At 34.5% G+C, this 72,089-nt stretch overlaps 6 protein-coding genes, 1 long non-coding RNA gene and 1 pseudogene across 8 annotated transcripts; 1 reads left to right on the top strand and 7 right to left on the bottom strand.

Annotated features, from left to right (window-relative positions):
* The first annotated feature begins 11,260 nt into the window (after nt 1–11,260).
* On the top strand, nt 11,261–17,256 carry LOC111992720 (uncharacterized). Its single transcript, XM_065761010.1, has 6 exons — nt 11,261–11,544; nt 13,161–13,701; nt 13,798–14,180; nt 14,490–14,617; nt 14,974–15,438; nt 16,784–17,256. Exons 1-6 carry the CDS (start codon nt 11,261–11,263, stop codon nt 17,254–17,256), a joined length of 2,274 nt encoding a protein of 757 aa, XP_065617082.1.
* Nucleotides 17,257–19,721: 2,465 nt separating this feature from the next.
* On the bottom strand, nt 19,722–22,077 carry LOC111992711 (probable carotenoid cleavage dioxygenase 4, chloroplastic; annotated as a pseudogene).
* A 10,811-nt stretch (nt 22,078–32,888) lies between these two features.
* Nucleotides 32,889–36,633, bottom strand: LOC111992501 (probable carotenoid cleavage dioxygenase 4, chloroplastic). The gene is made up of 2 exons (XM_024024368.2): nt 35,150–36,633; nt 32,889–33,853 (listed from the first exon to the last, which is right to left on the bottom strand). Exons 1-2 carry the CDS (start codon nt 36,535–36,537, stop codon nt 33,424–33,426), a joined length of 1,818 nt encoding a protein of 605 aa, XP_023880136.2. The 5' UTR covers nt 36,538–36,633; the 3' UTR covers nt 32,889–33,423.
* A 293-nt stretch (nt 36,634–36,926) lies between these two features.
* Nucleotides 36,927–37,760, bottom strand: LOC136062205 (probable carotenoid cleavage dioxygenase 4, chloroplastic). The gene has a single exon (XM_065761009.1). It carries the CDS (start codon nt 37,758–37,760, stop codon nt 36,927–36,929), a length of 834 nt encoding a protein of 277 aa, XP_065617081.1.
* A 3,346-nt stretch (nt 37,761–41,106) lies between these two features.
* LOC111993162 (uncharacterized) lies at nt 41,107–43,676 on the bottom strand. 2 transcript variants are annotated; one of them, XR_010624016.1, is made up of 4 exons: nt 42,674–43,676; nt 42,281–42,551; nt 41,400–41,577; nt 41,107–41,303 (listed from the first exon to the last, which is right to left on the bottom strand). It is a non-coding gene; the product is annotated as an uncharacterized LOC111993162 (long non-coding RNA). The 2 variants fall into 2 exon arrangements; XR_010624017.1 differs by having other exon boundaries at nt 41,108–41,303; nt 42,354–42,551.
* A 5-nt stretch (nt 43,677–43,681) lies between these two features.
* Nucleotides 43,682–45,714, bottom strand: LOC111992739 (pentatricopeptide repeat-containing protein At1g31790). Its single transcript, XM_065761014.1, has one exon. It carries the CDS (start codon nt 45,187–45,189, stop codon nt 43,879–43,881), a length of 1,311 nt encoding a protein of 436 aa, XP_065617086.1. The 5' UTR covers nt 45,190–45,714; the 3' UTR covers nt 43,682–43,878.
* A 5,026-nt stretch (nt 45,715–50,740) lies between these two features.
* On the bottom strand, nt 50,741–53,692 carry LOC111993206 (pentatricopeptide repeat-containing protein At4g19220, mitochondrial). Its single transcript, XM_024025067.2, has one exon. The coding sequence runs from the start codon at nt 53,629–53,631 to the stop codon at nt 50,809–50,811; it is 2,823 nt and encodes a 940-aa protein (XP_023880835.2). The 5' UTR covers nt 53,632–53,692; the 3' UTR covers nt 50,741–50,808.
* Nucleotides 53,693–55,633: 1,941 nt separating this feature from the next.
* Nucleotides 55,634–71,662, bottom strand: LOC111992930 (arabinosyltransferase XEG113; the record flags this gene model as incomplete). The annotated part of the gene is given in 12 exon segments (XM_065761003.1): nt 55,634–56,123; nt 56,242–56,328; nt 58,970–59,089; nt 59,181–59,279; nt 61,773–61,886; nt 64,013–64,066; nt 64,229–64,323; nt 68,385–68,520; nt 69,158–69,414; nt 70,261–70,366; nt 71,027–71,232; nt 71,384–71,662. Coding segments are annotated over 12 exon segments (1,721 nt in total), but the record flags the coding sequence as incomplete, so codon positions are not given.
* Between the last annotated feature and the right edge of the window lie 427 nt (nt 71,663–72,089).

Raw genomic sequence — 72,089 nt, 5'->3', positions numbered from 1 at the left:
TGACTCAGTTATTTTTGAGAGCGTGCATAAAATAGTTTGTGTGAATAATAACACTACTCTTATTATATATATATATATATATTAATTACATGCAACCGAGACACTTGATAAAAATCATACATCAATGTACTTCACATGATACAAGACACTGATTACATATAACCATTACACAAGATAGTATCTTTACCTTTGAGTATGATAGGTCCTTTAGGAAACCTTCATCCAATCAGTTATAAAATCTACTTTGTATTTATATTTTCTTAGAATAATACTTACTCTCCTAAATTTTTACTTTGGCACAAAAGAAGCATGTATAATTTTTTGGACGAAGAAGAAAAACTCCTAACATGTTTTTAAAAGTGGCAAAAAATCTCATTCCACTCAACCCATTGTAATTTGCGAGAGTTTCTCTTTTTTATGTATAATTTAATCTTTATATATATATATATATTCTATTATTATTTCCAAAAACACTGGCTTGACCTATCCACTTTAGTCTAGCATGGGTTTTTCTTGCCTTTAAAAAAAGTGAACTAGACAGCCATAATCAGACCCATCATGCCCTGTTATCATCCCTAGCTAATTGATGGCTTGGCTTTAACTGTCGGCGCTTAACAGGTAGGGCTCCTTGCCGCTACGTGTTGTTGCTGCAGTTTCCTTCCAATTTCCAAACTGTTCGCAAAATCCATGCCACTATTGCGTCCTGAATGGGCATCTAAATGGTGGGATAATGGGCTTCAGGAGTGAATAGTTAGTGAATTATTTTTCCACTAGATAGTGACAGAGCTTCGGAAAGCGTACATTGCAGGATAATCAAACTTAAGCATCCAATGAACTATGAATGGATCAACGCCTAAGTAAACATAAATCTTGACTATATTTTTTCATCATTTGGATTAGTAAACTTGTACTGAATCTCATTTTTAGGCGTTTTTCAACCAAAAAAAAAAAAAGGAATCTCATTTTTAGGCCCACTTCTGACTTTATTTATTTATTTTTATTATTAATAATTTGTCACATTAATGAGAGTCAAATTTTTGTGCTTATAAACTTTCTCATAAAGATGCCATTTTGTAATGCAAGTTTATAACACCTTCAACATTCTTTGGGCAATACTGCATCAGAAAATACTGTGGCATTATCATGTTTCTTTCAATCATAGTTTGGGGCAGTGATTTAGGNTTTTATTTATTATTACTTATTATTAAAATTTGTCACATTAATGAGAGTCAAATTTTTGTGCTTATAAACTTTCTCATAAAGATGCCATTTTGTAATGCAAGTTTATAACACCTTCAACATTCTTTGGGCAATACTGCATCAGAAAATACTGTGGCATTATCATGTTTCTTTCAATCATAGTTTGGGGCAGTGATTTAGGAAATTTTAGTAACCAGTAGATTTTATTTACAAGAGTAAAGTAGAGGTGCAAAATATTAATAAAAAAAAAATTCAGCAAAATTTTCATTCAAAGCAGCTTTAAGCCCGACTTTTCTATATATATATATATATATATTTGCAAATATATAGTATATATATTTGAGTAATACTACATACACAAACCATTTTACAACATTTTTATAAATTACTGATGTGACTTTAGCATTATCCAAATAGTTATTGTTAGTCAAAATGTGATATTAAAATAAGTAAAAATTTGTCATATTAATAGTTTGTAAAAATGTTGTAAAATAGTTTGTGGCTGTAGTATTACTCTATATATTTTGATTATAAAAACTAATGATATTTATTGCCATATCAGTTTGCAAACAAATTTTTTTAAAAGTAAAATTTATAGTAATTTTAATGTTTTCCTTAGTAAAAAAAGAAAAGAAAAAATGAAAGCAGAAATTCCATAAAACTATCCTATTCCTATCCTCTATAATAGAGTAAAAATTAAGAAATGCAAGATGAAGAGTGAGGCAGGAGCAAATATTTTGGACCACAATTTTGAAAACACACAATTTCCATGGTAAGACAAACTATCCTATCCATATATGAAATACAACCATACAAGATAAAGCGGGCCCCTGATCTATTACTCTACACGAATATAAAATGAGCCATGGCAATGGGAAAACCCATACATGCCTCTAATTTTAGTAAGTAATATCCATTTTCAACAGGGTTGTTATAGGGATTTTCTTAAAAAATAACTATAAAACTCATACTATATTATTAGTTAGATAACGTTTCAAATTAATTTGGTTTCTAGACAAATCGAGTCCAGAGGACTCGATTTTGCTCACTGGAAATCGAGTCCAGAGGACTCAAGTTCCAAACTCGAGTGTGAGGCACTCGACTTTCAGTGCAATTTTGCACAGCAAAATCGAGTCCAAAAGACTCAATTTGTTAGAAACCAAATTAGTTTGAAACGTTGCCTAACTAATAATATAGTCTGAGTTTTATAGTTATTTTCTTAAAAAATCCTTGTTATAGTCACAATTTCAAATTTTAAAACTTGACTTAGGAGTTATGATTTTGGTGCATTTATTATGATGTGGATGCATACATGTGTAATAGACATTGTCCTTACATATTTTGCCACAATTATTTTATGTGACAGACTGTGATTAGTTGTCTGTTACTATTTTATAGACCTATTATTTTTAATTTATAAGATTGAGATTTGTGTTTATAGGTGAGTTTCAGTTAGTTCATTAGTAAGCCATTTTGGTAAATTATGGGGGGGAAAAAAAAACTTTTTTGCCAGTTTTTTTCGATTTTTCATAAAACATTTCCTAAAATAAGGCATACATCAACCAGACGAATATAATTCTACAATTACAAACTATTTTACAACTTAATGTGTTCAGCTTTTTATTGGTTTTTATTTAGGTCCACTATAAACTTCACCTTTTTTTATTTTTTATTTTTTATGGGTATAAACATCACTTTTTTATTTACCAATAACCACTTACTATATCAATGGTCTATAAAAAATTTTATAAAAAAAATTTGTATTTTTAGTATTACTCAGAAATAAAGCTGATTGGTACGTTGATATTATAATAAAGAGAGCACGTTTATCAGAAACTTTGCCAAAAAAATATTTGTGTTCATAAATCATATCAGGGAACATCAAATATTGCTTTGTGTGGTGCAAGGAATTGGCAGCGGCGGCAAGTAATCATCGGCAGCAACGTGGGTCTCACAAGATCAAGCAACGAAGCTAGGTTTGGGTATGCGACAGCTGATGGCGGCATGGGTCTCTCTCACGTGGGTGTGAGAGACCACACCCCTAGCCCGTTTTTAGGATTGTTGGGCCAAACCCACGTGAATGAGTGGAGTCATGTTATTGCCTCTCAAAATGGAGGTTCGACTAGTTATATTTTCCCCCTTAGATTAAGGGTTTTATAATGGAGTCGCCACTTATTTAATTATTGGAAAAATAAGAAAACCATAATTGGAAAATATCTCATTTTATTAATCTGAAATTTACATTGATCATAGGAAAACTATATGGCTTTGGTCCTAGATACAATCTAAGATAAAGTGCATGGCTTTATTTTCTAGTTACAATCTAAAAATCAAAAATTACATGGACAAACATTTCACCTACTAACCCTTGATCTAAGTTCAGAGGCTATGTTACAAGGTGGGAAGGTGTTAGGCACCCACCTTGCCCGGTGAAACCGGTCTTCTAGACTACAGTAGCCAATATTCATATCACATCATCTAATATGTTATCCATCAATTTGCATGTTGAATTCATTGTGTGTGCATGTGATAAACCCTAATTCAATTTATTAAACATTGCATTTGGATTGAAAAATAAATTCTAGTAAATATGTATGGATAGTGATATCCTAGATTCAAGAATTTGAAAGAATTATTAAATAAACATCTTTTTCATATTTTTGATATGGATTTAATATCAAAGTTAGTAATATGCATGAACATGTGATGATCAATCAAGAACATGTGAAGAACACATAAGAACATATAAGAACATTCAAACATATTCAAGGGAATTTAAATAATTATTATCATGCTTTAATCTTAAATTCTTATCATGGTAACATAAAAAACCGGTTAGAGAAAGGGATTATACCTTCATGCAAGATCCATACGGTGGAGGAGGAGACTCTTAATGAAGGTCTTAAGAGTAGAGAAAAAGAAGAGTTAGGAGAGCAAGAGTGAGTTTCACTCAATACCTTGAGTCTCAGGAAGACCAAAATATGATAAGACTACTCTACTTCACTAGAACTCAAGAGAGGAGAAGAGATAGGGGGTTTTGTGTGTCCTGAAATGAAGGAGATAGAGGGTTTATATAGTAGTGGTGGAGGGAATATGAATAGAATGCCATTTAATGAGGGTTGACAAAGAATCATGAACCTAGACCTCATTTTAGCTTTGGGAAAAATCTGGTGCATTAAATGGAAAGATTGGTGGGAGTGAGGAGCAAGCCAAAATTCGGTTTTCCCGTAGCTGCTGTAACAACATGTAGAGTCAACTTCGAAAAATCATATCTGACTCAATTCTAATCGAAATTGTCTCATTCTTGTGCTCAAATTGAAGCCCCAGATGTCTAGTTTCTGGAAAAATTAACCTCATTCACATATTCAAAATATTTTAAGAGATACAGATGAAATGGTGAGCAGAGGTCATTTGTTAGAAAATAGTTTTAGCATAATTAAAATTAATATGTCCCAAATTAGCTCACAATTAATATTAAATGACTCCAATCACTCCCATTTCAGACTTAATTGGTTCCAAATTTACTCTAATTAAAAGATAATTGCACAAATTACTCATTAAATAATTAATGTTTAATTATCTAATTAATTATGTGTATGCAACCTCATCATAAAATGTAGTTCTAACCAATAAAATTATGACATATCATTGATCTCAAATTGATTACATTTATAACCAATTGAAATCAATTGTTCATAATCACATATAGTCGGACTCAATTTGTGATAGTGCATCTCAGTTATTAAAACTTGATTTGATGATAACTTTCAATCGGGTGGTCCAATTATAGCTTATGACTAGTCGATTTGATCGTTACAATATCAAAATCATTTTGGTGAAATGAGATTAAGGATCTAATGTTCAGAATCAAGATGCATATTTCCAATACTCTCCAAGTGAGGTTAAATACAGGTTGCAAAATGGGGTGTCAACAGTAGGTGTGGGCAGCAGCGTCACAGAGTAGGTGGTGGCGTCACAGTCTCGCCTCTCACTTTCTCTGTCTATCCTCTCCCTTTCTTTTCTTTTCTTTTTTCTTTTTTCCTTCATTTTAGGTTTTTCTGTTTGGTTTTGGTTTGGAGTCTTCGACTCTTGCTTTTATTTTTTCTTTATTTTTTCTGTTTTACATTTTTTTAAAGGTTTCATGGACTCTTGGCTCTTGGGCTGGCCGGCTAGATCATAAGGATGGTTGAGCCATTGAGGTGAGGGGGACCCAAGCTAAAAACTAAGGGGGGACCTGAGCTAAAAACCAAGGGGAGCTAAGCCTTTTTTTTTTTTTTTTTTTTGAAAATTTTACATGCTAATTTTTTTTTTTTTTTGGGCCTAGAGGGGGCTCGGGCCCCCTTAGGCCCCACCTGGTCCGTCCCTGCCGGTTTGGCCAGTGGTACGATATATTTTGGATACTGATTAGTACCGGTGTACCATTTCGAGATTACCGCTAATATATATATATATATAATTTTAAAATGATAAATTTATGTCACTCATCTAATCAATAACAAAACTAATAATATATACTTTAGAGAAACCAACAAGTTCATCAAAAAAGAAAAAGAGAAAAAGAGAAACCAACAACGTAAATATATTTTAGTGTGTACCATTGCAGTTATATGATAATTTATATATATATATATATATATTCCCTCTACGTGACTGTGGGTGGGTGAGTATTGGAGTGGCAAGTTAAAAAAAAAAAAAATCTCATCAATTTACTTAACATTAATAATAATAATATAATAATAATAATAATTTCAGAGACAATGTCCCATCACATTTCAAATTAGTGTCAAATTTTCACATGGGCTTAAGGTCTCGAGCAGGATTATTTTTTTTCAAAATAACCAAATCTTTCAAACAATTTCATTAGTTAGCAAGGTTTTGAAACTATTTAGCAATTTAACAAATCGAGTCTGTTAGAGTCGATTTTGCTCTTTGAAATCAAGCAAGTTGTGGTCGAGTTTCATACTCAAGAGTGAAACACTCGAGTTCCATAGCAGCAGCAAGGGGAAACAAACTTCCTAAATCTCTATGCAAGGCTACGAAATCCAAAACCCAGACAACACAAGAAAAACAATGAAGATCAAACATAGAGATGGAGGGGGTGGGTTTGTTGTTTTTGTTGAAGATCAAAAGAATTAGAGGAAAAACATAGAGATGGAGGGCGTGGGTTTGTTCTTCGTCATTGAAACCTCAACCCACCCAAACCCACACTGGAGCTCTAGGAAGAGGACAAGGAAGCACCACGCCACCGTAGATGAACCACCCCGCCGAGTCCAACTCTGAGTTCCAAGTCAACATCCGAGCCGCAATCATGACATTGATCAGGTGGGTTTGTTGATTTCCTTATGGGTCTCTCTAGGTTTGCTTGGATTTGTTGGAGAAGAAGAGTTTTGATTGTTGGAGAAGAAGAGTTGTAAGGCTTGATTTCAGTTTAAAGGAAATCAATTTCTACGGACTTGATTTCAATGACAGAAAACAAGTCTAACAGACTCGATTTCAAAGAAAAAAATCGAGTCTAACAACTTGATTTGTTAAATTCCTAAATAGTTTCAAAATCTTGTCAACTAATGAAATTGTTTGAGGGATTTGATTATTTTGAAAAAAAAAAATCCTCTTGAGCAGATAAAAAGAGGGAAAACTGGAGAGCGAAGGATAAAAGAAAAAAGTAAGATTAATAAAGGAGAGGAGACGTCCACAGGTGAATTGATTTTTGAGGAGAAGAAGCTTAAGAAGCTTGGGTGATCAACAACGGCAACAAATGGCGTTCCGGTGCTGCTTCTTGCTTTAATTGCTTCTTCTTCCTCTTTTTCTTCTTCTTGTCAGCCTTCCCCTCTCTTAAAATTTACAAAGCAACTCTCTCTTTTCTTAAAAGTTTACAAATAAATCAAAGATTTTTGCTTTGGTCTGAAATGCACTTACTAGCCAAAATCCGGTATTTATCTCGGTACGGCCGAAATAGCTCTGGTATGCCGATGTTAAATCTGCGTTTTAAACGTGGTATAGACTTACATTAAAAAAAAAAAAAACACACACACACACACACACACACCCACCCAAATGGGTTCGACACTTGTAAACACAAATTTTTTTTTTTTTTTTAAAGGAGGACCTATAGCCACGTTTAAAACGCGGCTATAGGTTAAGTCTATAGCCGGTTTTAAAATGTGGCTATAGACTTACATAAAATAAATTAAAAAAAAAAAAAAAAAACACCCACCGAATGGGTTCAGTCACTTGTAAATTACAATTTTTTTTTTTAAAGGAGGACCTATAGCCACGTTTAAAATGCGGCTCTAGGTTAACTAGAGCCACGTTTTAAACGTGGCTATAGACTTACATTAAAAAAAAAAAAACACCCACCTAATGGGTTTAGCACTTGTAAACACTTTTAAAAAAAAATAAATAAAAAGGACGACTATAGCCATGTTTAAAACGCGGCTATAGGTTAAGTCTATAGCCATGTTTAAAACGCAGCTATAGACTTAACCTATAGTTGCGTTTACCTATAGCCGTGTTTTAAACGTGGCTATAGACTTACATAAAAAATTAAAAAAAAAAAAAAAAAAAAAAAAAACACCGATCAAATGGGTTTAGCACTTGTAAACACAATTTTTTTTCTTTTTTTTTTTTTAAAAAAAAGGAGGACCTATAACCACGTTTAAAACGTGGCTATCGGTTAAGTCTATAGCCGCGTTTTAAACGTGGCTATAGACTTACATTAAAATAAAATAAAATAAAACCCCACCGAATGGGTTCAGCACTTCAACATAAAGGAGAAGGTAGAATATTCTACAATATTCCAATTAAAAAAAAAAAAACACGAATGGTTTCCTCCGTAAACAAAAATATGGAATATGCCATAGAATATTCTATGGCACATTCCAAAATATTGCATTAAAAAAAAAAATTTCTGAGATTTCAAAATATGAAATCTCAAACTTTACCACTCGTATGGTCCTAGCAAAAGAAATAAAAAAAAAGCTCTCTCATAGTCTCTTTCTTTAACTCTCTCACAAACTTAACCACTCGTATTAATCTCAGAACTCTCTCAATCTCTCTCTTTCTTGCTGATGCTGTATGAATGGGTTTGTGAAAATATGGAGTTTTGTTCATTGTTGTTTGAGTTTTGTTTAATTTTTTTCCCTTTAACTTTCTATCTCTCTTTGCAGTAGATCTGAAGATTGAGTCTATCTTTGCTTTAGATCTGAAGATTTTGAATCAATGAAGCTAAAGTGCCTCAAAAAATTATCTCTCTTTGCTTTATTTTTCTCTGACCCATGGCCGAAAATTATTATCTTTTGTTTGATTGTGTTTTGATTAATTTTTGGTTTGAGCATATGGACTCTTTTTGGTTGTGTTTTTGTTATGGGGATTTTTGTATTTTTGAGCTTGTGCTTTTGTTTTCCTTGAATAGTTTGTGTGTTCAGTTTGGGTTGATTTCGTTGAAGGAGATGTTTTGTTTGTGTTCTTGTATTGTTTTCTTGTATTTTAGAGCATGTTGTGTTTGTATTGTGAGCATGTCGTGTTTGATTAATTTAGAAATTTTCTGGGTTTTTGTTTGAATTTGAATTTGCTGGGTCTGTATTTTTGTTTTGAATTTCTTAATTTAATTAAAATTGAAATTTTAAAGTTTGAAAGTATTAATTTAAAAAAAAAAACTTTTGATTACCGAAAATTAGTTTTTGGTAATCAAATTTTTTTTTTTTAAAAAATTTAAGGGTATATAGCCACGTTTTTTAAATGCGGCTGTAGATTGAGGACCTATAGCCACGTTTTAAATGTGGCTATAGCTTTCACCTATAGCCACGTTTTAAACGCTGCTATAGGTCCTGGTCTTAGGCCACGTTTTAAACGCGGCCATAGGTCCTGGTTTTAGGCCGCGTTTGAAAAGAGTGGCTATAGACCCCCTCAGGCCTATAGTCACGGGGTTTAGGCCACATTTGAAAACGTGGCCTAAAAAACCACGGCTATAGGCCAAATCGTCCTATAGCCACGTTTTTTTGACCTATAGCCGCGTTTTAAAAACGTGGCTATGGGACCTTTTTTTGTAGTGCAACACCAACCCAATGCAATAGTGAAGAAGAAGATGAACTACATTGCAATGTAAAGAAATTTAAAGAAAGTAATGGAGCTAGAGGCTTCTCGCAGCCAAGGAAACTTGTTAGCTATAAGGATAGCCTTGTGGGAGACATTCTTGGAGCTTATGAACAAGCCTTAAGATTTGACAAGGATTGGGAGGAGAAGTATGAATCAGATACTGAACTTGAACCTTTGCTAGAGGGTATGGCTGAGGTGAAATTATCTAAGGAAACTAAGGCTTGCATTAGGGTGTTGTGGTCCAAGGCATTGATTGTGAAAGTGTACGATAGATCAGTCGGTTTCAACTATCTCACTTTCAAAATCAACACGTTATGGAAACCGAAGGCGAAGATGGACTGTGTGAATTTGGGTTGTGATTTTTTCCTAATCAGATTTAGTAGTAGTAAAGATTATGATCACATGCTCCTTGGGGGTCCGTGGTTCATTGGGGAGCACTCCCTAGCTATCATGTTGGAATCGTACTTCAAAACCTCTAAAGCAAAGTTTTCTTTAGTTGCAGTTTGGATAAGGCTTCCTGAGTACCAATAGAATTTTACGATGCCTCAGTATTAAAAGAGATAGGAAGTGTGATCGGACCTATACTCTACACAGACTCCTATACAGCTTCAGAAACTAGAGGTGGCTATGCGAGGTTATGTGTTCAGATAAATTTGGAGAAACCTATTATCACTTCTATTTGAGTGGGTAGGTTGGTGCAACGTGTAACGTATGAAGGTGTTTCTTCACTCTGTTTCAACTGTGGTCGTCTCGCCATAAGAAGGAAAATTGTTGTTTCCAGCTGAAACAAACAGTCGAGGAGAATGATGGACAAGAAGTGCACAGGATCAATGAAGGGCTAGTTGCGTCAAGGTTCAACGATCCCAATGAAGGGGCTTAATCCGAATCAAACTATGGTCCCTAGATGGTTGTCATGAGGAAAAGAAGCGTGAGATAGGGTCATTCAAATGGGTAACCTAAACCAAATCAGATGAGTCAGATTAGAACCAAGGGTAATTCCGACTTTTTCCAAGAGTATTATTATGAGCGACTTGGAGCAGATAAAGATCTTGGGATATCACATCATAGTGATTTGGCGGACTCTTTAGCTAAGACCACACGTATTGTTGCAGCCCAAATTCCACAAAAAAACCTTGAGATGGGAACTGAGTGTATGGTGGAAGGTGGCAAAGAGCTTGGGTAGTGATATGCTACAGGAGACATGACAGAGTGATGGGAATAAAAATAAAAATTTGCCCAAAATCAAAACCAAAGGCAGCTACGGGTTGGGGGTCAAAAATTCAAAATTTTTGAAGGGGCCTAGGTTTTAAAAATGCCCTTTATTCAGCTTTGAGAGCAAGAGTGACCTCCCACAAATTTCAAAAATTCAGGGAGGTGAGGATTAAGCCGAGAATGGAGGGGTTTTTGAGCAGGCTGACCCCATGGCCACGAACAGGTTGGGCCATATGGTACAGGGGCAGAGCAGTGGTGATTCTAGACGAGGTAATAGCCCAAATCCGAGCGGCACCACAGAAACTCTAGGATGGTTTGAGGAAGAGTTGGGGCTAGAGTGGAAGCATCTCTTCCTTATAACTACAGCAAGCATTAGAACCAGAGATCTTCCTTTGGATCACAATGCGTGGAATCTCAGCCAAACCCATGGTGGAAATTCCTCACGTNTCTGAAGATTTCCTTGGAGGCGATAGAGGAGCTGAACAGGCAACGACGGCCATCAGTCGTGCCCCATTGGGATGAATCTGAAAGGAAACTGGTGGACTTCTGGGGGAAGGCTATGGCGCACATGGGGAACTACCCAACATTGAAACTAGTCCAACTCATGGCTCCAGTGTAGAGGTGTGACGTACTACTATGCTGCAAGGAGGAGATTGTGGGTATTCTGAAGTACATGATAATATGGAAGCCAGAGTGGACAGCTTTCAAAAGCCTTTTAAGGAGGATGTGATGGAGTATGGTGGAGTCAGCGACAATGAGTGCTAATCCACCTGAAATTGAGGTACCTCTAAGCCATTTTGTCAAAATGAATATCTTATTATGGAATTGTAAAGGAGCTTTGAATGTTGATTTCAAAAGAAGAATTTTTGAAATGACTATTAATCATCGCCCTTCTATTTTGGTTGTGATGGAGACAAGGGTAGGTGGAGGCAAAGTCGAAAAAATTATAGAAGGCTTGCCTTTTGACGGAAACATTACCACAGATACAATCGGCTACGCCGGGGACTGTGGATACTCTGGAAAACGGAGGATGCTGATGTTTCTCCCCTTTCAACCACTGAACAGGAGATTCATGCTTCTATTAAGATGCGTTCTTCTAATCTAACTTGGCTTATGTCTGCAATTTATGCTAGTCCTAGGTTAGCTAAAAGAAGAATTTTATGGGATAATTTAAAAATTATGGCCCGTCTCCATAATTTACCTTGGCTTATGTTGGGGGATTTTAATGAAGTTCTGTGTGGAGAAGATAAGTTTGGGAGAAATCAAGTGAACCTAAATAGAGCTCTTGAGTTCAAGGGGTGCTTAGATGAATGTAATATGATAGACTTGGGTTTTGTGAGGCCTAAATACACGTGGACAAACCGTAGGCCCATCTCAAGCCTCATTTTGGAAAAAATAGACAGATGTTTTGCCAACTCAATGTAGAGAATCCTTTATCCAGAAGCTGTAGTAACCCATTTACTTAGAACTTTCTCAGATCATTGCTTGGTGCTTATTGAATTATGTAAGTCTAGTGCCAATCATCTAAATAAACCTTTCTGATTCCAAACGATGTAGTTGCTTCATCCGAATTTTCCAAGAGTTGTGCAGCAAGCCTGGTCCGAGGATAGAGCATTACAAATAGCGACATCAAATTTTATAGATAAAGCAAAAAAAGGGAATGTGGAAGTTTTTCGGAACCTCTTTGCTAAAAAAAAGGAGAGTGTTGGCAAGATTGAATGGTGCTCAAAAAGCCCCTGCGGATAACCCTTGTGATTTTCTGTTGGACCTAGAAAATCAGCTTGTGTCAAAGTATTCCCTTATTCTCATGCAAGAAGAGGAATTTTGGGCCCTTAAGTCCAGACTAAATACAGCCACATTTGGGGACTGCAACACGTCCTTTTCATGTCTCCACAGTTGTGAGACGTCATAGAAACAAAATAAGATGTATCAAGGATACTGTAGGGAATTGGCTTACGGAGGAAATGAGATAAAGGAGTATATCAAGAATGGGTTCAAAAGCTTGTATACCACGGAGTTGAAGCTAGGACCTCAGATATCTCTAATTTCTCCTGTTGTTTTCTAACCGTGGAGGATAGAGTGAAGATTGATTGTGATGTCACTATTGAGGAAATCAGTTCAGGCCTTTGGGCTCTTAAGCCTTTTAAGGCCCCAGGACCAGATGGCCTTCATGCGAGATTCTACCAACATTTTTGGTTAGAGGTTAGAAGCTCTGTTTGTGAGGAGATTAAGGAAATATTTACACATGGAGTGGTGCCAATTTATCTAAATGAGACATTGATATCATTGATCCCTAAATGTCAAAATCCAGAATCTTTGAGTAATTACAGGCCCATCAACTTATGTAACTAAATTTACAAAGTGGTTTTGAAGATCATTGTGGCTCGTATTAGACCTTATCTTAGCAACTTAATCTCGCCTTTGCAGACTACCTTTGTGCTGGGCCGAAGAGGCACTAACAATGTTCTTATTGCTCAAGAACTCTTCCATGCTTTGGATAATAAAAAGGGAAAAGCAGACTTCATGGCTATAAAACTAGATTTATAAAAAGCCAATGATAGATTGGAATGGAGCTTCATCCATAGAGTTTTGCAAGCTTTTCAGTTCCCCCCAAAAATTCTTAAGATCATAATGAGCTGCATTATTTCTCCTAGTACAGCCATATTGGCCAATGGGGGTGCTTTAGAGCCTTTTGAGCCGAGGAGCATTAGACAGGGAGACCCCTTATCCCTGTACATTTTTATCTTATGTATGGAGTATTTAGGCCACCTTATTAAGCAAAAATGTGTGGATGGAACTTGGATCCCTTTGAAGGCCTCTAAGGAAAATTTGGGTTTCTCACACCTTCTTTTCGCGGATGATATCATATTATTTTGCAAGGTTGACTTCGCTGCCTGTGAAGCAATATTGGAAGTGCATGAGAAATTTTATGCAGAATTCGGTCAAAAAATTAGCTTGGAAAAGTCCCGTATATACTTTTCTCCAAATGTTAATGAAAGTTTGAAGGAGGAAGTTTGTGATAAATTGGGCATTTGGGAGAATCATGACATTGGGAAGTACCTTGGTTTCCCACTAAGACATAGAGGGGCTATGAGGAATCCATACAAATTAATAGTGAAGAAGGTCATGAGCAAATTAGCAGGGTGGAAGGATAAATACCTCTCCTTTGCTGGATGGACAGTGTTAATCAAGTCCGTGATGTTAGCCATCCTAAATTATGTGATGCAAGGGGTGGCTTTACCAGTCCATATATGTGAAAAATTAGATAAAGTTAATTGGGATTTTCTGTAGGGCTCCACGAGTGAAAAAAAGAGGATGCACATGGTGGGTTGGAGTAAAATTGTGAGGTCCAAAGAAGAAGGGGGTTTAGGGATACAAGTGGCTAGGGCGAAAAACATAGCGTTGCTCTCAAAATTGAATTGGAGGATGTACCATGAACAAAATGCTCCATGGGCCAAGGTGTTACTTAAAAAATATTGCTCCTCTTTGAGAATGAGGTCGAGGAATCCGGAAAAACTTCCTTCATCACCTAATTGGAAAGCTATCAGCTTGGGGTTTCCCATATTCATGAAAGGGATTTGTTGGGAAATTGGTAATGGCCACGGGGTCAGTGCTTGGTTGGACAATTGGATTAATGGCGATTCCCTTCGAGGCATGATAGAACGACCCTTAAGGTAAGGAGATCAAGGGTTGACAATGGATGACTTGTGCCATGATCATGAATGGAGATGGGAACTCCTTCCCTTTCAGTTACCAAATTTAATCAAAAATAAGGTTAAAGCTATTCCAATTCAGTTTTTTGAAAATAGGAAAGATTCTATCATGTGGAAGTACTCCAAAGATGGAGATTTCTCCACTAATTCGGCCTACCAGCTGGCTAATGAGGATGACATAATTGGAAATTAGTTTCAAGGGCAGTGGCTTTGGAAACTTGATGTTCTGCCAAAGATTATAAGCTTCCTTTGGCTATGTGTTCATGGTAGTATTCCTGTTAAAAATGTGTTAGCAGCTAGGGGCATTAATTGTGGTAAGACTTGTTCATTGTGTAATCGGCATGAGGAAACCATTGTTCATCTCCTTCGAGATTGTGAAGTTGCTCGTGACCTGTGGTGTAGGTTGGGGGTACTTGCCTCACACATAAACTCCTTCAATGAAAATTTTGAGATTTGACTTAAAATAAATTGTCTAAGCACAGTTAGGCATAACACATCTATCCCTTGGAGCACCTTGTTTTTATTTGCGGTTTGGTGCTTGTGGAAGAATAAAAATAAGGTGGTGTTTGAAAACACCATTCCGAATCCCAGGTTGGACAAAGACTGCATTGGCCAAGCAAGGGAATTTTTTTTTTTTTTTGTGTGAGCAAAAGCCACCAAGTCTCTTCCAAAATTGCTATCCCATTAAGACGGACTAAACCGTTAAATGGTTGGCATAAACTTAACACGAATGGAGCTTCATGTGGAAATCCAGGTAAGGTCGGTGGTGGAGGGGTTATCAGGGACTGCCATGGAGGTTGGGTTAAGGGATTCTTGAGATCAATTGGACACACTACTAGTGTCATGGCTGAGTGGTGGGGTTTGCAAGATGGTTTGATTTTGGCCATTCAATCGGGAATAAATCAATTAGAGGTAGAGCTTGATGCCAAGGTGATTGTGGAGATGCTTAATAGTGCTAACTGTCCTAACAAAAGTTATGCTCCTTTGCTGTGTGATTGCAGGTCTCTCATGGTTAGGTTCATGCAAGTCCAGGTGGGGCATGTGTTTAGAGAGGCGAATAAATGGGCTGATTTTTTGGATAAGAGGGGTTGTTCCATGATGGAAATTTTTGTTGTTTTTGATACCTCTCCCTCTGATGATTTAAATGTTTTGCTTAATGCTGATATGAATGGGCTGTATTATTATAGGCATTTTGCCAATACTTTGGCCTCTATGGCTAGTTTGTAATTGTTGGTTGTTGTTTTTATATATGCACCTAATTAACCCAAAAAAATAAAATAAAATAAAAGGGTTTTTTTTCTTCTTCAAAATAACACTAAATCTTAAACAATTTCGTTAGTTAGCATGTTTTCGAAACAATTTAGCAAACTAACATCTTGAGCGCAAGGAACTCGATTTTGTTTTGCTAAATCGAGTGTGATGAACTCGAGTTCCATGGAACTCAAGTCTTCAAGACTCAATTTTCTTGAGGTACCCACCGGAACATCATCAAACCCAAAAACCCAGAGAAGAAAACTTTCGCCTAGAGCTTCGTCGCCACCGCCGCCTCCTCCTAGAGCTTCGTGGTTTGTTGTTTCTTCGTGTTTCTTCTGGTTTGTTTTTCTTCTTCATTTGGTCTGGGTTTCTGGGTTTCTTCCTTCTGGGCTTGGGTTTCTTCTTCGTTTGATCTCTTTGTGGAAATCAAGTCTATAATGTTCGATTTCCACGCATAGAACTTGAGAAATCGAGTTCCTTGCACTCGAGATGTTAGTTTGCTAAATAGTTTTGAAAATGTGCTAACTAACGAAATTATTTGAGTTTTAGTGTTATTTTGAAAAAAAATCCAAATAAAAGTGATATTAATGTTGATTTATTTGAAAATAGTTATTTATTGCACACAAATACAATAAAGCTATATAATTACATCCAAGTTGTTAAAGTTAAAGGCCGTTCAGTAATATTGTTTTAGTAACATTGTTTAACTTTTTTGGAAATACGTGTGGGTGAAAAAATATTGTGAAAATACGTATTGTATTGTTTAAATAACAGAAACTTTGTTTAAATATCCCTACCAATTAAACACCCCCTAAATTTTTTAACAAGTTGCTACGATATCAATAAGTTGACTTGCTACTTATTTTTATTCCATCTCTCTCTCTCTCTCATAGTTTTTTTTTTTTTTTGGGAGAATCCTCTCTCTCATAGTTAAATGAATTTTTTATTGTATTGTTTATACTATTTTATTGAGTTGTTTTAATTATTTTATTGGGTTTGCATGTTAAAATAGAACATGAAATTTATGGTGTATTGTTAAGTGAGATGTTAAAGTAAATAAAGTTTTTTTTTTTTTTTTTTTTTTTTGCTTGTGGAAGAATAAAAATAAGGTGGTGTTTGAAAACACCATTCCGAATCCCAGGTTGGACAAAGACTGCATTGGCCAAGCAAGGGATTTTTTTTTTTTTTTTTTTTTTGTGTGAGCAAAAGCCACCAAGTCTCTTCCAAAATTGCTATCCCATTAAGACGGACTAAACCGTTAAATGGTTGGCATAAACTTAACACGAATGGAGCTTCATGTGGAAATCCAGGTAAGGCCGGTGGTGGAGGGGTTATCAGGGACTGCCATGGAGGTTGGGTTAAGGGATTCTTAAGATCAATTGGACACACTACTAGTGTCATGGCTGAGTGGTGGGGTTTGCAAGATGGTTTGATTTTGGCCATTCAATCGGGAATAAATCAATTAGAGGTAGAGCTTGATGCCAAGGTGATTGTGGAGATGCTTAATAGTGCTAACTGTCCTAACAGAAGTTATGCTCCTTTGCTGTGTGATTGCAGGTCTCTCATGGTTAGGTTCATGCAAGTCCAGGTGGTTCATGTGTTTAGAGAGGCGAATAAATGGGCTTATTTTTTGGATAAGAGGGGTTGTTCCATGATGGAAATTTTTGTTGTTTTTGATACCTCTCCCTCTGATGATTTAAATGTTTTGCTTAATGCTGATATGAATGGGCTGTATTATTATAGGCATTTTGCCAATACTTTGGCCTCTATGGCTAGTTTGTAATTGTTGATTGTTGTTTTTATATATGCACCTAATTAACCCAAAAAAATAAAATAAAATAAAAGGGTTTTTTTTCTTCTTCAAAATAACACTAAATCTTAAACAATTTCGTTAGTTAGCATATTTTCGAAACAATTTAGCAAACTAACATCTTGAGCGCAAGGAACTCGATTTTGTTTTGCTAAATCGAGTGTGATGAACTCGAGTTCCATGGAACTCGAGTCTTCAAGACTCGATTTTCTTGAGGTACCCATCGGAACATCATCAAACCCAAAAACCCAGAGAAGAAAACTTTCGCCTAGAGCTTCGTCGCCACCGCCGCCTCCTCCTAGAGCTTTGTGGTTTGTTGTTTCTTCGTGTTTCTTCTGGTTTGTTTTTCTTCTTCATTTGGTTTGGGTTTCTGGGTTTCTTCCTTCTGGGCTTGGGTTTCTTCTTCGTTTGATCTCTTTGTGGAAATCAAGTCTATAATGTTCGATTTCCACGCATAGAACTTGAGAAATCGAGTTCCTTGCACTTGAGATGTTAGTTTGCTAAATAGTTTTGAAAATGTGCTAACTAACGAAATTATTTGAGTTTTAGTGTTATTTTGAAAAAAAATCCAAATAAAAGTGATATTAATGTTGATTTATTTGAAAATAGTTATTTATTGCACACAAATACAATAAAGCTATTTAATTACATCCAAGTTGTTAAAGTTAAAGGCCGTTCAGTAATATTGTTTTAGTAACATTGTTTAACTTTTTTGGAAATACGTGTGGGTGAAAAAATATTGTGAAAATACGTGTTGTATTGTTTAAATAACAGAAACTTTGTTTAAATACCCCTACCAATTAAACACCCCCTAAATTTTTTAACAAGTTGCTACGATATCAATAAGTTGACTTGCTACTTATTTTTATTCCATCTCTCTCTCTCTCTCATAGTTTTTTTTTTTTTTGGGGAGAATCCTCTCTCTCATAGTTAAATGAATTTTTTATTGTATTGTTTATACTATTTTATTGAGTTGTTTTAATTATTTTATTGGGTTTGCATGTTAAAATAGAACATGAAATTTATGGTGTATTGTTAAGTGAGATGTTATAGTAAATAAAGTTTTTTTTTTTTTTTGGGTGCCAAAAGCTAAAATTTTTATCACCTCAAATGTGAATACTCTAATGAATTAAGCATAAGCATAAAGCCATAACATTTTTCACAAATACTCAAGAACTATGAAGGTGATATTTTTCTTGATGACCGAGTTGACAGATTTTATGAGTTTTTATCATAGTTTTAAAAAACAAACCAAATAGATTGGTTCAACTAAGAATTGGGTGCCGGTCCAGTTTGATAAAACCCCCTAAAATTAGGACCTCTAACATCACATTATTATCTACTATTAATAAAATCACAACTTTATAGTTATGAAATATTTTGTAAAAATTATTGTGATAATGATAGATAATAAAGTGATGTTATTTGTAAATCATTGAAAATCAATAAATATTTGATAATTTTGTTGTATGAAAAAACAACAAGGATTTTGTTAACTGATCATAGTTAAGGAGGCTTATAAAGGGTTCCACTTATATTGAAAAATAGCAAAAGTTAATAAAAATGACTTTAGGTTGAAAGTTGTTAAATTAAGTATCCATTAACAGAACCTAAAAAACAATAATAAAAACAAAATAAATTTCACCATTTTTTTGCCAACTGGTTGATGTGACAGTTTATTGCAACATCACTTTCATTGTAGGAAAATTATTAGATACTTCCGAAGTATAGTAAAATGGTGATCTGACTTCTCATATTTATGGTGGACTCTACCATAAATTTAATGAGTGAACTCCACTATGAATATGAGAGGAGAGAACACTATTTTACATGCTCAAGGAGCAACTAAGAATTATGAAGTTATTAGTTTCTACTCGCTACTTACAACTTACCAGGCTTTTTTATTGCCAAATAACATAATTTTATGAAAGATTTATGAGAAACACATTCGGCCAAACTTATTTAGTAATGTAGCCCTCAAGTGCTAAATTACTAAAAGTACTTTTTCGGAACATGAGTTTGACAAACTTGATTTTAACAAACTTGAGTTCCAAGCATTATGGGCTAGCATGACAATTTGATTAAACATAATACTTAGAAATCTAGTTTGGCAAACTTGAGTTTCAAAAAAGTGCTACATAACTAAATAAATTTATCCAGATACATTTCTCCTAATTTTTTCTTAAAATTATGCTTTTTCGCAAAATTACACCAACTTACTAGAGCTTGTTGAGGTCATTTTCATTTCCAGGACAAACCATCCATGTTACCCATAAGAAACCTTGCATGGGAGTTTCATAGTGGCCATGCAAGGTTTCTTCAAGATTGGGAGATTAAAGCATCCATCTCACAAAAAACCTTGAATCTTCTGCCTTCACATCATGCATAAACAATCCCAATTGTTAGACTCTTATTGAAACAATAAATCTCATAATCATTTATGGTTGTAACTGGTATATTACAAAAATGATATAAGTAATTAATATAATTTGTTGTGAAAGAACCTTGAGGTTGCTTTCCGCGACAAATAATCCATGGAACCCATAGGGAACACTGCGTGGGAGCTTCATGGTGGCAACAAGATCAAGATTGGGAGACTTGGCATCCATCACCAAGAACCTTGACTCTCCTATATTCTCCTCATGCACATAAGACACAACATACCCATCATCCTCTTCTGCATCCAAATTCTCTGTAGCCTCTCTTGCCACAAAGAAAGGCTCTCCCCCATAACACCCTTCCTCATACATTCTACTTGCCACGGTGCAATCCTCACGTTGATCTCCTTTAGACAAGTCCAACTTCACCACCCCAGATATCTTTGGCATTGGATCACCCACTGCAGCGTACACATACTTGTTCTTCTTCCCGACGTATGCCTGATTTATCACCGCAAAATCTAGATTCCTCGTTGATATGGGATACCTTTAGTAACAGAATCAGGATTTTAGTTCGAGGGATAATATTGAGAGCAAAATTAATTGACAATAATAAAAATTAGCCTCTAAGTATGTGCGTATTTAGAAACTCTTCTATTTTTTTCAAAGATGAATCTTTTTCATTCATCATAATTCGGGGTTGTTGATTTTTGTTTGTGGGTCAAATAAATATTTTGTATATTTTATTAGCAAAAAAAAAATGATTTGAAGAAATAAATATATTATAATGTAAACATCATACAAAATGTAATATATTATAATATAATTTATTTTTCACATCTTACCTTTAAAAGTTTTTTTTTTTTAATAATTTGATAATTGCACCTAGGATGAGAGATTTGAATTTTACACGTCATAGATATAGCAAGAAATACCAGCCCGTTGAGTTATAGAGCTTTTAGTAAGAAAAAAATATATTAATAGAGGAATTGAGATGTTAAGTATTTGACGTGGTAGAAAAATAGGACATAAATAATTTTTTTATTGTTATTATTTTATGTTTAACCGATTACTTTGAGTTTAATAGACATGAAAAAAATTGTCCAAAAAAAAAAAATTTGTCATGACAAAGATTAATTTTATTTTTATCTTAGTTTAAAGGTGACGAGAAAAATCCATTAAAAAAAAGAAAAGGTAATGTGTAAAGGGTCGTGATATGAGAAAGTTGAATTTTCCTTTAATTATTACGAAAACTCTATGAATAATACTAATGTGAGTTAAGTTTGATGAAAGAAAATGTCTAGAGCCACTAGATCTAATCTCGAAGAAAATATTATGTTAGTTTTGACTTACCCTTTTACAATCCCTGTGTAGAGGTCGATCCACACTTTCTCCACCAACGCATGAACAAGTTCCATTCTCTCCATGGTGTGTTCCACAGACAATATGTTGGGTGCAACCATCTCTATTGCATTGCCATCTTCTTCATCCCATGCATTTATAGCATGTATAATATTGAACCCAAGCACATCAAACCATTTCATCTAAGACTCGTCCTTTGCATATCGAGGTATCACTCCAATTCTCGACACTTTCAACAGGTCTGATCCCACAAGAGACCCTCCTTCTATCATTTCCAATGGGTTCATCCCAATTTGTATGTCAGCAAATATTGCGTACTTCTTTGTTATAGCAAAGTCATGCAAAAAAGAAGGACGGGTCATGGAGAATATGGGCACATCTAGTTGTTTCACTCCATTTTTATCGAACCTGAAGTATGTCAAAAATGGAGGAACTAGGCCGTATCGAAATGCAAAGGCTTCATCGGTGTCGGAGTCGATTTTAGGATGAGTAGTCATGCTCATAAAAAGTTTCCCATCAAAACCGTAGCGTCCCAAAGTTTCTATATCTCCATTTGAGCTCAGTTTCACCGAGTAAGGAAAATCCGACTCGCCTAGTGCAAGCAAACGATTCGCAAACAAAACCAACTCGTATTCGCCAGGCCAAAGCCATTGGAAAGATCAACTTGACCTGTGAGGATTCGAGTAGCAGATAAAGCACCACGTGCTGCTGAGGCAGTTAGGCCATTGAAACCAGAGAAAACACTGGGAAATAATGGAAACCCTACCGCGCATTCCAACGTGTACTTGTTTGTCTTCACGTATCGGCTGCAAAGCGAGGCTTTGCCTTGTGAGATGCGTAAAGAGTGAAGCATACCGTCACCATCGAAGAGGTGATAAGGGCCCTGATGGAGGAACTGAGGGTTCGGGCCATTGCGAATGTTTGCACTGTTCAAAGATGGTGGGAGATAGCCTTGTATTGCTTAACATTCTGTTGGGGGAAGCTCGTTGAGTACAAGAGAAAAGTTTTGGGAGAGAACGTGTTTGAGAAGAACATGACTGTTCATATTCTTCATGTTCTTCCCTAAACATGTTTGATTGCCCAGAAATTTAAAATATCGAAAATTTAAAATAACGCATTGATGCCCTTGAGTCCTCTCTCCAATCATCAACATTTTCTATAGAAAATCAAGACTTTCTTTCAAACTAAACACTAAAATTCGTCACATTTAACAAACAAAACCCTTTTCTCTCTCTATTCTCAAACTCTCTCTCTCCTCACCCTCGATGGATGGAAAGTCTCTCTAATCTCAAAGTCTCTCTCTCTGTTCACCATAGCTCCATGGTTGAAGCTCACAAGCTTGGCTTTCTTCTCCAACACATGCCATCGCTATCCTGGTAGTGTGGGACCTAGTAGTCGGCCTCTCCGCCGTCGATGTGCAAGCGGCAGAGATATGAAGTGATGAACGGTTCTTGATGGGCTTTGAGGAGCCGATGGAGAGAACCTTTAGGGAAGCCAAATGCGCTGAGGAGAAAGAAGTTGACATTTCTAGACATTTGGGGTTTGGGGTTTGCTGGAGATTTGTGTTTGGCATTTGTTGGAAATTTTGCATTTTGAAAATGTTTCTGTTTTTTAAGTTGTTAACTTGTTGTGGTATTGGAAGTTTCTTTGATTATGGTTTGGTTTGGGAGTGGATGAGTAGGGTGCTCTACTAGGTTTCTATTCTTTGGATGGTTTGGTTTGGGAGTGGTTTTGTTGATGTGGTAGTGGATGATTTGATTCGGTGGTGGTGCTTTGCTGGTTGCTGGGTTTCTATTCTTTTGCTTGGGTTTGATCTTTATGTTCTTTGATTCAGTGGGGGTGATCTGGGGTTTTTTTTTTTTTTTTTTTTTTTTTTTTTTTTTTTTTTTGGTGGGTTGTTTGCCAGGAAAATTTATGGGTTTGAAGGCTAAGGTTTGCTTTACTGGGGATATGGGTTTGGGTTTTGGTTAGGATTTGGGTTTAGGGTTTGTTTTTTGCTAGAGATTGATTATAGGGAAGAACACAAAGAACATGAACATGTTCTTTGGAAAAAAATAATGGAAAGAAAAAATAAAAATAAAAAGACAAGAAAGACATTTAATTAATTTATTTTGTTTTGATGCGTTTGGTTATAAAGAAAGTACAAGAAAGGAAAAGAAAATGATAAGAAAATAAGGATTAATTTAGTAAGAATATGAATCATATACGGGGAAGAACATGAAGAACATGAATATGTTCTTCTGAAAAAAAAAAAATTTTGTTTGAAAGAAAATAATTTTTTTTGTTTGTTTTTTTTTAATTAAAATTGAGTAATTAATTTTTTTTTTTAATTTTGGCATTTAAAAAATGCCAAATAATTTCTTTAATAATATTTTAATGCTTACATCAGCAAGGTCAGTTTTTGTCGTTAGTTGGATGACGGAAAGGACCTAAATATCATGCGGTAATTGGTTTATGGACTAAAAGTAGTAAAAACAAAATGTATGGACCAAAATGGAAAAAAGTGCAAAATGTAGGGACTAAAAGTGCTTTTACGCCTATTTTTTATTTAATTTATTACTAATAATTTGTCACATTAACGAGTGTCAAATTTTTGTGCCTATAAACTTTATCATAGAGATGCCATTTTGTAATGCTAGTTTGTACTTTGTAACACCTTCAACATACTTTGGGCAATACTGCATCAGAAATTACCATAACATTATCATGTTTCTTTCCATTATAGTTTGGGGCAGTGATTTAGGAAATTTTAGTAATCGGTAGATTTTATTTACAAGAGTAAAGTAGAGGTGCAAAATATTAAATTTTTTTTTTTTTTTTCAGCAAAATTTTCATTTAAAGCAATTTTAAGCCCGACTTTGCTTATATAGTATATATTTGAGTAATGTTATATACACAAATTATTTTACAATATTTTACAAACAGCTGATGTGACTTTAGCATTTTGAATAGTTGTTGTAAGTAAAAATGTGATGTTAGAACAAGTAAAAATTTGTCACATCAATAATTTGCAAAAATATTGTAAAATAGTTTGTAACTATAGCATTACTCTACATATTTTATTAATATTTATAATATTTATTATCATATCAGTTTGCAAACAAATTTTTTTAAAAGTAAAATTTATAGTAATTTTACTATTTTCCTTAGTAAAAAAAGAAAAGAAAAATTAAAGCAGAAATTCCATAAAACTATCCTATTCCTATCCTATATAATATTTGGACCACAATTTTGAAAATACACAATGTCCATGGTAAGACAAACTATCCTATCCGTATATGAAATACAACCATACAAGATAAAGCGGGCCCTGAGTCTATTACTCTACAATGGGCCACGGCAATGGGAAAAGTGAAAACCCATACATGCCTCTAATTTTATAAATCCGTATAAGAATTAGTAAGTAATACCCATCAGTTCTGGTAAGCTCCTCTACAAGATTTTTGATCTGTGCATAGTTCTGTAATGTTTTAAAATTAATACTGTTTCATATATCCTGCACATTTTGAAGTATGTCTTATTCTTTATGACTATTGATTGCAATTGTTGTGTTTTGCTTTGGATGAGAAAAGTTACGTTCTACTCTCCAGCTTTTGGTAATCTTTCCTTTGGAATAATCTCTTTGTACTTGACCCTATGGACAATGTCATGGCACAATCAATTTGACGTAAGATGACAAATACATGAAAGGATTTAGAGGTTGCTCAAATTATTTTAAAACTTGTGCATGTCTCAAGATTCATTATGAAAGAAATCTTTTAGGCATGGATAATTATAAGAGTATAACTTGTTCGTTACATCATTTTGTTCTAACTTTCGAGTGTAACTAATATGACAACCATTTTGATCTGATAGTATCTCTTGGATACAAAGATCATCCCAACTCCTTAGAGAAAATTTTTACTTATTAACAAAAAAAGAACTGCTTAGAGAAATTTAAACAAGAATATGGTTAAGATATTAATTGTATGCTAAATAATTCTGCATCAAACAGGACACTTTAAGCTTTTGCATGAAATAGGATTTTTCTTTCTCTATTTTTTATTGGGTGGCCTACTATCCCTCAAATTTCTTTGCACTCTGCCGGTCATGGATGAAAATTTATATTTGATTGTTCACATTTGAGGGAAAATCAGGGAAAAGCCAGCTTTGTAATATTTAGTTTTAATTGATTTAAAGTTTCTGTTAGATTGCGATGCAATTCTATGATCAACTATCTATGTGTGCTGTTACCTTAAGGGGAGAGGCTATACTGCAACTTGATACATTAATTTTACGCTAAAATTGGCACCAAGTATTTGACAAACGTGAATATTATATATTGTAATGGACGAACTGTACTTGCCATTTTTACATGACTTTTTAAGAATTTATTTGGAAACATGAGAACTGATTAAACACATTACATATGTTTACTTGCAAGGGAGGATAAACGAAATTTGAAAGCAAGGCTCAGTATAGTTTCCTGGTTTTGAAGTCTTTGCTATCTTTTTCCATTTTCCATTTAGTTTTTCACTTTCTTAACTCTTCCGACTGGCCTAACCTTGTTATACATTTCTGCAAAGCATTGTCAAGCATACTTAATTATGGTCTTACTCTATATTTTTTTATACATGCTTCTTGTCATTTCCATGGATTTTATTTTCAGTTGATTTGGCCATTCATCTTTGACAGTTTTTTAACTATTTATTTTATTGTTATGTTGTGCTCTTGTAGATTATTTACCTCTTATTTATTTTATTGTTATGTTGTGTTCTTGTAGATGGAAGAAAGATGCCGCTGAGTCCAACAGCCCAAGAAAGACCATTTGGCGTTGGACATGGTCTCAGTGGCGTTGGCGGCAGCAGCAGCATCCAGCTCATAAATTTTTTTCTTTCTCAAATTACATTTCTTTTAATAGAAGCCAGTTTATCAAAATCTCTTTAGAAAGTCTTGCTTGACCTATTCAATTATAGCCATTCTTTTGTACCATATAAAAAAAACCCACTTCAACTGAGAATTAGTTTGACACATGTATTTTCTTTGTTACATGCTTTTCTCTAACATGCAAGAGCCTTGTGAGTCAATTGACACTTCTTGCTGTTTCTAACGGAGATGTTTAAGGTCCAAATCTCCTCTCCCTCATTATAACTATCCAAAGAAAAAGAAAATGCTCGAAATATATAATAAATGAAATGGTCTGCTTGAACCTCTCATCTAGTAATATATTGCTCTTGCGTATGAGAAACATATCTATTAGCTCAGTCATATCAATTGAAAGAGAGCTTCCAAAATGAAAACTCACCGTCCAAGGTTTAAAAAATTCCATTTTCAACTCACACCATGAATGTTGCATCAGGTGCATCCAGATATTTTTAAATATTTTTTTTATAAACGAAAATAGTGCCTCTCATAAACCTTAACTAACAAAAAAAATTTAAATTTAATCTCTTTAATGGGTTAATTCATCTTGAATTCTTGATCCTTAAAGCATTCCCTTGTGTGTGTGTGTGTATTCTACATGCTACGAGCATGTAGAGGATTTTTTCCAAGGATTATTGTAGGGCTAATGATGTGCTGGTCTGATCACTGACTCCAACAGATTCTGCTCAGCAGAGATTTTGGCACTCGTTAATCAGATATTCTTTCACAAATTACCCGGTTTAAACAAGCTAGTTCTTTGGGATTCTGGGTCATGGTTTTCACTCACTCCATGTTGTGCCACTCCTGTCAGTTAGGTTTTTGAAGCCCCTCCAAATCCAATTCTATTAACCTTCGATCAGGGAAAGCTATTGACAATTATTGGGTGAAACATTTGTCTGATGGGACCAAAGATGAATGGTTTTATTCCTCATATCATGGTAGACTAGACTCGAGTTAGCTGTCACTTGCTAGTTGCTAGTACTTCTCCCCTTCTTTGATTGAAGAGATGAATCCTGGGGAGTAATCATAAAATGATATACACAAATCACTTCTTATACATGAAATATATGTACATTGTTCAATTTCATTACAATGCAGGTTCTTCCTAATCTTTTCTTGGAGAAGTAAGAATTTATCCAAAAGATAATTAATCATATTACAATTTCTCTTCTTGTACTCTCTTTGGGCTAAATGTAGTTATCCAAAAGATAATGAAAAAAAAAAAGACTAAAATACACTTTTGACCCTTAAAATTTGGGGTGGTTTTCACTTTGGTCTTTTGTGTTTCAAATTTTTTATGTTAGCCCTTCATGTTTGATTTGTTTTTATATTGGCTGTTTGTGTTTAAAAGTTTTCATTTTGGTCCTACATGTTTTGTTTAATTTTTTTGTTTGACCTTTTATGTTTCAAAATTTTTATTTTTATGTTAGAATGAAGGGTCAATGAAAATTTTAAGGGCCAAAAGTGTTCCTTAGTTATATACGTATATATTATTTTTACTTCTAGAACCATGTGCAGGCTTTATTTGCTTTTAGTTAAGGTTTTGGCATCCAGGATGCTAATGCTATGAGAATTGACTCAATTTTGGTTAACATAATATTGGTACATATTATGCAAAGCCCATTTGTGCAATTTGTACAAAAGGAGGTTAAACGACTGTGAAATTTACTACAAATTAAGTACAAATCCAACGGCTAACGACACGAGTTTGGGTGCTTGCTTTACCATTTTGTTTTGGGTACCAATGGAAATAGAACTACATCAGCTATAAACAATAGGGTACAATCAAAGTGTTTGAGCAATCAAACTCTAATGCTCTTAGAACATGTTCTGGAGGAGTTAAATAAAGATGTGCTATACTGGAAACAAAATACAGTAATGCTACCAACACAATTTTTTTCATAACAAATTTCACAACTGTTAAATTGGTTAGTTGTGAGCGGTGAACACAACTTAACGTTCATGGATCCACCAATATTTTTCCTGTCATAGTTGATTAACTCAGCAATTATAAAATTTATTGCGGAAAGAGTTGTCCGTAGGAAAAAAATGAAAAGAAAAGAAAAGAAGAAGCTAATAGTTAAAAGGGATTCGGTTTCAATAATCTATAAACAGGTGACATCCACATATCCAAGGCCAATGGATTAACTCTCTCTCTCTTTTCTTTTCTTTTCTTTTTTTTTTTTTTTTTTTTTTTTTTTTTTTTTTTTTTTTTTTTTAATTCAGCTGTAAAAGCTGGTTGAAATGCCAGTTGTCCTTGAAAATGCTCTCAACCATGTGCAATTTGACACTCTAATGAGCCCCCTCCTCCTGCCAAACTCAGACTTCCTATCATTGCTGAAAAGGAGTGATTCAATATATATATATATATTTACTTATTTATTTTTAGAGTTTTAATTTATAGCATCCGCTCCTGATGATAGCTATTTTTCATTAAACTAAGATACTAATCGATTTTTAGTGTAGGTAAGAATTGAACTTCAGATTTTTTATTCAATCATAAAAATTTTTACTAATAGTAATCCAATTAAAGGAATAGAATTTTGTGTTCTTTCATCTCCATGCAACAAGGAATAGAATTTTGTGAGGCACAGTTGGGCTCTGAGTAGTTAGGTTTGGTGGGTTATTTTTTAAAAGCAAGACTTAGATATAGTAGTTAGGTATTATTCCTTAAGTTTTCTTTATAAGATTCTGCTATGTGAATTTTTTCTCATGGAATAGAAGTGTATTTTTTAATTAAGTAGACACATGGCTAAATTTTAAGATAAAAACTTAAGAAACAACACATAAGGTACCTAAGTTTTATCTATTTTTTAATAACCATTTGTGAGCGTTTGGATACCAAGTTTCACTTGGATACCACGGTATCCAAGTTTGCATTTTTTTTTTCCCCATGACCAGTGCCTTTTTCACTGTTCATGTCCCATAAACAATATTTTGTGAGTGTGAACAGTAAAGAAATTTTTTTTTTATTACTTTTAATTTTTAATAAAATAAGTGGTATTCAAATGCACCGTAGTAGGTATTAACCATAAAATTCCATACTCCATAGGCCTAAGGAGAAGACTTTGGACAATGAACAATGTGCTCTAATCCAATTGACAAAAAGTAAAAGAAAACGAACAGAGACACTTGTCGGTCTGCTCCAGATTTTCCCACTTCGGAAATTGACTGGTTCGGTTTTCAAAAAATATGGTCTAAATTACTAACTTTATTTTATCATGACATTCTTTTGTGGGAACTTATCGTGCCAATTTGTGATGGAACTTTAGGAATTTTTTAAAATTATTTTCGTACTTGTAAATGTCAATTATATTTATATTTATTACTATTTTGTCAATTACATCATTAGGTTTGTATGGTTTCTTTTCTTTATTAAGCTTCTTATATGCCAAACTTTATATCAATTGAATTTATTCTCCAACTCATAAAATTGTGTATATAGTGTTTTTTTTTTTAATAAATAAATAAGCTAAAATTATGAAAATTTTACAAATAAAATGGTTATTAATATATTTTAATATAAACAGGTGGTATCCACATTCTGTTACTCAAAAAGAAAAAAGAAAAAGGTGGTATCCACATTCCTATGGCTTTTTATTTCTTTTAAAGTGTAATCCTAATTTAATATCTTTGACTTAATTTAATTTTTTTTTTTTTGGAGAAGCACCTTTGACTGATTAAAATACAGTTATTTTAATAAAGTGATTACGCTATAGTTGGGGGTGGGGGGCTAGGTGTCTCCTTCACGTGGATTGTGGGCCGAAAAAGGCCTATTAGAGAAGCAACATAGGAGGGTGGGATTGGGCCCAAGCCCCAACAAAATAAGCCCAAAGGCCGAAGAAGAGCAGAATGACCTGTGCTACTAGCCGAAGTAATCCGAGGATCCCTTAGCCCAAAAAAACTTCAGCAGAATTGCAGAGAGACCTCGGCCTAGAATTCTTGTCAAGGACACAAAGAAAACGACACAAAGCCCAAAGCAATAGTCACTTCCACATAAATTTGAAGAAAAATATAGAGCTCTTTGTAATAGCTAGAATTCAACTTGTAATCCTCATCTAAGGCCATTCTTTAGTAAATCACGGTAAGTTAATCAATCTTGATCTTCAGTTGTTCTGTCAAATCTTCCCATTGTGGATTACCTTCTCTTTTCTTACAAATTAGTTGTGTCGATCATTTTTCATCAACTTGTGCTTCATTCTTGGTGTTTTTGGATCCCCACAACTATGTATTCAACTCTTTTTTTTAAATATTATGATTATTATTTTTACACTGATTTTTATCTACTATATGGAATTGTTTGTCTTTTAAGAATTATAAATAACTTTTTGACATGGCTTGATGTCCTCATAAACCATTTCTTTAAAAAAAAAATACTGATTTACTTTGTGTATTTGTTAATGTTAAACTATTACATTTTAGAAAATTTAACCCAATTCATTACGGAAAATACACTTGAGATTGTAGTTATAAACCAAAGAATATTTGAGGAAGAATATATAACTCTTATAAAATTGATAAGAATAAATGAAACAGAAGATTTCATATTTTCGAAAATTTTATAAAATTCCTAATAAAACCCACTACATATAGTATATAGACAGTCCGGCCTCTTGATTCTCATGTATCCCATATTTGAGAATTTAGACTTCCATGGAATATTATTCCTTTAAAACAAACGCCACCTTAAAAAAAATTAATTTATAAGATTGAGATTTGTGTTTATAGGTGAGTTTCAGTTAGTTCATTAGTAAGCCATTTTAGTAAATTATGAAAAAAAAAAAAAAAAAACTTTTTGCCAGTTTTTTTTTGTTTTTTCATAAAACATTTCTTAAAGTAAGACATACATTAACTAGACGAGTAATGTTACAGTTACAAACTATTTTACAACTTAATATATTTAACTTTTTATTAATTTTTATCTAAATCCATTATAAATATTACTTTTTCATTTACTAATAATTACTCATCACCACATCAATTTATAAATTTTTCTTTAAAGAAAATTGGTATCTTCAGTATTATTCAGAAATAAAACTGATCCATACGTTGATATTATAATAAAGAGCACGTTTCTCGGAAATGGTGTCAAAAAGATATTTGTGTTCATAAAACATATCGGGGAACATCAAATACTGCTTTGTGTGGTGCCAGGATTTTGCGTCCCCACTGTATTGCAACCACAACCAGGAGACATGTGATCACAAAAGGGAATCATTATCATAAAGTCAAGAAGATATTATTTTGGGCAATCAGACCCACCACTCCTTTACTTATGTTCTTGTATTATTGGCAATGTACTTAATGTTATGTTGACAGCGATGCAATCCCAATTTTTTTTTAAAAGAGTTTTAATTTATTGTGTCGAATTTTGATGATAGATAAAGAAATTTCAACTTATAGTATTTGTTCTTGATAATAACTATTCATCAAAATATCAATTAATTTTTGATATTAGTAAAAATTGAACATTAAATTTTTTATTTAACTATCAGATATTTTATTAATTAAGTTAATTAAAATTTACCGTCCATGGACACACGCATATACATAGAGTGTTGCCAAAAAAAAACAAAACAATAAGGCCCTTCATGTCGGTCAAGGGACACATGATGTGAAGTTACACAACTTTATGTGAAAAGTAAAAGTAGAAGTGATATTGTTTCTATATATATATATATATATATAAAAGGTTATATTAATTATGATTTATGTGAGTTGTGTAAATAAAAATGATATTAACTGTGATTCATTTGAAAATAGTCATAACATTTTTCACAAATACTCAAGAACTATGAAGGTGATATTTTTCTTGATGACTAAGTTGACAAATTTTTTGAGTTTTTGTCATAGTTTTAAAAACCAAACCAGATCAAAATCAATTGATTCAATCGGGAATTGGGTACCAGTCCAGTCTGATAAAACCCTCTAAAATTGGAACCACTAACATCACATTATTATCTAATGACAACTTTATAGTTATGAAATATTTTGTAAAAATTATTGTGATAATGACAGATAATAAAGTGATGTTATTTGTAAATCATATGAAAATCAATAAAAGTTTGATAATTATGTAGTATGAAAAAACAAGAAGGATTTTGTTAATTGATCATAGTTAAGAAGGCTTATAATGGGTCCCACCTATATTTAAAAATAGCAAAAGTTAATAAAAATGACTTTAGGTTGAAAGTTTTTTAATAAATTATCCATTAACAGGACCTAAAAAACAATACTAAAAACAAAATAAATTTCACCAAATTTTTCCCAACTGGTTGATGTGACAGTTTATTGCAATATCACTTTCATTGTAGAAAAATTATTAGTTACTTTCGAAATATATATAGTAAAATAGTGATCTATCTTCTCACATTTATGGTGGATCACATTATAAATTTAATGAGTGAATCCCACTATGAATGTGAGAGGAGAGATCATTATTTTTCATATTCCGAGAGTATTTAAGAATTACTCTTCATTGTAATCACCCCCAACATTGATCTAACACCTCAAGCCTACGAAAATATTGTAAAATTTATTATGTTGTGTCATAAGCCATAAGTGAGAAATGATGTAAAATATGTATCTCATTAGTATTTTTATTATTATTTCTAACTCTTGGAACTTGGTGGTGGGAAGTTACTAGTTTCTACTTGCTACTTACAACTTATTAGGCTTTATTTTTTGCCAAATAACATAATTTTATGAAAGATTTAGGAGAAACACATTCGGCTAAACTTATTTAGTAATGTAGCACTTAAGTGCTACATTACTAAATGTACTTTTTCGGAACTTGAGTTTGACACTCGATTTTAACAAACTTGAGTTCCAAGTATTATGGGCTAGCATGGCAATTTGATTAAACATAATACTTAGAAATCTAGTTTGACAAACTTGAGTTTCAAAAAAGTGTTATATGACTAAATAAATTTATCCGGATACATTTCTCCTAATTTTTTCTTAAAATGATGCTATTTGCCAAAATTACACCAAATTACTAGAGTTTGTTGAGGTCGTTTTCATTTCCAGGACAAACCATCCATGTTACCCATAAGAAACCTTGCGTGGTAGCTTCACAATGGCCAGGCAAGGTTTCTTCAAGATTGGGAGATCAAAGCATCTATCTCACAAAAAACCTGGACTCTTCTGCCTTCACATCATGCACAAACAACCCCACTTGTTAGACTCTTATTGTAGCAATAAATCTCATAATCATTTATGGTTGTAACTGGTATATTACAATAATGATATAAGTAATTAATATAATTTGTTGTTAAAGATGTTATACTAATTATAACTTACAACCTCCACTAGTGAAATTTATTATGTGTATAACATTGTCAAACTCCTTCTCACATTATAATAAATCTTATATAAATAGTGAATCTCATTAATAAAAATTAAATTTTTTTAAAAATCTAATAAAAATTAAATTAAATCAATGAGATTCACTATTCATATGAGATGGTTTGATATTATTGTACTCTCTATAATTTTGCTAGATCCTGTTAAGGTCGCTTTCCGCGACAAATAATCCATGAAACCCATAGGGAACCCTGCGTGGGAGCTTCACGGTGGCAACAAGATCAAGATTGGGAGACTTGGCATCCATCACCAAGAACCTTGACTCTCCTGTATTCTCATCATGCACATAAGACACAACATACCCATCATCCTCTTCTGCATCCAAATTATCTGCAGCCTCTCTTGCCACAAAGAAAGGCTCTCCCCCATAACACCCTTCCCCATACATTCTACTTGCCACAATGCAATCCTCACGATGATCTCCTTTAGACAAGTCCAACTTCACCACCCCAGATATCTTTGGCATTGGATCGCCCACTGCCGCGTACACATACTTGTTCTTCTTCCCCACGTATGCCTGATTTATCACTGCAAAATCTAGATTCCTCGCTGATATGGGATACCTTTAGTGACAGAATCAGGATTTTAGTTCAAGGGATAATATTGGGAGCAAAATTAATTGACAATAATAAAAACTAGCCTCTAAGTATGCACGTACTTAGAGACTCTTCTATTTTTTTCAAAGGTTAATCATTTTCATTCATCATAATTAAGGGGTTGTTGATTTTTGTTTGTGTATCAAATAAATATTTTGTATATTTTATTAGCAAAAAAAATTTTTTTTTGAAGAAATAAATATATTATAATGTAAACATCATACAAAATGTAATATATTATAATATAATTTATTTTTCACATCTTACTTTTAAAATTTTTTTTCTTTTTTCTTTGTTGTTGATAATTAATTTGATAATTACAACTGGGATGAGAGATTTGAATTTTATACGTCATAGATATAGCAGGAAATACCAGCCGATTGAGTTATAAAGCTTTTCTTAAAAATATATACATACTAATAGAGGAATTGAGACGTTAAGTATTTAACGTGATAAAAAAAATAGGACATAAATAATTTTTTTATTGTTATTTTTTATGTTTAACGGATTACTTTGAGATTAATTGACATGAAAAAATTGTCCAAAAAAAAAATTGTCATGACAAAGATTAATTTTATTTTTAACTTTAGTTTAAAGGTAACGTGAAAAATCCATTAAAAAAAAGGTGATGTGAAAAGGGATGTGATATAAGAAAGTTGAATTTTTCTCTAATTATTATGAAAAGACCATGAATAATACTTGTGCCACAATTCATCCATGTGACGAGTTGTGGTTGGTGAAGAGGTGTTAGTGCGAACCACCCCTCCAACAACCACAACTCGCCAAATGGGCGAGTTGTGACACTAGAAATACTCTCGAAAAAAATACTATGTTAGTTTTGACTTACCTTTTATACGTCATAAACATAGCAAGAAATACCAACCTGATTGAGTTATAAAGTTTTTAGTAAAAAAAATTATATTAATAAAGGAATTGAGACGTTGAGTATTTAACGTGGTAAAAAAAATAGGACATAAATAATTTTTTTATTGTTATTTTTTTTTATGTTTAACCGATTACTTTGAGTTTAATTGACAAGAAAAAATTATCAAAAAAAAAAAAATTTACCATGACAGAGATTAATTTTATTTTTAACTTAGTTTAAAGGTGACGTGAAAAATCCATTAAATGAAAAAGGTGATGTGAAAAGGTACGTGACATGAGAAAGTTGAATTTTTCTTTAATTATTACGAAAAGACCGTGAATACGAGTTGTGACACTAAAATTACCCTGGAGGGAAATATTGTGTTAGTTTTGACTTACCTTTTTACAATCCCTGTGTTGAGGTCGATCCTCACTTTCTCCACCAACGCATGAACAAGTTCCATTCTCTCCAAGGTGTGTTCCACAGACAATATGTTGGGTGCAACCATCTCTATTGCATTTCCATCTTCTTCATCCCATGCATTTATAGCATGTATAATATTGAACCCAGGCACATCAAACCATTTCATCTCAGACTCGTCCTTTGCATATCGAGGAATCACTCCAATTCTCGACACTTTGGACGGGTCTGATCCCACAGGAGACCCTCCTGCTATCATTTCCAATGGGTTCATCCCAATTTGTATGTCAGCAAATATTGCGTACTTCTTTGTTATAGCGAAGTCATGCAAAAAAGAAGGACGGGTCATGGAGAATATGGGCACATCTGGTTGTTTCACTCCATTTTTATTGAACCTGAAGTATGTCAAAAATGGAGGAACTGGGCTGTATCGAAACGCAAAGGCTTCACCGGTGTCGGAGTCGATTTTAGGATGAGCAGTCATGCTCATAAAAAGTTTCCCATCAAAATCGTAGCGTCCCAAAGTTTCTATATCCCCATTTGAGCTCAGTCTCACCGAGTAAGGCAAATCCGACTCGCCTAGTGCAAGCAAACGATTCGCAAACAAAACCAAACTCGTATTCGCCAGGCCAAAGCCATTGGAAAGATCAACTTGACCTGTGAGGATTCGAGCAGCAGATAAAGCACCACGTGCTGCTGAGGCGGTCAGGCCATTGAAACCAGAGAAAACATTGGGAAATAGTGGAAACCCTGCTTCGCGTTCCAACTTGTACTTGTTTGTCTTCACGTATCGGCTGCAAAGCCAGGCTTTGCCTTGTGAGATGCGTAAAGAGTGAAGCATGCCATCACCATCGAAGAGGTGATAAGGGCCGCGAGGGAGGAACTGAGGGTTCGGGCCATTGCGAATGTATGCACCGTTCAAAGATGGTGGGAGTGAGCCTTGAATTACTTTACATTCTGTTGGGGGAAGCTCGTTGAGTACAGGAGCAAAGTTTTGGGAGAGAACGTGTTTTGGATCCACTGATGGTTTGACAGGAGGGTCTATGAAGGTGTTGATTATGTCGTCTAATGCATTGAAAACCAGTGCTGGCACTGATGGCTCTGCCTTTCTCTTTGTTGATTGTAAAGAATTTGAAGATGATGATGATCTTATGGAGGATGGGGTTTGGGACGTTGTTTTTGGAGGTGGGGTGGTTGAAGTGGAAATGGGTTGTGTAGTTTTTGTTGTTGGGGTTTGTTGGGGCTTTTCTTCAATCCTAACATTGAGGATAGGAGATGATGATGGTGGTGGCGGGGGTGTTGTTGTTCGGTAGAGAAGCTTTTGGGTGGAGAAAGTCGAGAGGAAAGAAGAAGATAAGGCATCCATGTTGTTGTGGTCCTATCCGAAAGAAATGTACAAGTACAACTACCCCCACTAAATGGGTAAACACAACAAATGTTATGAGGAAGCTAGGGAGGATTGGTTTAGAGATTTCTGTTAATTGGGGTTATTAATGAGCCTTTAAAGGAAAGTAAGCCAGTGAGCCATAGCCACACACTTTGATGCTTACACTATTGGTTGCATTTTGAGTATGCAAGATCTATAAAATTAGGAGAAGGATTCTATCCAATCGAAATGGACCCATGTCTTTGTTTCATAAAAATAGGGATCATTCTCGCGATCCAATAAATAGATCTTTTACACCACAGAGCCCCACCACTTGGAATAATTATTTTACGAGTTCAACTGGAACACAAATTATTTTAACTACACTCTTAAAAGCAACTAAAAATAGTTTGTATGAATAAACTAAAAGCAACTATGTCTTTAAGCAAACGATTCGCAAACAAAACCAAACTCGTATTCGCCAGGCCAAAGCCATTGGAAAGATCAACTTGACCTGTGAGGATTCGAGCAGCAGATAAAGCACCACGTGCTGCTGAGGCGGTCAGGCCATTGAAACCAGAGAAAACATTGGGAAATAGTGGAAACCCTGCTTCGCGTTCCAACGTGTACTTGTTTGTCTTCACGTATCGGCTGCAAAGACAGGCTTTGCCTTGTGAGATGCGTAAAGAGTGAAGCATGCCATCACCATCGAAGAGGTGATAAGGGCCGCGAGGGAGGAACTGAGGGTTCGGGCCATTGCGAATGTATGCACCGTTCAAAGATGGTGGGAGTGAGCCTTGAATTACTTTACATTCTGTTGGGGGAAGCTCGTTGAGTACAGGAGCAAAGTTTTGGGAGAGAACGTGTTTTGGATCCACTGATGGTTTGACAGGAGGGTCTATGAAGGTGTTGATTATGTCGTCTAATGCATTGAAAACCAGTGCTGGCACTGATGGCTCTGCTTTTCTCTTTGTCGATTGTAAAGAATTTGAAGATGATGATGATCTTATGGAGGATTGGGTTTGGGACGATGTTTTTGGAGGTGGGGTGGTTGAAGTGGAAATGGGTTGTGTAGTTTTTTTTGTTGGGGCTTGTTGGGGCTTTTCTTCAATCCTAACATTGAGGATAGGAGATGATGATGGTGGTGGTGGTGGTGTTGTTGTTCGGTAGAGAAGCTTTTGGGTGGAGAAAGTAGAGAGGAAAGAAGAAGATAAGGCATCCATGTTGTTGTGGTCCTCTCCGAAAGAAATGTACAAGTACAACTACCCCCACTAAATGGGTAAACACAACAAATGTTATGAGGAAGCTAGGGAGGATTGGTTTAGAGATTGCTGTTAATTGGGGTTATTTATGAGCCTTTAAAGGAAAGTAAGCCAGTGAGCCATAGCCACACACTTTGATGCTTACACTATTGGTTGCATTTTGAGTATGCAAGATCTATAAAATTAGGAGAAGGATTCTATCCAATCGAAATGGACCCATGTCTTTGTTTCATAAAAATAGGGATCATTCTCGCGATCCAATAAATAGATCTTTTACACCACAGAGCCCCACCACTTGGAATAATTATTTTACGAGTTCAACTGGAACACAAATTATTTTAACTACACTCTTAAAAGCAACTAAAAATAGTTTGTATGAATAAACTAAAAGCAACTATGTCTTCGTATGAATAAACTAAAAGCAACTAAAAATAGTTTGTATGAATAAACTAAAAGCAACTAAAAGCAACTATGTCTTGGTTGCTGTCGTTTCCTTCCAATTTCCAAACTTTTCGCAAAATCCATGCCATGATTGCGTCCCGAATGGGCATTTAAATGGTGGGGTGAATAGTTGGTGAATTATTTTTTCACTAGAAGTGACAGATCTTCGGAAAGCGTACATTGCAGGATAATCAAGTTTAAGCATCCAATGAACTATGAATGGAGCAACGCCTAAGTACACATAAATATTGACCGCATTTTTTCATCAATTGGTTTGGTAAACTTGTACTGAATTTCATTTAGACCCACTTTTGATATTTTTTTTAAAAAAATCTATTACTAAATTTGTCACATCAACAAGTGTTAAATTTTTGTGCTTATAAGCTTTCTCACATAGATGCCATTTTGTAATGCAAGTTTGTAACACCTTCAACATTCTTTGGGCAATACTGCGTCAGAAATTACCGTGGCATTAATGCATTATCATGTTTCTTTCAATCGTAGTTTGGGGCAGTGATTTAGAAAATTTTGGGAACCAGTAGATTTTATTGACAAGAGTAAAGTAGCGGTGCAAAATATTAAAAAAAAAAAATTTTAAGCAAAATTTTCGTTTAAAATAGTTTTAAGCCCGACTTTTCTTATATAGTATATATTTGAGTAATGCTACATACACAAATTATTTTATAATATTTTTACAAACGGCTGATGTGGCTTTTAGCATTTTCCAAATAGTTGTTATAAGTAAAAATGTGATGTTAGAACAAGTAAAAAATTTTCGCATTAATAGTTGGTAAAAATGTTGTAAAACAGGGAAAATTATTAGGCACTCCTGGAGTATCATAAATGTGTACTCCCCCATTTCACATGAATGGTGGGTCCCACCATGAATTTAATTAGTGAGATCCATCATTTATGTGAGAGGAGAGAGTACACATTTATGGTACTCCGGGAGTATACAATAATTTCTCATAAAATAGTTTGTGACTGTAGCATTACTCTATATATTTTGGTTATAAAAATTAATGATATTTATTACCATATCAGTTTGCAAACAAATTTTTTTTAAAGTAAAATTTAGAGTAATTTTAATGTTTTCATTAGTAAAAAAAGAAAAGAAAAATGAAAGTAGAAATTCCATAAAACTATCCTATTCCTATCCTATATAATAGGGTAAACATTAAGAAACGCAAGATGAAGAGTGAGGCAGGAGCAAATATTTTGGACCACAATTTTGAAAACGCACAATTTCCATGGTAAGACAAACTATCCTATCCATATACGAAATACAACCATACAAGATAAAGTGGGCCCCTGAATCTATTACTCTACATGAATATAAAATGGGCCATGGCAATGAGAAATCTCGTACATGTCTCTAATTTTATAAATCCGTATAAGAATTAGTAAGTAATATCCATTTTCAAAAGGGTTGTTTAAGTCACAATTTCAAATTTTAAAACTTGACTTAAAGAGTTATGATTTTGGTGCATTTATTCACTGATGTCGATGCATACAAGTGTGTAATAGACATTGTCCTAGTGAGTAATGCTACAGTCACAAACTATTTTACAATATTTTTACAAAATATTGATGTGCCTAACTTCTTATTGGTTTTTATTTAGGCCTACCATTAATGTCATTTTTTCATTTACCAATAATCACTCATCATATTAGTAATTTGTAAAAATTTTTGTAATATAATTTGTATCTCTAGAATTATTCTTGTCAAGTAATGCTACAGTTACAAATTATTTTACAACATTTTTACAAAATATTGATGTGACTAACCTTTTATTAGTTTTCATCTAAACTTACCATTAATATTATTTTTTCATTTACCAATAATCACTTATCATATTCTATGTGACAGACTATGATTAACCTATAACCTTTTTTCCATTACTCAGTTTCTTACGCACAACAGTTGTGACAAAGTTATTATAAAAAATATGGTACTCTATATTCACGTCTTGTTGGTTAGGGGCGCCAATCAGGGATACGTATTGTGACGTTGAAAAAAGACAGTTTTTTTTTTTTTTTTGATAAAAAAAAAAATGACAGTTGTGACAAAGTTATTATAAAAAATATGGTACTCTAGTATTATTGTATCTATATTCACGTCTTGTTATTCAGCAAAAAAAAAATATATATATATTCACGTCTTGTTGGTCGGGTGGGCCAATCAGGGATGGGTATTGAGAGGTGGAAAAAGGAAGCTTAAAGTTGATATTTCTTGCCAAAAGTCTAGAGATATAGACTGAAACTCTCTCTCTCTCTCATTGATATTTATTATTTTGCGTACTTCTTGTATGCAAATATGCAATGTCCCATTCCATGTGAGAAGGACAGGAATTATGAGTGTATGAAATTTTCGGTGTCTATAGCAACGTTCTATTTCTTTTGGTATCGATAAATGCGCTAGGGGACCATCCGATATTCCCAAACCAGACCCTCACTCACAATCACACAACACAAAGAAGAAAAAGAAAAAAAATCATTTTCAACCAAGGGAGGGTAACATGAACATCCCAATTATGATAATATATTTATTCTTCCTTAATACAGAGTTTCTATATTAACAAAATTATTTCCAAACAAACAATTGCAAAGAATAAGTAAAAAAAAATTATAAAAAAAAATATATTGTATCCCAGACATTACTATTTTTTGAGATCAAGATAATTAAGTGAGTGATTTTTATTTTTTAGCCCCAGTCTTAAAGTTCTATCGTCTAATTCCACTCTTTCTAGTTTGACCCAACCCAGGTTGAAAGATTAATAAACCAAACAAATTGAACAACCAATTAGTCAATCTTATCTTATAAAAAAAGAGTCAATAATCTTAAAAACCAGATATTCATTTTCCATTTAAGAAAAAAAAACCAGATATTCATATGTAGTGACTAGTGCGGATGTGTTTTCATTGCTAATCCTTTTCAATGAGCAAGCAATTAAATCCTCATTACTCCTTATCTGGTCCAAATATCCCAGTGCTAATACATCCACATGCAATTCAGGAGAAGAAAAAAAAAATACACATATATATCCAGATGCAAGAGGGGACCTGATGTTGAAAGCAAGAATCTCATTAACAAAGGATCTGTCAAGAAATAATGCAATGCACAAAAAATCTTACAAATGGCGTAGAGATAATCTTTACCTTCGTTTTCAGAACATTAATCCACCCATCAAGAACAAGGTTGGAGATGTTTACAATACATTACACCCACTAACATTTCATCCCCATCTGGCATGGACAAAGCTCATATATGCCCCATTACTCATTATCACTGGCCCCTCCCCCTCCTATCCGAAAACAATTGTCTGCATCCGTCACCCTGCATATTGTTAAAGATCATCACAGCCACAGGTTACGTAAATTCAACATCAACAGGCACTATTAATGTCTGACTGATACTCCATTTAGAATCTAATAAAAAATGAATGAACATTGTATTATGTGACCAAGAATGTTAATTTGTATTTTTTTTCTAAGACACCTGATATTTGTGAGAACCAAACCCGTGGAAGAAAATACTTTAGATTCTTCTCTCTAATGGACAAAGAGAAGGAGTGTATCCCACAACAGGATGTAGGTCTGTCTTATGACAATTTTAAAGATCTGTCCAATGAAATATTTGCTAAGAAAGACATGTTCTCAAAGTATGATAGAGATCTTCCCAAAAATAATTTTACTGAGGAAGACCTATTCTCACCGCATGCTTGAGATCGTCTTGTAGCAATCTTAATTGTGAGATATTTTCTATGGAGATCTTTCCAAGGAAGGTTTCAGTAACGTCTGGGATCGATTAACTTGTATTTTCTATGGAATCAATAAATAAGCCTAACTTGTATTTGTCAGCAAATAGTAAAACAAGGGGTTCATTTAAATTTCAAGTATCCATGGCATGAAAAATCAAGTGCATTACCTATAAAAAAAAAAAAGAAAAATCAAGTGCATGCACATATTCACCAAAAAAATACAGATTGTAATAACACCAGGACTTAGACGATTTTACAATAATGTGTAGCCTGACATACCTTTTTATTTATTTATTTATTTTTCTGAAAGATGATAATGAATTTTATCATAAAGTGCAATTTTGCCACCCACCACAACTGCTTGGTGAATTCTGGAACCAACAATTACAGTTCATAGCTCAACCACCGTACTAAAATCCATCTTAGTATCCTTGTGTATTAATTAGGAATGCTAATTCACCCATTGGATATGTATGCCACTATGCCTCCCATCATAAAGATTGCAAGAAATCTCCCATTTTCATTGAGGGGTATTGTAAAATGGCTGCTTCTGAATACATAATATAAAAGATCAAAATTAAACTCCTGGCAATATTGCCCATGCATCCACCCTTGCTATTATTGAAGTTGTGCTGGTGTGTGTGTGTCTGAAAGAGAGAGAGTAGGACTTACTGCTCAGTAATAAATTGCACAATAAAACAAGAAGCTCCCTAGGTCTCACCAAAACGGACCAGTTTCAGCAATAATAAGAAATCCTCTTTTATTTTTTCATCTTCTTTGGGTTGGAATAAGATAGGACGCGGGGGGGGGTGGTGCAGAAGTGTTACTGACAAGAATATTGACCTGCATTCAACATCCAGAATAAAGAAAATAAAATAACTTCATCAAATAATGAAAATTGTCAGTGTGTCTACCCCATTGGATGTGTTAATTCCACCGCCCCCACCCCCCCCCCCCCAAAGATTGTGGCTGACTTGCATGATGCTATTTGTTCAAAGCACAGTTGGTAGTAAAAAGAGAGTCCTGTCTAAACTGAAACCAATTTTGGCTTTCCATTGTTGCCTTTTGAGTAGATCCTTCAGAATATGTTCCTACAGAACAAATAAATGCTCTAGAACCAAAAACTATCAAACCTTGCTTGGTATTGAGCAAAAAATAGTATATTAGAGAATTGAATTTTGCAAAGGAAGGATAAACTTTTGAATAGAAATTGATGCAGAAAATAAAACTAATCCTAACTCAGCTTATGCAGATATGCCATACGCATTTATCAACACCTCCACCAGTGGTTGAACATACCTGTTCAACATCATCATCATCATCAGAAAATCCAAGGGAAAACAAAGCCAACAGAACAACTGAAAACCCTCCCTCCTTCCCCAAGCCATAAAAAAAAAACACACGGATCTCCCATCAATAGCTATATATAATATTAAAGCACCAGCTCAGGCTGTTCAAAACTTCAAGGTAAACAGTCACACCAATGACTTTGAACCTGGATATCTTGGACAGCAAATGCAAAAATCTCCAGATCAATAGTTCAGATGTGTGCCCAAGATGAATAAACACCTTATAGTCAAATATGTTGTATGTTTTATTTACAGTAGCTAAAAGCTGATTTTAGGTTCTATTGCAGATTATACAAGCACAAACTTTAAAAAAAAAAAAAAAAGTGGGGGGGTGGGGTGGGGGGGGGTTGCTGGGTGTGGGGTGGAGTAGAAAAAATATTCCAGTTATGGTTTGTTTCAGTGGTGCTATGCAAGGTCGTCCACTCAATGCTGTTAGATGGACAAAGATGTCATGCACAAATGATGCTGAGTCACAGAAGAAAACTATAAGTGCATGTCATCTGCCTCAAGTATACATTCCATCTCTGTTTAGATCTTGCTTTCAGTAGTGTTACTACCACAAGCTATCCTCAGTTGGTTGAGCAGAGATTCTGGGGGCTGCACTCCAGCTGCCTTGATCTGATACAGAAATTTGACTGCTTCAATGTAAAAGCCATTGCGCATGTACCCGGTAACCATTGCATTCAAACATGCAGTGTTTCTCTTGTTGTCACCATTCATCTCAAACACCTGTTTTGCATCTGGCAGTAGCCCACTTCTTCCATACATGTCAATTAACCCACACTGCACGAAAGTATCTGTATCCAGCCCAAGCTTGATGGCATTGGCATGGACCTGTCGACCGCAATGCCCATGGTCATGAATCCCACCACATGCCTTAAGAACACTAGAAAATGTGAACTTGTTTTTCTTAATTCCTGCCCTTCCCATCTCCCTAAAGTAAGTAAAAACATCATGGAAATGCTCTTCCCTGCAGCTGCTAATGATTCTGGCCGTCCATGTCAGGGTATTGTGACGTGGGAGTTGATTAAAGACAAAGTCAGCACCTTCTAGGCATTTGAATTTCCCATAAAATTCGATTAGGGAACTGTTGAGAAAGAAATCATTAGCAATACCCAACTTCAGTAAGCTGCCATGGAGTTGCTTTCCGAGTTCCATATCCATAGTGTACAGACATGCCTTGAGAACACAAACTATGAGCCATGTGGGTAATTCGAAAAAATTAAATTGGGATTGGGATTGCATTTTCCCAAACAAAGTTACGGCTTCATGGTAGTCTTCATTGCTGGCATAAGCAACAATCATGGTGGCCCAAGTGAGGATGTCCTTGTGGAACATTTGTTCAAACAAATGCCTGGCAGTGTCAAATAGACCGCATGATACGTGCATGAGCAGGAGTCGGTTAAGCAAAGGCAATGGAAGTTCGAGCCTCGGGGTGATGCGGGCATGCAACTCCATAGCTCTTGCAGAGTCCGCAGTGAGAGTGCATTCTTGGATAAGGGAAGCATACATATCATGGGGTATGGGGAGGCCAAGCCCATCCATCAATCGCAAAATATCCGAGCTTGTGCACCTGCTGCTGCCTCTCCTCTTATTAGGAGTAGTTGTAGTAGTTTTTATTGCCATTTCCATTGGTTTTGAAGTATCGGTTTTGTCATTATTATTATCATCATTAATGATGAAAACATTTTGTTTGGGGCTGCGTAGAGGCTGCCAAATCTGCAGTGCACACTTGCTTTTACTTAAACTACTACTACTAGGGAATATGGATGCAGTATGAGCATGAACACAACTTAGTCCTACTGCTTTCAACTGAGGGGCTGCTACGACTACTTCCATTGTAGTTATCTCATGATTGGGATTTTGAGATGTTGGCAATAAGAGTGTGACTGTACAAGGGAGCTATACAGTTAATGCAATCTGGGCTTTGCTATCTGTTAAAGCTCTATGGGTGGTTTTTGTTGAGGCTTTAGCAATGCCACGACAATTCCAAACTAAAGTCCTCGTGCAGGACACTAATCAATGACGGGAAAATGAATAGAGGAAGAGAGAAATGAGAGGATAACTATGTTGCTTTTTGGTTTAGACAAAACGTCAAACAGGTTCAGGGCATGAAAAGAAGGTAGTGAAAAGTGAGGTACAACTTAGCAAAATCCCAAGCCGGAACTTCAGCAACAGCTACACAGACTAAGTCCAACCCAAGAGGTTGAAAGGTAGTGAATGGAAACTAAATATAGAAAATTCATGAAAACACAAACCTACCGTGTGGGCTGATAAGTTCACACAAATGAGAGAAGCAGAAGAACCCACTGATGCTCGCGCCCACGTTATTGTTAGGTACTAGCAAAATCGAGCTTTAAATGGATTTTGTTTTTTATATTAAAATTTTTCATAATAAATTTATAAAAGGTGTAGAAATCAAATGTGATTTAAAATTTGATATTATATTAAATAGGGTATGCATTGTTCGAGTTAAGGATATTTTTTGACCCAATCCACTATAGTGGGTTAAAAAAGATTCAACTCAACCTAACCCACATGGGTTGAGTTAAACACATGAGTTTGACAATTTTTTATTATTATTATTATTAAATTGAGCAAAAAAAATATATATCACACCTACTACTTAAATTGATAAACAAAATATACATTAATATATGAACTAATATTCCAACTTAGTTATACATTAATATATGAATTAATATACATTAATATTGGCTTTTATGTAGGATAGGAGGAGGAGCTAGTTATTTAAAAAAAATTATTAATTATATAATATATTTTATAAATATATTAAATATATTGGTGGGTCGGGTTTGACGGGTTTGAAATTTTATGACCCAACCTAATTGTAACCCAACCCAACCCACTAAGCCCTAAAAATCGACCCAACTCGGCGGGTTGGGTTGGTTTGGGTCGAGTCAGTTTTGGCGGGTTGACTGCACACCCCTATATTATATGACTGAATTTATATTAATTAGATCCAAAAGATAAAATCATAGCGGGTGGAATTAAAAGGTCAAGAAGCATGTAGTCAATGTTATTAATTTCATTCCGCTCTAACCGAATTGACCAAAATTCCATTCTGGTTAATTAACTAGTAAGAATCACATTTCTGTTCCATTTCATTCTAAATTCCAACCTATTTTTGTCCGTTTAGCTTGTTCAGTGCATTCCACTAAATTCTAACCGGTATATAAACAAATCATTGTTTTTTTTTAACCTTTTTTTTTTCATCACTTTACTCACATATGAATTTTTTTTAACATTAAGAATATGTTTTTTTTTTTTTTTTAATTTACTCATATATAACATATTAGCTGGTAAGTTTTGGTTTAGACAAAACGTCAAACAGGCTCAGGGCATGAAAAGAAGGTAGTGAAAAGTGAGGTATAACTTAGCAAAATCCCAAGCCGGAACTTCAGCAACAGCTACACAGACTAAGTCCAACCCAAGAGGTTGAAAGGTAGTGAATGGAAACTAAATATAGAAAATTCATGAAAACACAAACCTACCGTGTGGGCTGATAAGTTAACACAAATGAGAGAAGCAGAAGAACCCACTGATGCTCGCGCCCACGTTATTGTTAGGTACTAGCAAAATCGAGCTTTAAATGGATTTTGTTTTTTATATTAAAATTTTTCAAAATAAATTTATAAAAGGTGTAGAAATCAAATGTCATTTAAAATTTGATATTATATTAAATAGGGTATGCATTGGTCGAGTTAAGGATATTTTTTGACCCAATCTACTATAGTGGATTAAAAAAGATTCAATCCAACCTAACCCACATGGGTTGAGTTGAACTCATGGGTTTGACAATTTATTACTATTCTTATTATTAAATTAAGCAAAAAAAATATATATCACACCTACTACTTAAATTGATAAACAAAATATATATTAATATATGAACTAATATTCCAACTTAATTATACATTAATATATGAACTAATATACATTAATATTGACTTTTACATAGGATAGGAGGAGGAGCTAGTTATTTAAAAAAAATTATTAATTATATAATATATTTTATAAATATATTAAATATATGGGTGGGTCGGGTTTGACGGGTTTGAAATTTTATGACCCAACCTAATTGTAACCCAACCCAACCCACTAAGCCCTAAAAACCGACCCAACTTGGCGGGTTGGGTTGGTTTGGATCGGGTCAGTTTTGGTGGGTTGACTACACACCCCTATATTATATGACTGAATTTATATTAATTAGATCCAAAAGATAAAATCATAGCGGGTGGAATTAAAAGGTCAAGAAGCATGTAGTCAATGTTATTAATTTCATTCCGCTCTAACCGAATTGACCAAAATTCCATTTGGTTAATTAACTAGTAAGAATCACATTTCTATTCCGTTTCATTCTAAATTCCAACCTATTTTTGTCCGTTTAGCTTGTTCGGTGCATTCCACTAAATTCCAACCGGTATATAAACAAATCATTGTTTTTTTAACCTTTTTTTTTTCATCACTTTACTCACATATGAATTTTTTATAACATTAAGAATATGTTTTTTTTTTTAATTTACTCATATATAACATATTAGGTGGTAAGTTGTTACTGGTTCTAATCAGGATCTACTACTGACATCACTTTTTTACCTACTAAAACAAGTTGTCACCTAAAATTTGTTGTGACATTATTGTGAAAATGTTGCGAAAGTATTAAACTAATAATTTGATATGATAAAACATTATGCGATGAAGATTATGTATATTTATTTTGTAATATATATATATATATATATGAAACCAAATTGAGAACTCTATTTGTAGCTTAAGTGACATCTTTTGGTATTTGACGTCTAGGTTCAAATCCCTCATTTCCCAACTATCAAATTATCATAATTTTTTTTTAAACCTGTTAAATTGAAATAATTTTCATGCAAACCATCCGTCTAGAGTTAGATATCTATGCTAAGTTGGTACTTGGCAGGGCAACATTAATAAAATCAATGGTTCAAGCACTAATGAATTATATGCAATATTGATCACATTTTGGTCCATCTAAATGGTTAGAATAAAAAATATTTTAGTATAAAGGATATGAACGGGATAAGATCTCTACTTCCCTTTTATTTTATTTAGATGTAAGACATGTGACATTTAAAAAAATCAAATAAATGCTACGTGTCACACATTAGATTAGGGAATTGGAGGGGGTCTTTTTTCTGATTGGGACTCATGGATCAACCTAAGAAATGTGGGAGTTGGGATTTAGGAAAATCAAGGATAGTCTTATTACACTATGGGATCAAAAAGTAAAAATATTTTAGCCTTTATAAAAGGAAAATTAATTCTTAAACCCCTTTCATGCCCATGTCACGTTGAGGTATTACAAAAGAAAAAACTGTGAATGAACTCTCCCTAAAAATCAGATTTTCTTGATCCGGCACAATTGGTAACTACAAAAGGGACCCTAAAAATCTTTACCAATTTGCCGCACACCGCCATAAAGGGACACCACTTAAATCAAAATTCTAAGACCTATGAATTTAAGCCAACCTATTTTATATTTACCACTCACTATTATTATTATTACTCAATGCATAACTTCATTCATACATGCATACCCGATGTAGGCAAAGAATCAAGGAAAATAAGGCAACATGCTCTTTGTAGTGGTAAATTTAAAAAACTAGGAAACAAGCAAATTGGATATCCAGGAGCAGGGAAACTAGGCATTTGCCCTTAATATATAAACTATGCAGCAAAATACCCCTGTTTTGAAACGATTTAGCATAATGTCCTTGTTTTTTAAATCAATTTTGACAAAACTGAGTTCTACGTAAAACTCGATATCCTCAAAATCAATTTATATGTATATTTTTAAGTGAAACTCGACATTGCTAATGTTGAGTTTCACTTAAATTTAAAAAAGAAAAGAAAATTTAAGTGGCAAAATATGCATAAAACTCAATTTTGTTAAAATATGCATAAATGTCGAGTTTCACCTATAACTCAATTTTGTTAAAATCAAGTTTCAAAAACAGGGGCATTTTGCTAAGAACAAAACTTATGTACAGTACCTTAAGTGCTGTTCCTTAAGTTCTTCTCTTAAGTTTTTGTCATGTGGCTACTTAACTTAAAAGATACACTTCCATCCATGAGAAAAAAGCCACATGGTAGAATCTTAAGAAATGAACTTAAAGAACAGCACTTAAGTAATGTACCTAAGTCTTGCTTTTTTGCTAAATACTTTAAAAACAGAGGCATTTTGCTACATAGTTTATAAATTAGGGGCAAATGTCCATTTTTCCCATCCAAAGCTACATATGTTCTTTTGATTAAAAAATTGTTTCAGCTATTTAAAAATTCATATTCCAAATAGACGAACTACATACAAGATTCTAAGGATGTACGAAAAGTCTAGGAAGCTTATTACCAAATCAAGGTTTTGGGTGGAACAATGGGAAAATTTTTACGGAAGCTTCTTTGGGGCAGTAAAATTCATAAAGAGACTGAAGGTATTTCTATGGAGAATAGCAATACGGCCTTATCAAAGAGGAATGGGGTGATCAATAGGTTAGGGGGTGCTGAAAGCTCTTATATTTCCGTTTAATCTCCTCTTTTTGTTCAATAAAAATTTTCCTTTAGCATAAAGTACTGATATGGAAGAATTATAGCAGGTACCATGAACCTAACCCGTCAGCTTCTGCTCTGGCTGACGGGTCCTCTATGACGAATGCTAGGCGCGAAGGAATGCATGCTGACTAGATTAAAACAAAACCGACGGGCTGAAGTCTAACTGACGGAAATTTGGAGCCCCTAGGCTACTGAACGTAGCGAGAAGCTGACGCCAACTCAGCTGAAGGGGAAAGTGCAAGCTGACGGTTTTAAGGCTGACGGTTCTATAAAAGCCATGACTTGGTCACCACGCATGGGTTTTAGGGAAATTGCTTGTATTCCACGCCCAGTATCAGAATCCTATAAGGAAAGGATTCCGCAATCTACGCGCATAAGGATTCCTATAAGGAAAAGACTTCTACTCCAAGGAAGAAGGGTCCACCCTCTACTACTATAAAAACCCCAATACCCTTATAAGCCGAGGTATGCATAATTAACCCCTCTCTAGCACTCTAGAGTTGAAAAGAAGTTCTAACTTGACCTTCGGAGGGTATTTGGCCGGCACCACACCGGTGCTCTCTGTGAGGTCTTTTCCTTTTTGTTGTGCAGGTGTTGTTTTGAGCGTACAAGCGTCGTGCAACTCACTGGTGAGATTTTCGGCATCATCAGTTGGCGCCGTCTGTGGGAAACGCGTTAAACTGCTTTTAGGTAATTAAGCCACATTATCGTTTCCCGGACCAAAGGGTTGCATGGTACTCACTCGCTCAATGGCAACTACTAATGTTTTCTTCATTTACAAAAAAAAAAAAAGAAAAAAAAAGAAAAAAGAAAAGACACTACGTTGCCAAACTCAACACATTGATGAACTCTCACTCACCCGAAACCAACATCAATTAGGCTGTAGCCTGCTGGCTTTGTCAACCTTTGATCCTGAATTTTTTTTCTTAACTCCACAGCTTCTTTCCATCTTCCAGAAAAAACATACATATTGGACAGTGAAATGTAATATGCAACATTGTCAGGTTCCAACTGGAAAAGAAGTTTTGCCACTTTTCTTCCCATCTCAAGGTCTCCATGATAGTTGCAAGCACTAAGCAGTGCCCCCCAAACACCTGGTTCAGGTTGGCTCTGCATTTGCTTGATAAATTCATAAGCCTCATTGAGCTTACCACATCGACCCAGCATATCAACCATGCAGACATGATGCTCAGTAACAGGCTCCACTCCATATTCCTTCAACATATGATCATAATACCAGATACCTTCATTGACAAGCCCAGAGTGACTGCAAGCCGATAAAAGGCTTATAAATGTACTTTTAGTTGCCATAGTTCCAGCCTTGTACATTTCGTGGAATAGTTCAATTGCTTTCTTACCATTGCCATGATACCCATATGCAGAAATCATAGAATTCCAAGCTGCTACAGACTTTTCCTGTGCATTTCTAAATATTTGGATAGCAATGTCCAATCTTCCACAATTGCTATACATATCCAGAAGAGCCGCAGATATAAAAGGATTTTCCTGAAATCCAAGCCGAAATACATGACCATGAATCTCCCTTCCATATCTTAGAAGTCCAAGTTGAGTACAAGCCGAGAGGATGCCATTAAAAGTGATCTCGTTAGGTCCATATTGAAGACAACGAAATAGTTCTAGTGCTTTTCTAGCATCCTTATTCTGAGAAAAAACAGAGATCATGCAATTCCATGAACATAAATTGCGATTTGAACAGGAATCAAATACTGATCTTGCACTCTCAGCATCCCCACATCTGCCATACATACTAATTAATGCATTCTGCACACGGGTATCTGATCCCATTAAAGTTTTAAAAGCAAGCCCATGAAGAGATTTTCCTTCGGAAACTAACTCTAGATTCCCACAAGCTGATATGACATTAACTAGAGTAACAGAATCATGGCTGATATTGGGTTCCTGCCTCATTAAAATGAAAGTGTTTATAGCCTCACAGAAATGGCCTTTCTGTGAGCAGCCTGCAATTACTGTGTTCCAACTAGTAATATCCGCCACAACATTAATTCTCTGCAGCAATGAGAAAGCGGCTTTCAAGTCTCCACAATTAATATACATGTACATGAGGGAATTAACTGCAAGAATTTCATTTGAAAATCCCAATTTAAACTGCCAAGAGTGAATGGATTTACCAAACTGGAGAGACTCATGGGAATCACAGGAAGGAAGTATAGCTAAAAGCGTTGACAAGCTGCATTTTGAGTACAAATGGAGTAGTTCCCTAAATAAATTTTGAGCTTCTTCAGAATGCCCATTCTGAGAATATCCAGATATCATTATATTCCATGACACCAGGTCTCTATCTAGCATAGTATTGAACAAGAATTCAGCCTTTGTTAGTCTATAGCATTTTGAATACATGTCCATGAGGCAGTTTTTTACTGATAAATCTGATTCTATTTGCCTACGAATGGTGAATCCATGAATGGCTCTTCCTTCTCTCAACAACATTTTTTCTGCACATGATGGAATTATGGTAACTATGGTCACTTTATCAGGTTGAACAGACCATGTTATTTGCATTTCATGCAGTAGATCAAATGCTTCAGAAATCTTTCCACTTGAGGAAAATCCTTCAATCATTGCATTCCATGAAACAGCATCCTTGTGTTTCATTTCTTTGAATATAGTTTCCGCAGCCTTAGTGTCTCCACATTGTGAATACAAAGAAATGAGAGAGTTGGAAACTGAAATGTGAAAGCTGTCCTCATAACCCAGTTTAATACTGCAACCGTGAATGACTTCACCAAAAATCAGCTCTCCTAGACTAGTAGATGCTGAAATAACACCAGACAGAGTTACATTATCCGCTTGTTCTCCAAAAAAAGCCATCTCTTTGAAGTACCATAAGGACTTCTCGGGGTGACTGTTATAGACACATCCACTGATCATTGAATTCCACGAAACAATGTCTCTCCATTCCATCCCTGCAAACATAAGCTCCAAAGAGCTCAAATCACCGCATTTTGAGTACATGTCCAAGAGAGCATTGCATAGAATAGAATCAAAAAGCAACCCAGATTTCAAACTCAACCCATGTATTACTTTTCCTTGTTTCAAGTGATTTGCATGAGATGAAGCCGACACGACCACCAAAAGAGTCGTTGAATCAAACCCAGTTCCTTCTTCAGTCATCGCCACAAAAAGTTTCATTGCTGCACTAAAGTATCCATTTTCAACAGATGCAGTAATCATAGCATTCCAAATGACCACATCTCTATTATGAATTTCATCAAACAAGGCGAATGAAGAACCAAAATGTCTAGCTCTAGAGTACACAGTGAGAAGAGATGTGGAAATGGGCAAGTGAGCTAGACCACCTATCTTGAGAGCAATGCAATGGCCAATACTGGCAGTGACAATGTTGGGTCTTACGGTGCAGGATTTGACGAGATGAAGAGCATGGTAAAATCGGTTATCATGTGCATGGCGATCTCTTTGTGACATTTCATCGAACAGTTGCAAAGCAGTGGAAAAATAGGAAGAATGAAATAGGGGGCTAGTTTTTGGGATAAGAACATTGTAACTATGGAAACGGAAGTGATGAAACAAAGCAAAGGAAGCTGATGATGAAAGTCTAAGTAGCAAGGCCAAGGAGGTGTTTGATATTTGTTCAACTGTTCCTCTTATTTTGGCCTTCACTGCCCACCCCGCGCGCATGCCCTTTGTTTAGCTTACCGTTGTTATTACAGTGGACTAGTGGAGTGGAATAAAACTAAGATAAATAAATTTACTTTTTTTGAAAAAAATACCACTTTATGGATTTTTTTTTTTTCCATAATTTGAGATTTACAAAGGGGATAGGGAGATTTGAATCAAGATGTCCCGTTGAAAATATGAGGTGATAGTTGAGCTACACCTTTTGGGACTTTATAGATTTGTTGATTAGTTAGAAAGTACATCATATGCAATGTGATCTCTTATTTTTGGAAGTCCTAAAATACAATTTTTCCTTGGAAGCATCAAATGAACATTTTACTTAAAATAATTTTTTTTAATCAATTGACAAATACATAGGATCATACGCTTTGAATTTATAGTGTCCCTTTATGAAAATTAATTACTTTTTCGGTAAAATTCAAACTCAAATTTCTTATTTAAGCACAAAAAAACTTATTCGTTGAACTGATTGGAATTCGATTTTTACTAAAATTGATATTTGTCAAATAAATGGGTCTTGAAATGGTTGTTTAAGATGAGTTACAAAAACTTACTTTTTTGGGAGTAGGGCTAGCTAAAGGTATGAGGCAAATGGGCAACCAACTAATGGGAGTATTAATAGAGATATTTATGTATTAATGGGAGTATTAATTAAGCCTCAGATATTAGCCAATAAATAAAAATTAAATTTTTTATCAAAGAAAAACTAGAAAAAAAATAATCCTTTAATTGGATGTAGCAATAGCTATTTGTTTTTCTCTAGAACTCATTAATCTCCCACCAAAAATGTTGAAAGTATCACTCTCTTTGACTCTCTAAAAAAAAGGCTGAAAAATGATTTTTTTAAATTACTTAGAGTTTGTTTGGAAACTGCTTATTTTGCTAAAAACTTATTACTAAAAACAATGTAGCAAAATATTTCTTAAAAGGCAAAAACATTGTTCACGCGTTTTTCAGGTGTTGGCTGATCCATGAACAGTGCCATGGGACCAGCCAAAAAAAACGCAAACACAAAAACATCTCTACGCAAATGCACACTTAGTTGCGCTTCAAACCATCTTCTCCATTGAGCTTTGCGATGAGTCTACTCCTTCAATTTAGTTTTGACAATTCTGTAAAAACTCTAGTTCTTGCTTTACTTTCCATTTGTTTTATTCTTGAAACTTAGCTCTTAGTTTTTAAATTTATTTATTTTTTTAAATCACCTTCACTTTCTTTTCTTTTTTTTCCATTTCAACACTTCTATATAATAAAAAAATTGAAAAAAAAAATTAAATAAATATATAACTAATTACTAGTAAATAAATTTAGGATCATGCTAATGAGTGCTTTTAGGACATTGGTTAATAATTTATTTGAAGAAAGTTTTGACACCACTTTTATGAGAAATAAAAAAAGTTATCAAAACATTAATTGTTTTTTTTTTTTCCATAAAAACTTTCTTTAAATAAATTATTAATCAATACCCTAAAGACATTCGTTAGCATTTCTCATAAATTTATCCTACACATGCCAAATAATTGCAATTTACAAGGAAGAATCACTTTGAAGTGGCAGTGAAATGCTATCTAGGAATACCCAAAGATCTCATCAAGCAACCACTAGACCAACACTTTAGGATTAGCTCACTTCTATTTTAAGTTGGTAGACTTCCACCCAAAATCTTTTTTATTTAGGCCGAAACGTGGAAATGAAACGTCGAAATCCAAGCTCAATAAGCTTACAAACGTTCGAGTGCACCAGATAAATAGTAGATTTTTCACGCTTTTACCAAGGTTAACTCCATCTTGTAGACTTGTACCTTATTCCATTGTTGTGTGCATTCCTACACCTAAGAATTTGCAATTTGCACTACTTCACCTATCTCTGTATTTGACATATTTGCATCGGATTTACTTTTTCAGACACCAGAAAGAGACAAAACTTTCATTTTTNGGGGGTGGTGGGGTGGGGTGGGGGTGAAGTTCTCCATTGTAATAGAAATTAATCAAAAGCAAACGAATTATCATAATGTTGTGAAGAAGCAAACAAATTATCGCTCTCCCCTCCTTCGAATCATTTGCTCCTGTTTCTTTTATTTGCACTGTGAAAAAGTGAATATAAATCATCTATTGTTACATAAGATACAGCTCATCTCATCTCTATGTTTAATTAGTTTTTCTATTTGGATACAACATCTCTTCTTCTAAAAATGTGCATATGGGCCAGCTTAGTTTCAACAATGAGTCAGGAAGTAATCCAGCTCTGGAAATTTTTCTTTTCTTCTTATGCCTTTCTCCCTTGCTCTTGTAGTATTGTGACCAACATAAGCCTAAGGTTGTGCCTCACAAAGGTGGGTGATCATCTGCTGGAGTTTGAGGTGCTTTCGGTTTCCAACCAGGTTTCTCATCCCAATACATATCATAATATATGTGTCCAGGAGTGTGATCAGTCACACAACACCATATACCAACATACCGCTTCACACGGTTCCTGAATTTCTGTTCCCTTGTCTAAACATAAAAATTAACATTCTCTCAGCGAAACATAATCAAGTAAAAGTTTTCTTTTCTAATGCAACCTTGGACATTAAAAATATTACATGAGGAAAAATATTTGAAAAATACTTGCCTTATCACTAAAACCTAGGAAAGCATCTTGCATCGAAGAGAATTGAATGACCTTAACATCCTTGAATGAAGAGAATACCGCCTTGAACTGTACAAGTAAATATCCAACATGTTCAGTGAATTTTATGGGTAAATGAGCATCTCAAAATATTCAGCTGATGGGCACACACCAGTCGAATAGAAGTTACTGTAAGAATCTACAATTTATTTAACAAAGGTTTTTCAAATAACTATATATTTATTTTAGTTTTTAAGTTACACAAACCAAATGGATCCTGAAAGGGACCTTACCTTCCAGTCCTTAAAGTGAGAAATGCCATTTAGTGTTGAATGACTTTCAAACAAATACACATATGAAATGTGCACTGCTCATACATTATCATACCCAAAATTTCACTTCTAAATGATTCAAAAGTACTCAAACACAAGAAACTTTTTTTGAAAGTGTTATTGAATTTACCTAGAAATTCCATTTAAAATCCTTTTCTCAATTTAGCCATGACAATGTCACTAGAAACTAAACCCTTACTAAAAAGAAGAGAGAAATAGCAAATTGGCAACATTATGATGTAAAAGCCAGCATAGAAGCTACTTCTGTTTATCATTTAAGAATTTCGAGTTGGTTTGAATTTATTTAATAAACTACTTTGGCTCACCATTTGGAAAAATTACAGCGTGACTTTTTGTGGGGTGGTTATGGTGATGAAGTTCAAATGCATTTGGTTAATTGGAAGTCTGTATGTCTGCCATGACAATCAAGTGATTTGGGAATTCAAAATTTGCTGTGGAGAATTGTAATAGCTAGCAAATATGGCAATGATGGGGTGGTTGGTGCTCTAGAGTTTCAAATAAACCTCATGGGGTTTCTTTGTGGAACTACGTTAGAGGTGGTTGGGGAAGGTTTTCTCAAAATATCATATTCGAGGTGGGAACAGGTTTTCGAATCTGTTTTTGGGACGATTTGTGGTGTGCGGAGTTACCTCTCAAGGAAGCGTTTCCAATATTGTATCACATATCAAGGAATAAGGATGTGTTTGTGGCATAGCACTTGTGTTGGCAAAATGGGATTGTGCACTAGGATGTGCTTTTTGTTAGACTGATACAAGATTGGGAATTGGAGAGCTTGGAATCTTTCTTTGCTCTTTTCTAATCTAATAAGGTGGGCCAGAATGAGGAAGATGAAGTTTTGTGGTTTCTTTCTTTGCTCTTCTCTAATCTAATAAGGTGGGTCAGAATGAGGAAGATGAAGTTTTGTGGTTTCTTTCTTTGCTCTTCTCTAATCTAACAAGGTGGGTCAGAATGAGGAAGATGGAGTTTTGTGGTTAGCGACCCTGGATAACCTTTGCAACCTGGAGGCCTTTCTGGAGTGGTTCTTAAGTGAAAGCTCCTAAAGTAGCTTTTTTCACTTGGACAGTGATGAAGGGGAGGATTTTAACATTTGGATAATTTGAGGAATAGAAAAATATTTGTGTTGCTAACGGGTGTTGTACGTGTAAAAAAATTTTTTTTGATAAGTAAGAAGAGAATATTATTAATAAAAGAATAGCAAGAAAAGCACAAAAAGTTCACGGTAGTGAACAAAAGAAAAAAGAAACAAAAAGACATAAGCAGCCCCTAATCTATACTAATAGAAGAAAGAAAATCCAACAGGATAGAACAATCCGAATAGCCCCAACAACGAGACCAATCGAAGAGGGTCCGCTGGCAATACTCTAATAACTGAACCACAGTTTTCTCCTCATCCTCAAAAGACCGTCGATTTCGTTCAGTCCAAATAGTCCACTTTAAACATCCTGGAACCAAATCCCAAATATCTGAGCTATGCTTCCCAAGCCAATGATACCAGCAAAATAATAAGTCCATAACTGAGCCTGGCATGACCCATTCCATCCCAAACAACCGAAGCATATGCATCCACAAAGAATGGGCTATTGGACAAAAATGATTGGGAATCAGTGGAACACCTGCTCATTCATTGTCCGTATGCCTCTAATTTATGGTCCTTTGTGTTTATCTTGTTTGGTATCTCCTGGGTATGCCTAAACAAGGGATTCAGATCCTCTAGATTTCCTATGGTACTCTAGGAAATAGATTTCCTTAAATCTTAACAATTCTTTAATAATTCTTTAATAATTTAATTATCTAGATTTTGTTGTGTCAGCATTCCACTAACAATAATCTTATGTTTTGTTTGCAGCATTATTTTATTATTTTAAGAGTATTGTTAGTGGAATGTTGACATGGCAGAATCTAGACCTTTAAATAATAAAAGAGTGGTTCAGATTTAAAGAAATCTATTAGTAAAGTACCCTAAGAAATCTAAAGGAATTAAATCCCTAAACAAGTGGTTGAGTTGCTTGCTTGTTGGTTTGGATGTCTTAGGTGACATAGGACAGCCTCTATTTGGGGTGTTATTCCACGGTATATTATGTGGTACATATGGAGAGAGTGGAACAATAGAATCTTTGAAGGGGAGGAGTGTTCTATCATCAAGTTGAAGAGCCATTTCCTTCTGTCTTTATTTGAATGGAGGACTGCATTGAGTGGTCTTGTCATACCCTCTGTTTTAGATTTCTTAGATTTATGTAACTTTGAGTAGACTTTTGCCTCCTTGTACACTCCCTGTCTATCAAGGATTTTTTTTTTTTTGGGTACTTTTCTTCCTATTTTCAATTAAAAAAAAAATTAAAAAAAATTATTTACTGATTAAAAAATAAAAATCTAGATACCGTTTCTTCATTGCTGCGCTTTGGAAATCTGAGTACGCCTTGTGGACTGGTACCATTAGATGCATGACAATCTTTACTTCCTTCTTGACAAAGCTTAACATCGAGCCATGAATCTTTCACCTGTCACAAGCAGCAAAAGAGAATATGTTTCTAGTAAGTTACAGATCAAGAAAAGTGACTCTGTGATCTAATGCAACTCATACTCATTTACCTGTCTTGGTACTGATGGATTGTCAAAGAAAGAGTACTCCTTAATATCAATCCGGGGGCCAAACTCCTCCTCTGGCAGTTCTTTCAACATTACATTTACCTGCAGGCAGTGCATATTCCTTAGTACCATAAATGATAAAGCTGACAGGAAATACAACAAAGTTGACATGAACAATGAGATCATTTAACAACCCTATCTTCAATTTAAATAATCTGTTGAAAACTTGCAACTAACCAAACACATTTTGTAATAGACTATGGATCAGAATAGATTTCTGAACCATCCAAAACCCTTTATTCACTTCAACTATAATGTATTCCAACTTCTCACATTTCCCAACACAAAGGAAGTTTCTTTGAAACTTTTCACTTTCTATCACTCAATAATTATAGGCAAAAAAGAATACATGCATGTGACCCTAATCAATTTGTTGAAGATCCATAGCTGACCCAAAATGTTGGGATTAGGACTTGGCTGTCTTTGTTATCAATCAATAATTATAAAGAAGATAAAGCCAAAAAGTACTGATAAGGTCACCTAAGGTGAACCCAAAGAAACTTTAAGTTTAACCAAATTTAAGATTTATCCTTGTTTCCAAGTGATTATTCTCCTCTTCCACCACTTATACACAGATGGATGAAAAAGAGGCCTTAAAAAAAATTATTCAAGGTAAATTGCAGGCTGATTTTCTATGCAAATCCAATATACTCAGTAAAATAAAAATGTTTGGATCATCTCATTCCCATAGAACTTTTTAATGCAATCTCTCAATCCAAAGACACTCAAAAGTAATCAAGTGTAACAAAAGGATTAAAAATTCAAACCAACTCCAAGTCACACAAGATTGTACTTCTAATGTTACATTCAAAAAAATGACATAAGACTTATAAAATGTTATTAAACGTACCAACTCCAAATTCCTGACTACAATAAGACTAAGATAAATGACATTAAAATTAAAGGCAACATTACAAGTACACTTGTTATGTATGTAATGACCATAAAACACAGGCAGAATTTCCTACGCTGCCCAATGTAAATGTGAATTCCCTGAAAATCCTCTAATTCTTTACCAAAACAAAGAGATTCTGGACATTATTTACTCATCTGGACACCTAGTTTGTGACACTTCACATTATGCATTGTGAAAAACACGATCCTCTAATTTACCACGACAAAGAGTGGACAATTCCAGACATTACTTACTCATTGAGACTGCTGGTTTGTGACAGTTCACACTAAGTGCTGTGAAAAACACACAAAATAATAATGGCAAGCAACGTGAGACACAAAATTTGATGTAGTTCAATAAAATCTAAACCTACATCCATGGGCAATGCCTACCATAAAATCCACTATCAATGTTAACAATACCAATACTCACAAACATAAACTAACCCAAATCTCCAATACAACTGAAGCTGCTCTAACACTTACACAACTACAAAAGACAAACTAGACAACTTTTTCTTAGCACTCTCTCACACAAAGGCTACACCACCACTCTACTTATTAGGGACTATTAAACCCCTTTTTTCTTTTCTTATCAATGTGAGACTAACACTTTTAATAGGAATTAATTCACCTCCTTAGTACTCTTCTAATCAATATGGGATTCTAAAACCAACTAGGAAACCTCCAAACTTATCAATCTGCTGAGCCAAAACCTCCATGGACCTTTGATGGTGCTCCTGCTACTGTTTCATGCCAGCAAAAGACGGCCAGTCAAGAGAATCTTGTTCCTTCAGCCATTCTGGATCAAGGCTTTCATACCAATTGTAATGAACCTCATTGTGGTCTGAAGGTCAAAAAAAAAAAATGATGGTCTAAAGGTTTTGGGGAAATGAGATGGTTGAGTGCAATAGGGAATGTAAGTGAATTGACTTGGTTTGAGGTAGACATACTCCAAGAGAAGAATGAGGATGAAGAAGAGACCTTAGAAAGAGAAGTAAAAAATTTGCATAAACTTTCATAATGAGGATGAGTACATGGTAGCCTAGTATTTATATTAGGACTTTTACAAAGCTAGCATCAAGAAAAGTTCAAGATTGGTTCTTTAACCAGCTAACAACTTGAAGAACTCCTTTTAACAAACTAGTAACTATTCTTGGTTAGACTTCACAGGGTTCTTGCCTAGTCTTATCCCTGGTTCCCTACACATGTTGTACACTGCTGGGCTGGTCTTGGTGGGTCTTGATGGGTTTTGGGCAGGCTTGGGGCTGAGTATAAAAAATTTATTTGTACATATAGGTTTACATTCACAAATTGAAAATTAAAGAGAATATAAAGGCCCACTTAGAAGGTGAGAATTGATATAACCATTGCAAGAATGCGAAACTTAAAAATCTGGTCACTACTTGTGTCTGATAAAATAGTATTATCAAGGGTAACTTGATAATGTAATGACTAAGTGTGTCTAACAAAATACTATTAGATGATTACTTCTAAAGAGAAACTCTAGTCAGAAAGGTCATGTAAAATCTATTTGATTTTACCACCATAAGCTGCTTCAATAATCAATATCAAAGAATGCCAATAGAATCTTCCAATAGATCAAAACAAAAACCTTAAGCTGCAACAAAAAGGAAATACCTCAAATACATGGTCCAAAGGACAAATAAAAGGTTGTCTAGTCACGGAGCCTTCCAAAACTCCCGGGTGCGCAAACCACAGCCTATCCAACCTGCACCATAGTGGAGGCATGACCTAAAATCACACAATAAAAACACAAAAGAGATCAAAATATACACTTTAATATTACCAGCAAAAGCAATTTCTAATTTTAGCAATTTGATATTTATGTTCTAAAAACTCAACCAAACAAACTTCTCTCCTTAGTTTCACGATATTTTCAACGTAAGTAGATATTTAAACAGACCAAATCATTTGGCACAATGTTGGTAGGTCAATTTAAAAGGAAAGATTTTTTCAGTGGCTCACTCTGAAAAAGATTTCTAGATCAAGGATTTTTGAATTGTCAGCCATTACAGTTACAATTTAAAGAGCAATCAGCTTCATAATTCATGTTAACACTTCTCAACAGAATGAGCTCGCTGACCACCACATTTAAGATTCCTTTTGACTTTATTTTTTTTGGGTTTCAGTACCACAGTTAAAAAGTAAATGAAATTTACGAATTAGCTCTAACTCAATTGGCACCTCCTCCCCTTATAAGTCCATAGCGGAGGGCAAGGTCGTAGGTTCAAGACCCATCAGTTGCATGTGTTACTAATAAAAACAAAGTAAAAGAAATTCAGTATTGGTGACCCTAACATATAAATTGAAGCTTGTAAACTCCAGCTCAACAAAATTTTAAACTCAGCCAGCCGCATAATTCTGTGTAGTAAATACACTATCTAATATCTTATATGCGTGTTGGACATGTGGTGTGTGTGTAGACATGTATGCAAATACACTAGACAGGCATAACTGATAAATTAACACTAATCTCAAAAGTTTAAATTGTAATAAAATGTTGAATTTAATCATCTTGACCATTAACACTTCCCTCACATGTGGACCTAGATATCCCTCAATATATAAGAGGTAGAGTAGAGATAAGGGTTTTAAAAGACCTATTAAAAAAAAAAAAAAAACAGGATCCATCACGTGGAACTTTAAAATGTCTGCATAGGAGGTAGACTAGAGATAGGGTTCAAACTTAGGACCACCTACTTTGATACCATAATAAATAATAAAAGTTGGACTCTTGTATGTGCCAACGCAGCAGGAAAACAGTGGATCATCTATTGGACTATTGGTAAATTACTCTATAGCTCATGCTTTGTGGAGTTATGTTTTTAATTCCTTTGGGATTCAATGGGTGTTACCAAAGACGATCATGGATCTTTTGTTTGGTAGGAGGAATTGGTTTAGAAAACACTCTTTGGATATTAGAAATCTTGTCCCTTTATACTTGATGTACACTTTGGGGAGAGAACAAAATTGCCTACTTATGAAGATACAGAAAGTTCGGTGACTCAATTGCAAACATTGTTGCTTAGAGTTTTGTTTGACTGGTCCCACGTGTGAGGTTTTATCACTAGCATTTCTAATTTTGTACATGACAACTTATTTTTGTAAATCTTTAGTCTTTTTTCAATAAAATCTCATTATCAAAAACCTAATAATAATAAGAGTTGGACTCGGGTTTCACTGTTAAACCCAAGCTAAATAACTAAATTCAAATAAAACCCAATAGTCCAATAGCACAGCCCATGATAATAAATAAATAAAATAAATAAATAAAATAAATAAAATTAAATAAATAAATAAAATAAATAAATAAATAAAACCTAGGCAATTACAGAATATCCCCTTACAATTAAAAAAAAAAAAAAAAAGGCTTCTTGCTGCATGCTTTTTCTTTTTGGATAAGTAATAAATTTGGGTATCAAAAAGAGTCACCCAAGTATACAGGAAGTATATGGGGACAAACAATCAATTACAAAAGTTACAGAAATCTGGCTTGTTGCCTGCTTAACAAAGTTGTAATTAATAATAATAGCAACAATGATTTGACAGTAGTAAATAATGTTTTGTTGATAAAACAAGATAAGTATATTCTGCACACTGCGCCTAATTTTGATACTCACTTCATCCAAGTTCAAAAATACATATCAGCAAATTTAACATTGTGACATTCAGTATGCCTTCCTCTCTAATATATTTTTATTGCAGATTTGATATGTGATAGCACATTTATGCCAAAAAAAGAAGAAGAAGATATACTATGGTAGTGGTTATGAGGGACAAATACTTCCAAATGCACTAATGTAGGAATATATATTACTATAAACTGCCACAAAACGTAGAAATTTAGCTATCCTCACCAGTGTACGATCCAACAATGAAGCTATCGCAAGTGCTGTCCTTATTTGTTTCATCTGAAAGAATTATTCACAAACTATTTCATGAGATGAAATCAAAAGAATACAATTCTATTTTCGATGAATAAAATAAATAAATAAATAATTCATGAGATGCAATATTGCAATATCCAAAAATCGAAGGTGTTAGCTTGATTAGGTTAGTACATACATACATACTTGGTAATTAACTAGAGAAAAGTGTGATTCAATAGTATGTTGCCCATCTAGTAACAAGCTCTTGGGAATAGATGGCTTAAATGATAAGAATCCTCCTGCATACCCACAAAGAAGTTATGCTACAGTGAATTAGTGATAATGTCATATTCACCAAAGATAAAGGACCCATGCAGCACTTCATTAACTATAAGTAGACACCATAGAGCATGCGCCCATATATTCAAAGTGTGCTTTTCCTGTCTTCAGTTTGGTGCAATTTAGGTTCCTGATGAGGCAGATATATCTAAGGGAAATGAGCTCCATTTGGTTAGGATGGGGGATATAATAAAAATTGAAAAATGTGGTTCTAAGGAAAAGACAATAAAATTGCCCAATCTTGCATCCCATGAGTAACTTTCAACTCTCATGATATTGGATCACAAGAAAAGGGACAGATCATAAAACAAACTTGCACTTTTTAAACTCTCTAGCAGTCTCATCCAAACCAATTCAAGCCAAAAGTACATAAGAAGCAAGGGATCACATAATCATGGGGACTAATTAAAAGTTGAAAAACATATAACCATGTAGTCTAACTAATTATACTTTTTAAGTTCAAAACAAGCCTGTAGCAAAGAAAGCAATAAAATTTTGAAATTAAAAATAATGAAGATAGATTAGAAATGAATGAAAATACGTTCAAATGCATGTTTACAGCTCCAAAAATTTATCTACATACAGAAAATAAGGGAGAAAAATGTTCTTGAAACTATTCTAAAACACTCAAACAGTCAGGCCAGGAAAAATATAAATAACACATACTTCCATTAACTAAGCTATGATATTACAGATTTACAGTCTCTCAATATAAGTAAAAAAGTAGTGTAAACTTTGACAATTTGACTTCTAAGTCTAAAATACCCAAAATATTAACGATTAAATGTTAAAGAAAGCTATTTTGACCCATAAAATATATCAGCCCAATTACAACAACTTAAGCAATTAACTTCATAATTATAAAAACAGAAATTTGAATATAATAGAACCATTTGGAGAATTCTTGCATGGATATTTTGACAATAGACTCCCAGCTGATAGGTAAGCAAGAGAAACGGCTTAACATTTGCAGATCCCACTTTCCAGTTAAGGTTTTTAAGGTTTTGACTGTCCAAAAGGGTAAGTTGCAGATTGTTAAAACCAAAACATAGAGTATGGCCACACGTAGGGACACAAGGTTATCAAAGTTCATATCTAAAATAGACAAAGGACAAATTGGGGGAATTTTTCTAGATGGGGTTGTGGTTGGTTAAGGTTAGGAGAACTCATAGATCTAGGTTTAAAATTATTGAAGTAAGTGTTATGAGGTTTTGAAGGGAATTAAAAGGTGGTTTAATGAGTTATTTGGTAGAAGCAAGTATGTGGGGATATCGGGTTTCAATAGGTAAAGGAAAGGGGGTTGATCTGTGGTTGTAAGGAAGAAGAAAATCACATGTTTTATGATGTTTAGGGGTTGTATGAACAGTACCTCTGAGCAACAACTGTGAGGGAGAGAGAAGAAGAAGAAGAAGAAGAAGAAGAAGAGAAGAAAGAAAGAAGAGGAAAGGAGGAAGAAAAGAACCCACAAAGGCTTAAAACACTCAATAACTTTATTAGTCAACTCTCTCCGTCGAATCCATTGAGCACAATGATAGATAAAGACTCTTCCTTGTCCTAGTAGTGTTAGGACTTTTAATGAATAGTAAACTAAAAACCTAACAAAAGACTAACTTGGACACAAGGAAAATAAAACCTAAGATATATAGGATATCCTAGAAGATTCTAGACTCAATTAAAGTACCAAATACCTTAATTTGCATAAATTGCTTAAAAAATTACAGATTTTCCCCTGCAAATAAAATTGACCATAACTAATAAAATAAACATCCAAATAAAAATTGTCTTAACCCTAAAAGACTCATACTTAGACCATTAAAACTACATGACTTTCACTTCAATTAGACTTCACAAGTGGACCCCATAAAATAATTTTTGAATAGGCGAATCTGTAAAGTAATAGCAAATTAATCTTCCACGACTGCATAAAAAATACAATACAAAACAGGATTTTCTAGAAACTTGGGGTTAAAGTTAATGACTCTAGGGGCACAATTTGAGTTTTCAAAGTTCAGGAAGATTAGAACCCAGTGGGAGGTGGACTTTTTGCCTATTTTTGTCTTAAAACAACTTAAGTACACTGAAAATAGACATTGGTTAACATCATAAAGCAAGAAAAGTGTTTGTCGAACCTTAAATTCCATCCCAAAGATTCTTAGCAATCAAACATATTATGATATTTTTTGAAGAATATTATCATTGGTTAGCAATTGTGCCCCAGGCAAAGAGCAAAGGAAAAGCAATTGATGACATCTACAACTGTTCGTGTGTGTGTGTGTGTGCATGATAGAGAGAGAGAGAGAGTCTTCTCTAACAAACAAATTCACAATCCTTTATCCCATTAACCCTATGTCGTTCCTCACTTCACCTTGGAACAGGAAAATGGCCTCCCAAAACCCACAAGGGACTAAAAAGTCAAGAATCATTTATAGATGTTCAAAACACAATGATGAATCAGACTAGATAAATTTGTTCAATTTCATTCCACATTTCCACTGAATACAGTTAATACATTGTGTCACATTCTCCCCCTGTCTCTCTCATTACTTCATTGGTTGGTGGAATTGGTTGGGGAAGCATTCAACTCCCATTTGAAATTTAGTTCCATTGTGTTTGATGTGGTGTATTTGGAGGGAACGCAATCAGCGGACGCTAGATCCAATGACCAACTACTTGCTATCTTTTCTAGTTTCCTTTTTGATTGCTAGGGCTTGGGGACACATCTAGTGATTCTCTTTCTTTATTCCTTAGCTCTCTTCTTCTTTGTAATTAGTGCTTTTTTATATTTTTGCTTTTCCATCTTTTTTTATACTTTTGATATGCTGGTGCTACTTTGCGTTTAGCAGTTTTTTGAATATACATCTTTCTTACCTATCAAAAAAATATATATATACCAACTATGCTCTGTGATGCCAAGAGTGCAACCAGAGTTAATGTTAGCAGACTTTATTTGGTTTGAGATAACAGATTTCATTTGTCGTTAAGGATTTCATGTGATGTAATGGTGCTTATTGATGTAATCCTTAAGCCTATTTAAAAGAGACTATGTCAATAGTTTGAAAAGTGGAATTAGAATTAAAAACTTTCTGAGTCAGTTTTCTCTAAACCTTTGTGGTGATTCCAAGCACCCTATTTGTGAAGCCTATGGTTTTCTGTTTTTCCTTTTCTTTCGTATTCTTGCAAAACAATTTGAATAAAAACATTCTGGGTTAACAGTTTTCTCTACATCTTGCTGGTGATTCCAAGCACCCTTAGGTGGTGAAGCCTAAGGTTCTCTGCTTTTCCATTTCTTTCTTATTCTTGCAAACCTGTTCTACATTACCCACCCCTTGCAGAGTGGAATCATGCATTACCATATGAGAAATATCAAGAACGGAGCAACTACAAAATGCTCTTCATTTTGGCATTTTACATCTCATTGTAGCTCCCTCACCTTAAGATATATAGTATATTGTTCTAACCTACTAATTCAATGATGGAATTAAGATGGACAAACATGGGCAGTGGTGATACAAAAAGTCCCACAATCTCCCAAATCCAACATGGATCAGCCCTGAAATTCCCATCCCTGCTCCCTGCTTAAGTTAAGGGTGTACTAACAAACCTGTTCCAGCAGGGAAGGGCAGTTTATGCATGAGCTCATTCCATTCTGATAACGGTCAAGTTGTCAAGATTATTAATTGAAACACCATAACTCATTCCATTCTGATAGTAGTAATTATACTTTGCAGTAGTGCATTCCTCAAAGGCTAAAAAACTAATGTTTAAAGAAGGCATATTTGTAGATTTTTAGGCCCCTTCATCAAGGATAATCTGCAAAGGTGAAGGGTCCTTTTTTTATACTTGGTCTGAGATGCAGATACAAAGGATAAAAGACAATCAACAAGCCATGCAGATCACTGAATTAAAGACCCTGCAACACCTTGAGAGACTCATGTCTACAGAATAACGAATTATGATATTGAATAAGCATATGCAACCTAAGATAAATTGGCGAGACATGCAACATGTGGCACAGAATTACCTGGTGAATCATAGTATTCTGGTGGATCATAGAAAACCATGGCTTCCCGAAGCCGGTGCCGCTTTCCTTCAGTACCTGCAAACTGAAATGTGGTATGCACTGCATATGGCTCCAATCTGAATTGCTGATACGTGGCCTGCGATTATAGCATTAGGGTTTAGGGCATGCTTGATATACAGTTTGTTCAGCTATATTAACCAGGTCAATTAAAATTCTTACAAGCTCAGTGGCAATAGTTGCCTAAAATAAAATTAGCAAAGTAAATGAATGTTCATTTTGAGGTAGAACAAAAAGTTGATGCAACACGAAAACTGAATAGAAAAATAAAAATACCCTAGAAATCAGCAACTAGAGTTGCTTGGAAATAACACAAAGTGAGATAGAAAATCACCTATGGTTGGCTGGAATCAACACCAAGCCATTTGAAAAGGTTCCAACTGAAATTTATTCATCTTAGCTTGTCTCCATAGGAGAACAATAACACAATTATATAGACTACTAAAACTAAAACCTAATTCTGGTTGACTTAGGAAAGCATTTATTGAATTACAAATATAACCTCGACTTTAGGAAAATAAATAAAATACTAATCATTTAATTAACTAATAAGACCTAAAATAAATCTCATTGAGCAAAAATACAGTTGACTTCTAAAATTAAATAAAACAAAATTGAAATGAAATTGTCTACAAACTTCCCACATCACATTAATGTAGAGAGAGAGAGAGAGAGGAGACTGCTCATTCTACAAAGAGCAATTCCACATATCCTACCTGGACAAAATAAGTATGTCCACTACAAAATATACTAGCTGGCAGGATTCCCAGCTTGAGATTTCCATCAAAAGCATATACAAGTCCACTCTCCTCGTCCACAGGTGGTCCTAACTGCTTGTGTAAAAGATCATTAAACCCATTTTGATCCCATATTTTGTCATCAGCTATAAGCATTTCTTTCCATGCCTTTGCCAGTTTTTTTGCAGAATCTGTTGGCCGCCAGTGGAATATTCCTATATTGTAGGCTCCACTAACTGTTGCAGATGAAGAAGTAAAATTGTGAGTGTGGTGCTTGTTAGGATTATGGTTAAATGATTAAGTTCACCATTTCCTAATAGCTTAAGCTTTAGAGAGAATTGGTAATTTAATATGGTATTAGAGCAGGAGATCCTGAGTTTAAATTTAAAAGTGCTTATTAAACCATGGAGTTCAGAAGGATAAAAGTTTATAAAGTTCCAAGTTGATAATTAAAAAGTAGTGATTTGATAATGAGCCTATAACTAGAAAGAGTGACTGGGACTTGTCCTAGAAAACAAAGCATGTGGGACTTTCTAAACATCAAAGAATGAGAAAGGGTGCAGATAAGGTCATCCTAAGAGGTTCCTGGTAAGAGTTTGTACTTTAAACATTTTCCTGAGTTCACCTTTTTTTTAACTGAGACTTTTTTTATTTTTTGGTCTTTGTACACATACAGGAAGAACCATGTGGCAGAAAATTGCAAAAAAGTAGCAAACTGTAATGGGTTCTATAGCAAAAAAGCATACTGCACTAGTTCCATACTTCTTAATGTAATCAAAATTAACATTCTTGCCAATCCATTGCAGCATAGTACTAAATTTTGTTTGTGTTTTGGTTCCAAGCTAGTACATTAAAAAATGTTGACCCTTTCCAAGTATCCATTCACTGGCAGACACATTTTCACATCAGTTCATGAGATTTCAACTAGTATTTCACACACCAATCATTAAGAGAACTCTTAATGCGAAAGGGGTAACAACGCATGCTTGCACAGAGATAAATGAGGTTATCATGAACAATAAAGTAAACGAAGGAAAGACAAACACGAACAGTAAATCTTGTTTTACTACTACAAACTTCACCTTGTTGCCAAACGTCTAGCCTGTCATCAACAACTGTTGGTATGACTTGATCACTAGAAGTTAAGACATCTGCTTCAGGAAAACGAGCAAAATATGGCAGCGGGTTCTGTTTCAAGACATAGTAGATAAGGTAAAGTGAGTTTGATTAATAGTAATCTTCAGAAGGAATATAATAAATGTATAAAAGAAAAAAACCTTAAAGATACTGATTATAACAAATAAATACTGATCTTAGAGCGTCCTTGATGAAATAGCATTGATCGCACAACAAACAAAATATGAGAGTGAGAAAGACAAACAGGAAAGAAATAAAATAAATAAGGGAAAATATACAGGATATCTTACTGGGAATAGAAAAAGGTAAAGAAAATTAAAGAATAAAGACAGAAATCACTATTGAACAGGTTCACCAGGAAAGTGGAATAGTTCTGGGGTCACAAATCATACCGTTGGAACAAAAACATAATAAATGCTTTTGCTTCTCAGCACTTCTAATCAACAAATCTATAACCAAGGAAAGCAAAAGAATATAATATAGATAATTGGGGGGGGGGGGGGAGGGATTCTAATTCTATTTATTATTAAATATCAAGTTCTAATCATTATCCCCACTTCCCACCAGAACCTAGCCTGCCCAATATGGATTAAAATACTCAGAAGTAGATATTTATTTATTTAGTAAAAATACACACACAAAAAAAATAAAAATAAAAAACAATACTCTGATCATGCAGAAGATCAAATAGGACTTGAGCTGAAACCGTACCTTCAACCAAACCATGTCTGTATCACACATCAACAGTTCGAAACCATAGGGAAGGAGTGAATCTATCATAACAACTTTTTGTCTCCCCATCTTATGAAATGTTGGAGAGCCCCAGCCAACATCAATTGTGCTCATATGGCTGCCCATATCAAAAACAGGAATACCTTTCCAATACAAAGCCTCCAACAATTTGGTATCCATCGCACCTAAAACAACAATTTTGAACTCCTTTAAGAGGTGTACACTTAAGTATAATATATGTGGATATGATTTTTCAAGAAAAAAAAATTCAAATATCTGAGGAAAGTGAGTGCAACTGCAAAAAAGCTATGAAGCTAAAATTATGATTTAGCTTACCAACAAGAAGGTTAGAGAGCCCCAAATCTGTCAAGTGTTTAACCCAAGTCAGGATAAAATCCATGAATGCGTAGTTACCAAAGGTCACTATTATGACATTATCTTTCACCCTTTTCTCAACCAGTTCTTTGGTCAGTTGAAAAGCCTTCAAAGGTGGCATTTTTTTGGAGGGAACTTGCCAAATAGGGGGCATCAATGCACTTTGAGGCCCTGTAGTTAAACCCACTGTTGCTGATCGAGAAAAATTGAGTGCTGGTTCTGTTGGATGAGAATCCACATCTGGAGAGAGCATGTGCGTCAAGAGAAGTGAATTGCATACTCAAACATAGAGAATAGAGAACTCGATGAACCACTGAGAATAGAAATTCTAGGGAACAAGTATTAATAATAATGCTCAGGAACATGAGCTTTTCAAATCTATCCTAGCAATTCATGCAATATTGCATCATTAACAGAAGGGAAACAGTTCAAAAAACTTCTCCAGTTCCCTCTAGAAACTAATAATCAAGGAAACAGTCCTCTTAAGAAGTCTATTATTAGCCCATTCCAAAATAGGTCCCATGTTAACTGGTCAGTCCTAACATCTGAGCTTATATGCAACACTTATAACAAAAATTTTGGAGAAAAAGTAAAAAGGTGCAGATGATACTAAAGAGGCCAATGCCCAAACCAAAAAAAATGAAGTAGAAGAGCCAAGATTCCAAAT

The sequence above is a fragment of the Quercus suber genome, unplaced genomic scaffold, assembly GCF_002906115.3.
Source record: "Quercus suber isolate HL8 unplaced genomic scaffold, Cork oak 2.0 scaffold_391, whole genome shotgun sequence".
Taxonomy (NCBI): Eukaryota; Viridiplantae; Streptophyta; class Magnoliopsida; order Fagales; family Fagaceae; genus Quercus; species Quercus suber.
The sequence above is the reverse complement of the archived record's forward strand: the minus strand, read 5'-3'. Positions and strand labels throughout refer to the sequence as shown.

Coding starts and splice junctions, on each gene's coding strand:
- LOC111992720 (XM_065761010.1), top strand. CDS start 11,261: ATGAGTGCTAATCCACCTGAAATTGAGGTACCTCTAAGCCATTTTGTC. Junction 11,545..13,160: donor GGAAAACGGAGGATGCTGAT/GTTTCTCCCCTT, acceptor TATTTCTCCTAG/TACAGCCATATTGGCCAATG. Junction 13,702..13,797: donor GGACAGTGTTAATCAAGTCC/GTGATGTTAGCC, acceptor GATTTTCTGTAG/GGCTCCACGAGTGAAAAAAA.
- LOC111992501 (XM_024024368.2), bottom strand. CDS start 36,537: ATGGATGCCTTATCTTCTTCTTTCCTCTCGACTTTCTCCACCCAAAAG. Junction 33,854..35,149: donor AACACAGGGATTGTAAAAAG/GTAAGTCAAAAC, acceptor CTGTCACTAAAG/GTATCCCATATCAGCGAGGA.
- LOC136062205 (XM_065761009.1), bottom strand. CDS start 37,760: ATGGATGCCTTATCTTCTTCTTTCCTCTCTACTTTCTCCACCCAAAAG.
- LOC111992739 (XM_065761014.1), bottom strand. CDS start 45,189: ATGGAAGTAGTCGTAGCAGCCCCTCAGTTGAAAGCAGTAGGACTAAGT.
- LOC111993206 (XM_024025067.2), bottom strand. CDS start 53,631: ATGCGCGCGGGGTGGGCAGTGAAGGCCAAAATAAGAGGAACAGTTGAA.